Below are 72,089 nucleotides of genomic sequence, written 5' to 3'. Positions count from 1 at the left end.
CGTGTTTTCAAATCTGATGGAAACAAGGTTTTCTTGAACTATTTTAAGCAGTAAGTGCATTTTTTTTCCTTTTTTGGAGAACCATAGATTGGCTTCCTAGGGTGAAATTATGGCTATATGAAGTCTCTGGATTCATGTGTGTGTGAATTAACTGTCAAGGTACCTGGAAGTGTTTTTGCAAATTCAAAGCTTTCAACCGTTGACAGCAGAAATGTCTTGCTCATCTGCATCTTTCCCAACTGGCCACTGAAGAGCTTCTTATTTGCAAAGCCCAACTGAAGGACAGCCAGACTTACAAGCCCTGTGATGAAGCTATCATCTAGGAGGGAGTTCTTACTCCATTATCCCTTGGCTAGACTTCCACTGTTCTCTGACAGCATACATCACCAAACCTGGCAAGTACCCTGGAAATTATTTCTTCATTGAGTTTATCCAAGGTGTTAATAGGTGAGACAAGTAAGTAAGTGTTTAAAACTAACTTTAACTTAGGTGATAAAACACATTTCACTGTTAAATGTCTTGATTTTGTGTCCCTTGGGGAGTTGGAATTTTGCTGGTTATGCATTTTCTATAGCAGAAGATTGGTTCCATCCTAATTTTAAAAAAAGTTCAAGGCAGCCTTTATATGGTACAAAGAAAACTTGTGCATAAACCATAATCTCTCTACATAGCAACAATATACAGATCTTCAGGTAACAGGACTGTTACCATGCAATTCAATAACAGAAAGAATGTTTTCATTACATTTTTTCTAGTAATGCACTGACTTTGGCTTCCTTTGGTCAGATCCATAAACAACCTTTGGAAATGTGAGTCTGGAGTGGCTGGTGCAATATTTGGGTCTCTTCCTATGTATGAGGTAAGCACAAGTGTTTTCTGCCTCTTGCAGTGGCATTCATACAGCAGAAGCCATTAGCACTAGTGAATTATTGCAATTGAATACTCTGACACTCGATTGTTGACTGACTCATTCTCAATGAAGTTTTCTAACATGGTTACTACCTGTCCAACTCCATTCTCCATTTGGTGGAAGGTTGGGGAGTCAGATGAAGAGAGTGTGCTACATAGTCAGTATTCCAGACATTTACTTCTCCTGTTCAGTCTCATGTCATTAACTTTTTTCTCACTCTTGATTCTGTTAGCCAGTCAAAAAACTACTGGTTCTTCATTGCACAAAGGTTTGGCTACTGTAATTTAATACTGTTAACTTGGTTAATTGAAAGCTGTCTAGCAAGACTTCCTAGGTTGTCCCTTCTATGGAGAAAGACCAGAATGTCTACAGCCTTGTCCATCCCACTTACCATAGGATGGAAAGAATCAACCCTAGCAGAGGTGCTGATCTCTTTCTACAAAAGATACTTAGAGAGCTAGCTTGGATGAGAATCCTAACATGTAGATGGCTAATTAGGTGGAATGAATAGGGTACTCTGCAGTCAAATATACATGACTTAGTGCTTGTGCATGCAGAATTAGAGAGTATCTCAGAAAACAGACAAGTCAGGAGCACAGTGTTCAAATAGTTGGCACATATGCTATTTTTCTGACCACGTCCATGCCATGGAAATCTGTTTTGTTTTCTTGTGCCTTGGCAACTTAGGGCCAACTATACTGAAGCCAATGACACCTCAATGGATTTACAATAAGATTATATCAGACTTTTCCTGTGAGGTACATGCACAGCAAATAATTTGTCTGTACTGTTAAAACACTATCAAAGTGGCCCGTTCACCTGAATACATTAAGTAGTTCTTGAAATTTTGCAATTTATTTTTCAAAGGTCTTCAGTTGAACAAAGCTGAGATGTCCAGTCCCACTGGATGGACAATGGAGACAGGCTCCAATCGAGAATAGGGTCAAGACAAATAAACACAGTGTCCATCTTCAGAAAAGTGGATTAGCAGGTTCCTTATTTATTTTTTTTTCTCTCTTTTTTTTTTCTATTATACTTAAATACTATTTATTATTAAGTAGAGCATACAGAAATAAAATCTTTGTTTTGCTCCAGTTCTTCATGCAGAGAAAAAATTCTAATAAAGCCAGTGCATGATTTTAACAACATACTCACAGAAATGCCCATCTCACTCCAGTTTTTGATAGTTAAGAAGGAAAAACACCTTACTAATAAACTGATTAAGGATTCAGAGCCATAAGTATGCAAAAATTATTTTTTGCTAGCTGTAAGACTTCTCTGAAGAAAAAGGAATGTTATTCTAGAGGTACTGCTCTAACCTTTCTCTGACGTTTCAGGAGCTTTGGTGTCCTTGGACAGACGGTTGATGGGATGTTCCATAGGTAGCATGTACATGCCATAGCTCCCTAGTCAATGTCTTTTTCCAGAAACATTCAGATTTCCTTGATAATCGTATGGAGATAAGGCAGAAGGAAGACTAACAACTAGGTTCAAATAATGAGAAACAGCACTATTTAAAAATACCTGGATTTATGTCACAGCATCATAAAACATGCCATCTTTAACTGCACTTTTTTCAGCTGAGCTAACCTGTATTAATTAAACATAATTACAGAAAAAGCAAAACTCCTTGCAATTATTTTGCTAATGCTATGTGGAGAAGTCTTCAGAATTATCATTCTAATACCTTTCAGTACCAGTATTTTTGTTCTGAAGATGCCTTGACCAGAATTATTAACAAAATGAAATGGCCATATTACAAAAAACAACAAAACACAAAAAAAACCCAAACCAAACAAAAAAAAAACACCAAAAACCAACCAAACAAGAAAATCCCACAACATTTTCAGCAGCTCAGATTCCTTTTGATTTATGCTACTTTGTTTTAGAAATGCACTAATAATGAATATCTGTTTTGACAAGATATTTAAAATTAGTTATTCTGATCAATTTACTGCCTGTCAGTTGAGGATTATGGACAAAATCCAGATCCCTTGTTGGACCAATTTATGCAGAGTTAAAACAGTAGAAAATACTTCTCCTGGCTTCATCCTGGCTCAACCCAGGACAACACTATAAGTCAACTAAATTGACCCAAATTATTTTCATCATTTTTATTATCTAGTACAAACCAAGCCCAGGGCACAGTAGATGTGTTTCATGTAATGTAGGTCAATGTATGATTCAAGGTGTAATGAAGATGAAAGTGTAATAGCATTATGTTATCATTGCTGTGATTCAATATGAACTCCTTACACTGAAGCACTGTAAACAAGACCAAAATTTGTGAAAGTTACTCAGCATATTTTATGATTATCAGAAATCATACTACTGTTCTGCAGTTGACAGTGGCTGTTTACTTAATGAGAGGCTAGTAGCAATGTGGTTCTGGTGGATTTTGTGTGAATTGAAAGTCTTAAACTATTTCCCCCTAGGATGTGCTAAAACCTACTTAACATCTTCCTTATTTTTATGGTTCGACCCGGAACTCTTAATCTAAAACTGAACCTTCGGACAGCACTGGAAGAAAACTGGCAAATGTTGGAAACTGATCTCCTCACCAACATTTAAGAAACAAATACCTAAGTTTGTCCCTTCTTCTGTGGCACAGTAATGTCAGAAAACTTTTATCCTCTTATGCTTTACTGCCTATTTTCATCTAAAGAGGAAATCCCAATTTTTAATTAACATAGGTAATAATAGTATCATATTGAACAGCATCTATCACCCTGTGCTACGTAATGAGCTGCCCTTCTGCTTGGAAAATCACATAGCAAAAGGGGGAGGGGTCTTGGGTTATGTAAAAATCATTCTTGTTGAAATCAGTGGGTAGCCCATTCAATATCTAAGAATTTGTTATGGCTCTGAGACAAAGATCTTAACAGGCACCAGTGTAGTAAATATTAAGTAAGAGAAAACACTCTTACCTAAGATCTCAGATTAGACATCTGCTTTCTTAGGGAAGATGCTGCAGGAACTTCTATAATCAGGAATGGATAAAATGGATAAAATTGGTTTTACACTCTACTGAAGAATGAATTTTAGTGCCAAAGAAAATTGGCTTTTCATCCAGTTTGACTTTCTGGGTGGCACAAGGGAGAGAGTATGAGTATCTTCTGTGACCATATGCCTTAGTTTCCAGTTGAAGAGAACCTCCTAGGGTTCTTAATGTACATTTGCTGCCAGTTATTATCCATGTCAAAACACAGATTTCCTCTTTACTCCAAATTTGCCCAGGTTGGACTTACATATATTGGATATTATATTTAAAAATATTATCTTCAATTGTATTGAGTCTGGCTGAGATGTACTCAGGTCTATTCATGCCACTATATTGTCTACTGTGCAGAAAAGCCCATCCATAGTGTAGTACTATTCCCAGTAACAATCAAGTGTTTAGTTCTATGCTGAATGAAATCAGTGGACCAGCTCTCAGGAGGGAACCATGCTGTATGAAAAACAGCCAAAAATGCATGATATGTATGTGTTACCTTTAGCAGCCTTCCATCAAGTTACTGCTTTATTGTTGTGCTATTAAACTGTGACAAAACTACAGTGCTACAATGCTTTCAGACTTTTTTTTTTTTTCCCATAATTCATTAAATTAAGAAAACCTGTGCACCACTGCTCAGAATTGCTGTTTACTTGAAAAGTTCCAAATCCTGGAGCTTTAGAAACACCAAATGGAAACTGGTTTTGGTCCCAAACATTTTACACAATGATATTATCCAATTATCTTTCTTAAGTGTAACAAAAAAGTGGAGACACTTCACTTCTTTCAGATAATCTACTAAGTCACTGCACTGCACAGAATTCATTAGAATAGTTGTTTATTGTCTGCTAGAGAACAGAGGATGCTACTGGAAAGAAACTGAGCACAGAAAAGCACACCAGGCAAGTGATACTTCCCAATATACCCACTCATCTTCAAGCAGTCTTTTCAATGCTGAATCTAGTACAAAGCTCTGTATTCTTGTTGGTATTAGCTGTGGATTTTCTCTATGTCCATTTCTCTGTATTCCTTTACTTTCCTTCTTTCCACCAGCATCCGCAATTACATTGCAGGCTTACATGTTCCAGGTGCATCAGTTGTGCTGTTGTTCCAGATCATTACTGTATTATGGAAAGGCATTTTGACAATACAGCCTCTTTCAGCATGGCAGAAATTCATGGTTGTACTGGCTGCAGTAGTTAGTTCTCCAGAATTTCATTACAGCCCTTGCTAGTGCTTTACAAAATCTGGAACGTTCTTTAGCTGCCCTCACCCACTGGGGTAGTTCAAGCTGAATTGCATCAACAGTGCCAGAACTACGGGAACCAAAAGTCTTTGTTATGTATCCACCACTATAATAGCTCCCGTTATTTGGACTAGGATTGGATGGAGAAGGCACACAAACATAATTGTTGTTTTGGTCTTCAATGTATTTACCCAAACTTCTGTTCCCTGTAACCAAAGTCTCAGAAGACACATTGACTAGCTGACTGGCTAGATGGCTAATCGAGGAACATGATGCAGAAAAGATGCCTGAGTTAAGGGAAGCTTTTGAAAGTGTGTAGCCTAGTTCTATCCATTGTTCAGGATGTGCTTGTCCATGGATATCCAGAATCAGCCCCCCTGTCATCTGAGATTTTGCAGCGGTCAAAAATCCCATATACTCCTCCCAGGCCTGTTCTGCTTGGGGAATTCCAAAGCAGGCTTCTGCCTTTTCCCTGTTAGCATCCATCTTGAACCTCTGTAGGTGGTTTATAATGATATGTGGGAAGAACCCATCAGTAATGTTGTTGATTTCTTCAGCAAGAGCCTGAGCCACCTCTATAGTATACCTGTCTTGGTTGGTAGACACTTTGCATTTCTTATAATTTTGAATACTTCCAGGAGGACACTCATGACAGAAAATACAAGAGGATGTCTTTGCATCCCAACAGCCAGCTTCTCGATCAAGGATGTCTTTGGGTTCCATTGATCCACCGTGTGGAACAGAGAGAATCAGGTTCATGTTGCCTACTTGATATTCTGTGAAATTATGATGACCAAATATAATCTCCTTGGTGCCAGTAGCTTCCAAAAGCAAATATAAAATGGAAATGAGGAACAGATACATACTTTTCATTTGCTGCTGGAAGACTCAACAATATGGAATATATCAGTATCTACATAAAAGCAAAAGACAGATTTTAAATTACTCACAGCTGGGAACACATGAGAAAATGTTCAGCTGCTGCTGGAATAATTAGTTACTGATTAACCTGTTTTAATTTTATTCCATGTAGCAGAAAGAAGAGTACTTAAATGAGAAACAAAAATTAACAGGGCAAATAGTGTGGCTAGATGTAACTGGTACAGTATTTCCAAAAAAGAGCATTCTCCCACAATAATAGGGCAAGGGAAATGGTAGGTTACTGGGCCTCCTTAATTTCCCCAGAAAGCACAAACATCCTTTCTGATCGCAGAGAATCACTAGATCCCAGGAAAATATTTGAAATAATTTTTTCTCACCAAAGATGGGGAAAAAAATCCAACAGAATTTGATAGATTATCTGTATCTCATTAATCTGTGTAAAATACCTTTTTGTTATCTAGATGCTTACAGAAACTAGAGGCTATGTCAGCTCAGACCAGCACTGGGCTTGTCTAAAATAAGGAGACTGATAAAAATTGAGTGCTACCAAGCTCCATCTCTAGCTATGCTTCAGGCTGAGCTCACTTGGTAGCATTATAGACAGGTACCAGTGAGCGCATTAAGGACTGACTCTATTCTACTTGGTTTTAAAGTCTCCATTCTCTTCAAGAGAGCTAAGATATTGTTAAGCCCTCACTAACTATACTGTTTTTTTGAAAGCTGGAATTCAGCAAGATGCTAACAGTGCTTTCTGGTTTGAAAGTCTTACATCTCTAGGAAGATCAGAGTCTTGAGTGTAAGTGTTGGATGGATGTAAAATGAGTGAAGAGCAGAATAAAATAGGATATTTTTCACTTTCATGAATAAAAAAACCCTTCAATTATAGGCCAGGTGAGGAGTATGGAAATGATGCATTTCCAGATGAGGCAGGTTCTCGTGTTGTCTCTCCTTCCCCTATAATTATGCCACCTGCAGAGATGCAGAGGACAAGAGGAGCAGACAACGGAGACAGTAAGAAAGATCTGCATGAATCTGTCCACAACATCTGGCCTGAGAGCAGTACGGCAGCACCCTCCCATCAGCTGCCTACTCTTAAGAAAAGGAGAGGGCCATTTCACCCAAATAATGCAGCAAAATATTATTTTTTACTATGAGGGTATCCTGCTGCCTTTTTAGAAACAACCTCCACTGCCCACTGAGCAGGTCCACGCTGAGGATCCTGTACATAAAAAGGAAACATCTATCTTCCTCTCTTTTTTCTAGGCTGAAAGTCCCATAAAGTCTGTGAGCTGGAATCAGTTCCCTGAGAATCTAATACACAGTCTTCCTGAAGAGCATGATTAACAGCTTTTATTTAGTTCCTTGTTAAACTTTCAGTTAAAAGGTCCTTTTAGTTGAGCTACTGGCTTAAAACAAGCTTTTATCCAAGTCCTGTATCGCTCATGCTTCCCTAGTCCTGAGACACAGACCTTCACTTGCTAGTTCACTGTCTGCATTACCAGGAATGCTGAGGAAAGGAATATTTTCAAGTATTATTCAAAATCCCTTTTCTAAGAAAAACAGACTACACATGCAGAGTGTGTAAGTCTAGGAACAGCTTACCTCAGGTGAAATGGAGTCTAGCACCAAGTTAAACCAAACACCAACAATGACTCACAAGGTGCTGCTTGCTCACCTGTCTCAGGACTCAGGTTTTCTTTGCCTCAGGCTCTCACCTTAAATATGATGACACAGCTGTTCCTGTCCCACCACCTGCCAAACCATTTGTTGTCTACTGTGGTAGTTTGCTTAGGTTTTTTGCAATTTCTTGTTAATGATTGAATCATGCTGTCAGCATGCCTTAAAGTTATATGGAGACAGAGGTCTGTATAATTCCCAAATTGGAATAAAGTTGCCTTGGCACAGCTCAGGCTCAAGGCAGACTTGGAACTTAATGACCCCAATCTGGTTTAAAGAATTTTCTAGACAACATACAGTTAAGTCACTGTCATACAGGCTAGAACTGCTACTCTGGACTTCATCATAGCAAAACACATACCATTCCAAAGGGGTTTAACTCAAAGGGATTATTATGCTCAGAGAAGCACAGAAGCACCTGCAGCTAGAGAGGAATATGCTAGAAAATTTACCTGTTTGTCTTCTTTGGCACAAGGGTGAGGTCCATGCTCATAAGGAACAAAATAACTGTAACAGGCTCCAAGTTCTCTGTTGATCATAAATAAATTTACATTATAGTGAAATTGTAAACAAAAAATCCAGACTATTTTAAACTGGTAGTAATCACTGCAAGGCTGATTTGAAGACGAAGCTATAAAGAAAGGGATAGAGACTTTTTCCTGCCTTTGCACCTTCAAAACTGAAACTGAACTGACCAGTGAACTTGGCTTCAGCTGCAGCTCCCTCCCTCTCAGAGGTCACTAGAGGCCAGGCTTAGCCATGCAGCCAGGTGACACAGCAGCTTCATCTGCACCTGGATGTATCATTTCAAAATGAAGGATCACAGAAAGGGAAAATAAAATGCACTGTTATACTAGTAGCTTAGCATGCTTTTGTTTTCTATATTGACATGTATTTCTAGAGATCGAAAAAACTTGCCACAAGCAGCACAGCCACACCAAAGGTAAGCTCAGAATAGTTCATGTAATCAGTAAAGGCAACAAAACTGGTAATGCAGAGGGTTTTGAGGTTTAATGGCAAAAAAGGATGCCCCAGCTCTGCTTTTGGGGTCTTCTGGGTGAAGTCTAAGAATTTTTCTGAGACTTCACTGTAGAAAGGTAACACAATCCATAGAATCATAGAATTATCTGGGTTGGAAGGGACCTTAAAGATCATCTGGTTCCAAACCCCCTGCACGGGCACAGACACCTCCCTCCAGACCAGGTTGCTCAAAGCCCTATCCAGCCTGGCCCCCCTGCTCCTTCCCTTCCACCATTACTGATTTGGAAGCAGGGGCTGTAATGAAATTCCAGAAAGAGGGAGGCTGATTAGTTGGTGCTGGGGAAAAAATTCTGAAGACACCACCCTCCTGCCAAATGGCTTGGAAAACACTTTAATTTCCATACCTTTTAAATGTCCTTATTCTGCATTCTGTTTTCAATCTCACCTAATGTCCTACAGTGAAAACTAATACTGAAGCAAATAGAAGGGATGGGGGAACTGTACAGGACATGAGCTGTCTTCTCCTCTTCAGGCAAAATGGCCAAAAATAGATGAGAACACACTTTCTGGGATCACATCACTGCTATGCTATTTCTCAGTGAACAGCTATTAAAGAGTGTTGTCACTTCTTACTACAGAGAAGTCTTCAGAAGAAGTCTGTTCTTCACACCATAGCAATTTATACATTTTTGTTTACATTACCCACTTTTTCAGAATTTTTGGAATATGAATAAGTGGACAATTTTTCTCCTAGACACTGATACATATCTTTTTTTAATGTTGAACATCAGTAAGATGCTGCCTGTAGGTGCTCCTTTTACAGCTGAGAATTATTGCTTGAGCACTCAAAGCGAATTGGAGAACTCATAGCAAAGAAGCAAACAAATCAAAATGTTTGCAATACGTCATTGACAGCAGAGAGCAGGTTTCCACTGGCAGTAAGATGGGAGGAGATCTCACAAATTATGCTTCCACCCATGTCCATGGGATTACTCATGAGCAGCTGTTTTTTGTTATTTAGTGACAACACATGTATTAGTGGTCCTTTGCCTTCACTGGAAAAACCCAGGACACAAAGAGAAGGTCAAATGATCTTGGCACCTCCAGTCAAGTATGCTATTTACAGACATCCATTTCAAATATTACTTAGCTGGGGCTGAGCTCAAGGAGCTTCACAAGGTATTACCTGGCAGAGCTGTGCTTCTTTCACTACCACATTCTCATGAAGAAGCTGATGGGCACAGACCTTCCGAAGCAATTAAGTTTGCACAGGAAGCGAATGCTGAATTACCATCGCAGATCATTTCCCTGGAAAATGAATCCAAGACCTGTGTTCACCCAGCAGTGAGCAGATAGGAACTGTGACCAGCCTGATGAGGCAACCTGGGATTCTGATGCAGGAATTTATTATGGCTTTTCTTCCATTCTCTTCTATATGTGCCAGGGGCCGAAGCCTGCAAATGGCATTAGCAGTTCAACAGAATTATTTGGTGAGATGCTGGTCACACAGATCATGTTCTTGGCCCAGTCTGACTGAAGCAGATGGCAGTTGCAATATTAACTAGATAATCCAGGGTTTTAATGACATTACCAACATTATTTTCCTGAAAAATAAGGAGCTTTTAAATATGTTTCCTCTGCTACTAAATATAGTTTCAACAATGTCTTCCTCTAGACTTTTCTCAAGTGCCTATAAGTGCATACCTGAGTTGGCTTGTGCTGCCTGGCTTCTCAGCTGAGCTAAAAAATAATGGGAAAAGATGCTGTCCATAAATGGAAATTTCAATAAAAGGCAGATAAAGGATGTAGTAAATGTAATACTGCTACCTATCACTGAGGAATCAAGTTTCTTTTCTAACAAATTGATTAACTGGTCTAAGTAACTGCCAGCCAGAATTTCTGAAATAAAAGTGATCAAGTGAAGTGACAAGTGAAGACAATATAGCATCATTGATAAGGAATTCACTGAAATTTTGGAAAAAAAACAGTATCAATCGGCCACCTGATATACTAATTTCACCACAGCTGATGTTCTCTGATGTTTTCCGACTGTGAGCTCCAACAAAATGCCAATTTTCATTCTGAGTGTTTTAATCTACCCCATGAAGACAATTCCAGCAGTGCCAGAAAATGTAGGGAAGGAAGTTTACTAAAATCTGTAAGATATTCTTGTCCATTGCAGTGCATAGTGAGGACAACATTCATTTTGCTTTACCTCGGCTGTGTAAAGGTTAGTTGTCTACCTTAGACCTAGTGACCCCATTTCCTCTCTATAGTCAGTGTGGAGAAAGAAGCTGTTCTAGAAGTACTTCAGTGCACTTAAATTGCCAGTAGGGGTCAACAGGGCTATACTCTGTACAACTCTTCAGTTTTATTCCATGATGCAAAACAATTCCAAAGGAAACAAAGTGTTTCTGTTACTCTTCTGTTTCCAGGTCTATTTGAAATGTATTCTGCCAGTCACTATTACAAAACTGCCAAAGGAAATTAAAAGTATAGAACAGGGATTTGGCATGGTAGTTTCTAGCTTTAGCAGTTTCTCCAGATGCACAAGCTGCTTATGAAAGGAAAGGATTGTATACATTACTATAAATCTTGGACCTAACCACACCATGGTGCTACTTCCCAGTTTCATCTGGTATCTATGGGAAATAAAACTGCAATACTACAGCATTCTTCTAAGGAATAACTCACCAAAGCTTGATCATCTGATTACTTCCTTCCAAGAGATGCTGCTGAGCTTTGAAGAGCAGTATGTTTAGCCAGCCTAAGTCAAGATAGCTCTACTAAAACCACCAAAGCCTTTGATTCATTGTATACAACTTCCACTATTTTATATAAATTATGTGATGTAATGAAGGTTAGTCATGGATAATTAGGCTGTAGACATTTGTAACAAACTGCATGTTAATGCATGTCATGCTAATACTTTGGGTCCAAGGTATCCACCCTTTCAGATTAAGGAATCAAAGAGGAAAATCCGATCTGGGCAAGAATTCTGTAGCCCTGGCTTCCTTCAATGCAAGTTCCTAGGCTCCAATGGTTCAGACTCTTAGGTTCACCTTATGACTATTTTTAATGTAATCTATAGAAAATCCTCAGATGAAGATTTAATTGAACTACAAATGACATTTTGAATGAAATGGATATATAATATTGTCTGCCCTGACATAAGGAGTAATGGTTTCAAGCTGGAAGAGGGTAGGTTTAAATCAGACATTAGACAGAAATTATTCACTGTGAGGATGGCAAGACTGGAACAAGTTGCCCAGGGAAATTGTGGATGCCTTATCCCTGGAAGGGTTCGAGGCCAGACTGGATGGGGCTCTGAGCACTGTGACCAACTGGGAGGTGTCCCTGCCCATGCAGGGGGGTTGGAACGCCTTCAAAGCTAAACCATTCTATGATTCTATGATTCCATGATACCATAAACACAGCAATTTGAGGGAAAAAGAAATGTCAGGTTTAATATAAGAACACATTCTTAAGAGAAGTGATCATAATCCAAACAGAATTCTAATTGCAACTGAATTTAAAATTTCTGGAGCAAGTCAAATATAGACAGAATCACAGAGCGAAAAAAGAATCAGTAAAGAGGAATTTAATCAATATTTTCAGCTTTAAAATATGCTGTCACTGTAGCCCAATTATTTCTATGCATTTCTCAGAGCATACACAATATTCTTAAGAAATTATAATTCAGATGTGCTCTTCTCAAAACACATTGAATTTAGGCCTCACTGTCTGCACTGTCTGGAATCATAGCTTTTCTGCCCTGCTGGCTCAGTCATCCATGTAATGGAGCAAAAATACCAAAAAAACCTATACAGACTTCAAAATGGCAAGTGGAAAAATAAACTGTTACCTGCTAGATATCAGCCTAGATATATTTCTCACTGCAAATTTTGTTTTGATTTAAGTGTACCTCTATGTAAACTACCAAGAAAAAGAAGCTTTAGTAACGCATTTCAAACTCAAAACTCATCAATTGCTGATAATTTTACTCCAGAAAATCTGTATTTTTAACTTTCCAACTTGAAATCTTTGCAGTGGAACTGCAGTAATAACACTTCAGATGCTTTGTGTGGTGGCTAACATGACTGAGGCTGGCCCTGATGTGGGAAACGCAACTGCGTGCTCTGACCAGCCCACTGCTGGGAAACTGCTTGATTTCCATGCCTGGCTGGGTGTGAGAGCAGGATCCCATCAGGACACATCAGACACGTCACACGAGGATAAGCCCATCTGATAGTTCCTAAGTGTACAAGAAACAAAGGGGGGGAAAAAAGCTCCTTCAGGTACTCTAAAGTCAATTTACGTTATTGAAGTTATACTAGTTATTGCATTTATGCAATATTTATTTATGCTATTTATGGTATTCAGACTATTCCATGAGGCCTGGATGGACGTGTACAATCATGTTCTTCAGGAATGGAAAACTTCAAACAATTAGTTTCCTCTTTGCAATTACAAATATACCAGTTATTCAAACTCTGTGAAATTTCAAGCAAAAGAGTGTATTTTTTATTCCTTTTCCTCTCTATCACTTTCCCTCCATTCCAAGTCAGATTTCTCAAACTCTCTTCATGGAGACAGACATATCCCCTAATTAGGATTCAACCAGCAGCTTCACAGATAAGAGCGGCTTAATAAACCAGTTACTTATCATGCTTTCTTTTTTAGTTTCAGAAAATCAATACATAAAAACACCTACTCCAGTGCAGCAGGAATTTTTATTCTAGAGTGTTCACAAGACTTCTGGTCCAGTGATCTCATTACTTACAGCTGGAAACATGCACACAGTCTTGTATTTGTTCCAGTCTTACCTGAGTAACAGCTCAACAAAGCAGACATACAGGTTTTCATGAATGCAGAGAAAATGTGCACAATTCAGTCTTGCATGCAGAGTCTCTTCTTTGTTCTCATCCTCTCCCCATTCTCCACTGAGTTTCTAGACTGCATTTGCTCTCTTTAGTAGGATAAGAAGACGTATTTCCTGAGGACAAGAAATATCAGGAGTAAGAACCGTCTGAGACTGTTCTAGGTTCCACCTGTGTGTGGTCAAGTAGGAAGAAATTAAGTTGGGTGCTGCAGAGTCCTGTGTCCTAGTCTATGGTATGTGCAGACCACATGCTGGCTATTAAGCTACGGTTTATCGTGTTTGATGTGTTCAACAGGCAGAATCAGATAGTGCAACAGATGCTTAAATAGGAAGCTGATGAAGTGCATGAGATGTCCCAAAACATTAAACAGATCTGTGAAACAAAAATGTTGTTTGTATGCCTTTTTGTGTGTAGTTGGACTATTCTTGTAAAACACCGTTGTGCACCACTTTACATTTCAGTGTGGGATATGGATGCTCAGGGATTAAAGCAGTTACAGTAGTACGTAAATATAGATTTAAAATTCTAACTTCGACCACCAATTCTTACATCAACCCCAGGATTTCACTGCTGTAAAATCTGTCTCTCACCTCTTCCTTTGCAATCAGTGACCTGCTTCTACTCTCTCCCTTCGCACTCACTGGGTTAGCTGCAGCACTCAGTCCTTTGTCCTGACAAAATTCTGTGATGCCTTCATTCCAGTATACTTAATGTTTATAATTTTCATGTTCTTTGTTGTCATGCATGATTGAGAAGGCCAATCGCACCCTGGGCTGCATCAAAAGAAGTGTGACCAGCAGGTTGAGAGGTGATTCTGCCCCTCTTATTATGCCCTGGTGAGACCTCACCTACAGTACTGCATCCAGCTGTGGAGCCCCCAACACTAGAACGATGTGGACCTGTTCGAGCATGTCCCAAGGAGGGCAACAATGATCAGAGGGCTGGAGCACCCCTCTTATGAAGACAGGCTGAGGGAGCTGGGATTGTTCAGCCTGGAGAAAAGAGGACTCCAGGGGAACCTTATAGGAACCTTCCAATACCTGAAAGGGGCCTCTAAGAAGACTGAGGAAGACCTATTCACCAGGGCATTAACTAGGACAAGGGGTAATCGTTTCAAGCTAGAGAAGGGTAGTTTTAGGTTGGACATGAGGAAAAAGTTCTTCAATCTGATGGGGGTGGATCACTGGAACAGGCTGCCTAGAGAGGTGGTGGAGGCCCCATCCCTGGAGACACTCAAGGACAGGCTTGATGGGGCTCTGAGCAACCTGTTCCAGTGTGAGATGTCCCTGCTTATTGTAGGGGGGTTGGACGAGATGACCTTTAGAGGTCCCTTCCAACCCCAGCCATTCTATGATTCCATGATTCTAGGACCTGGACCAATCCCTGTGAAGAACTGCGCACCACTTTAGGTGGAGGAGGACAGCTTAGGCACAGGCAGGTTCGGAAGCGGAACGGAAGCGGAGTCTCCCCACGCCGGAGCCGAACACGTCGGGGCCGCCGCCCCGGCTCCGCCCGCCCCGCCACGTCCCGCTCGCTGTGCAATCCCGGGGCGCCGGGACCGCGCGGCGCAGGCGCGGGGGGGGCTGGGAAGCGCGGCGGGCCCGGCGGGCCCAGCCCGGCAGCGGCGAGCAGCTCTGCCGAGCACACCCCCCAGCGCCGCGGGCGCGGACAAAGGCCGCCGCTGCCCCGGGAAGGCGAAAAGCAGCCAGGCCGGAGGCCACTCCCCGCGGCCCGGCCTCGCCCGCCCGCTCCGCGCACCGGGCCCGCCTCCCCTGGCCGCGGCGCGCCGTGGTGCAAGGACCCGCCCTCCGCGCCGCGGGAGGAGGAGGAGGGAGGGGCGGGGGGACGTGTGCGGGGGGGGGCCGGGCGGGGCGGGGCAGGCCTGGCTGGGGGTCGGGAAGAGCCGACCGGGGGTCTCTCTGGACCTCCTGGTCGTCTGGCTGGGGTGCAGCGGGTGCTCCCCCGACGGCAGCCCGCACCTGGGTGGCACATCGAGCCCAAAGAAGGGCAGTGAAGCTGGTGAAGGGTCTGGAGAACAAGTCTTACTAGGAGCGTCTGAAGGAAGTGGGGTTGTTCCGTCTGGAGGAAAGGAGGCTGAGGGGAGAGCTTAACACTCTCTGCCCGAAAGGAGGTTGTGGCGAGGGGCAGGTCAGTCTCTTCTCCTGAGTAACAAGTGATAGGACAAGAGGAAACAGCCTCAGATAGTTCCAGGAGGTTTGGATTGGAGATTAGGAAAAAATTATTTACTGGAAGGATTGTGAAGCATTGAGACAGGCTGCCCGGGAGAGTGGTTGGGTCACCATCCCTGATGGTATTTGGAAAACGTGTAGGTGTGCTGCTTAGGGACATGGTTTAGTGGCAGTGCTAGGTTAACAGTTGGACTGGATAATCTTAAAGGCCTTTTCCAAACAAAATGATTCTATGTGTCTATGATTATTACATTTGTCCCTTTGTTAATCAAGGGGGGTGGTACTAGATTAGGCCTTTTATCTTGTGATTACTCAGTAATTCAGTGAGAAAAGCAGCCCTTTAAGAAGCTATGTGCTTCCAAAGATGGCTGATCTGGTGGGATGGAGGCCCATGCCCAGCTTCCCTTATTGCCTCTGACACTGTGAATCTTCACTTCTCCAATGCCATGTGAAAGCAGGTCTGGCAGCAACCTGTTGAGTCAGTCTTTTCCTGCTGCAGTACTGGTAATGGAATGGTGCAGTTTCCAACATGATTGTCATGAAGTTAACTCTAGTGATCAGGGCATATTTTAGAAAGTTCCCATTTCCCGTTCTTGCATCTCAACATTTCTAACCCCCAATAATTTTTGTGTTATTCTTGTCAATAGGATATCATCAGCTGCACAGGTGATGTTCAGCAGGGTTCTGGGTACTCTTAAACTTCAGCCTTATTTTGCAGTGACTGGGTCAAGACTAGTTTCTGACCTCACTCATCACCCTGCAAGAGTGTTGTTAATAACGTCTCTGTCCAGGTCTTTGGACTCTTAAACTATACAATTAAATGCATAACAATAAGTGCTGTCTTGGGCTTGGTGCGACAACTATAGTCAGACTATAAGTTTTTTAAAAGAACAAATACATACTGAAAGAATAATGAGATGCTCAGCATAAGTATCAGGAATAACAGTTTCATCAGTTTATGGGGACCGCCTTGCTAAGATGCTGATGCACAGTAAAATTACAGATGGGACCACCAGCTCTGAATGGCCTTACAAATGCAACATTTGTTTGCCATTAGTTTCAAATGAACAAATACCACTCTACTTATAATTCTGAGCTTTAATGCTGTGAATTTACCAAGCTGGATAAAATTTAAAATCACTCCTCGCTCCTGAGCTTGGGATCCATTGTAATGAGAACTGGGAGCTTTGCTCCCATCTTCCTGCCACCACTTTTCTCTGAGACCTGTCAAGCATTTTAAGTAGCAAGCACTTTCCCACACTTCTCAATGAATTCTGACATACCTAACTTAAAAGGATTACTTTCTGCTGAGAGGAATTGTAATCCTCTTTTCCTGCTCTGCAAATCCTCTAGTAAGTGAAAAAGAAAGGCCAAGATCTGTTCTGCTGTGCAGGGCAAATCACCATCTCAGAAGGTATAGAAGAAAACAACAAATCTAAGATTTACTTGTCACACTTGTCCAGTAGCTGTGTCTCTGACTATTAACTCATTGGCATCTTCCATCACTATTTCTGGTGCTTTCTTATTTTCTGTTTTAGTTTCTAATAGCTGTATGACTACATGCACAATTGCTACATGAATGGTGCTCAAGGCAAAACACTTCTCTCGAAGGTATCTACAAAGAGCTACAGATACTGAGTTGCCTTAACCTGAAGCCAGTTTTTAATATTATGAATTGTGTTAACAAACCCCAGAAACATACTTTCAACTTATATAAAAAACCTAGTCAATTTTCAAACTGCCTAAGGTCAATTTGAAGAGTATTTACAAAAGCCAGCACCAAAGATGCTGGTGGTGGTGGTGAGGGTTTGTGCTCCAAGGGTGGGAGTGTCAGTGGTACCTGACATAACAAAAGCATGTATGTTACCACTACTTTGATTTCTACCCATCGATCTCAAAACCTTTCCTCACACATTGCAGCTGTTGCAACGAATTTGCTTCTGCGAGAAGCTGAGGGCAAAGTTTGAGTGATCTTACGCTACCAAGTGAAAATGAAGCCTCAAGTTATTCTCTTGCAATAACAGCCTGAATGCTGCTTAAGAGAGTCTTCCCCACATGCCCCCTTAAAAGAGCTGCAAGGGGGAGGTAGAATAAAGCTTGCATCACTGAAAATTTCGTTTTCTTCTTTTGTATTGCAACTCAGTATTTTTTTCCCAGTCATTCATAAAGTAGTTGAATGAGGGTTACTGTCCCTTTCCCCTTTTCATTACACTTGTTAGGCACCAAGCTGTACTTACAAGGTGGATGAACACCAGCTTCCAGCTTCCTCACAGGAGGTATTTTCCTTTCCAGCACACTACTGCTGCAGCAAAAATCCACATTCCAGATTTATGAGAGGTTCCTTGGCTTTATTTTCTTGCTGTAGTTCCACAAGTCTAAGGTCAAGGCAAATAGCCATGCCTTTTGCTAATGAATCCTAAAATTCCTTGTTGATATTTGGAAGTGTCATGTGTTTTTATTAATTCTTAGCTGTATTTCAGCCCACTCTGATGGATGTCTGCTTCCAAACTGGCCATGAGTAGGCTGTGTTAAGTTCTAGCTGATTCCTCCTTAGGTAAATTCTGCAACATCAGCAGAGCTGGACCATTTCAGTTGGATTTGGAAAATGCCCTTCTTTCTCCTACATTCCCAGCCATTCATCTAGGACAGGTGAGTTTTATTGTTTCAGAGAAATGAGCAATGGATTTATCCTTCAGAGAAGTGTTTTTGGTATCCCATGAGCTAGGAACATATGACCTTTCTGCTCCTGCTTTCTTTCCATGGAGGTTAGGAACATATGGCAATGTTTCATTTCATCCTCATCTTTAGGTTCCAAATTATTTCTCTTCTATCATCCTTTTAATTTCTTTCTGAGGCTGATTTGTCAGTTCTGTAGATCCTGCTGAAGATCATCATCCTTCACAAACTCCAGATTCACCAGAAACACTTGGCTGACATCAAATATTTATTCTCAAACATTACCTTCCTTGGAAACAGGTGAGAACACAAAGAAAAGAAAGACTATTTACTTGTAGTTGCATAGAGAATGCAAGAATGGGGGCAGGTTTGCAAGAGCACTAGCTCTCTGCCTTTCCCTCCTTTTCTTATGCAGCTTTGATGCAATTCCAGCTTGGTTTGCCATCCTCTGTTCAGCTGACAGAGCACTAGCTCTCTCCCTTGGTAGGATGTGAAGGAAGTGGGGGCTGGCTTGGCCTAGCTGTTTTTTCCTTCCTCTCTCCACTGATCACCTCCCTGCCTGCAGTAACACATCAGCCCCATTCCCCTTCTTCTCTCATGAGTTCTTGGTGGCAATTCTCCTTCCATCATCAGGAGGGTAACAGCTGGACTGGGAAAGTGGAACTTTGGTAGACTAAGAAGCTGAGTTCTCACATCCCAGCAAAGAGGAGGTGGTGACAGCCACAACAGAAATAATACATCTCCTCAAAACGGCTTTGCAGAAGCAAAACTGTGATTTGAGGAAACTCAGATTTGTCTACTGGGGTTGTTGTCACTCCAAGGAGAGGCTGTCAGAAAGGAAGATTCCTTCAAGATAACTGGGTGGTGGAGCAACCATCAGTAGTGCAAACACTTTCCTTCTGGTCTTTGCAGCGCTAAGATGCATTTTTCCAGCAAAGTTTGTTGAGCAATGAAGGCACAAGGTGATCTCTTTGGCAAAGCATGTCATGGCTACCTAAGATGTTCAGCGCAGTCCAAAGCAGCACAAGTTCCCAGCTCTGGGCTGTGTGTGTGCAACCTGCCAAATGTAGGGAAGTGAAAGGTTCTTTTAGCAGGATATTGAATGGATTAGGAGGCATGTCTTGGCAACATAAGCATGTTGCTGAATGTAAAGTTTCATTAGTATTTTGACAGAGATCCTTCAGGAGTCTATCTGACTGGCCATCTCTTAGATTCATACTCTAGCCATCATCTATCTCCATCTTCCACCTCCTGCCCATTTCTGGGTGAGTTCATTGAAGGGCACCACTTTTTTTTCAGAAAGCATCATGTTTCATGTAGTTTTGATTCCCAGAAGAAGGGATGGTGGATTGCAGTCAAAACACCAGTTGCATCTCCCACGAGTTGGCCATTTTGTAAGCTGATCCCTTCATAGAGGGGTAGGCAGGAAGAATCCCTCCAAGGCTCTTATTAGCATGCTGTATTTCCAACATTATTACCACACAGATCTTTTACTGTGAAAAAATAACCACTCACCCTTAGCCAGTTCTGTACCTGTCCTTTAATGCCTGTACTTTGTACTGGAACATAGGTTATAGAGAAATGTGAGCAAAATATGTTTGCTTGTTCAGTCTAGCAGGCAACTACCTTGAGCCAAACAAATAAAACACAGTTTTTAAAAAGCCTTTTCCTTCCTGTAGAATCCTGCTTTGTTTGCCATCATTGTTTGGCAAATAGGAAAGGGCTTATCTCTCCTTCCCAGAAACTAATGCAGCCACAGAAGAGCTCTAGAAGCTTGTCAGTCTTTACTAAGAAAAAATTATTGGTTTAACAGCCTTTGCCAGGAAATTATCTGAACCTTCAGAGAGGTGTAAAAATTAGTTCAGTGGGCTATGGCATTCTTTCCTGGTTTTTAGTGTTCAGTTCCAATTCAAGGATCTTATCGGGTGTATTTTCAAAGGCAAACCACAGTAACCTTTCGCATTAGACTGTTCCCATATTAGATATTCCTTGGTTAGCTGCAAAATTAGCATTTACCCTGCCAGTGCAAAATGTGCCATATTTTTGTTTGATTAATTTGTTATTCAAATTTAAGCAAGTAAGTGGTTTCTACCAGATGGAGGCGTAGGCATAGCTTTGACCCTAGTTACAATTTTGTTTAACCCCCTCCAGAGAAACCTAGTTACTGTGCATTAATATACAGCCTTTCACCACCAGACCTGTTAGTGTACATTATGGACTAATAATAATAATTATATTGTCAAACAATTCAAACTGCATAACAATACAAATTCCTCTGAAATGTGAAGCACTGTAGGTAATGAAACCTACTTTTCTTTATACAGTCAGCTCAAACCTCTTTTTGAGCAATCTGGTGTTAAATAAATAATGGGCCTGGTTGCCCCCTCCTCCAGGAGAAACCAAAGGAGGGAGTAGAGTGGGAGGAAATCTCCAGGAACTTTTGTCTTGTTGAGACTGCATAAGTTTTTTCCTGATGGTGAAGTTGCTCATTCCCTACAATGCCCCCTCCTCCCATGCATGTGAATGGGGGTGTAAAAAGTCACCCCACCTGGTGGAGCTTGTGGTCTCAGGTAGGCCAGTAGAGGATGAGTGGGCTCTTCTTGGCATGGCCATTGCGCTTGTGGTTCACTGGGCTTGCAAAGAACACAGGGCATCACTACCATGGCAATGTCTGTGCTACTTTATGAGACCACAGCCATCTTCTTGGCGCTGGGGCTGTGGTCCAAGCTCTGTATTAGGACAGGGACCCTGTTTTGACTTGAGTGCTAGTTGCCTTCCAGAGCACAATGTTGCAGTTCTCTATGCCACCAATTAGCCCAGATTCTGAGTACACCCTTATGCAGTGTTAGTGCTATGAGCAGAAGACTCAGGGTATGGTGAGGCACAGGCTTGCAGGTAAGCACTGTGAGAGGCCTTGTCGATAGCTCCTCATTTCCCACCTTTTCTTCAGAAGTTGTTTCCCCACAACTGAGATGCTGCAATTGTTACAGTCCGTGCCAGCTCCCATAAGCCGCTGCAGTCGATGGGGGACTTTGCCCTGGCTCTGGGCAGGAGCACACACAGGACCTTCAGTGGTGGCTGCTTGGATGGCAACCCCCAGCAGCAATGCACTAACAGGCAGAAACAATAGTGTGTTACGCTGCTTTTGCTGTCTTGGACACCACCATGTGACTGAGGACACTATTGAAAGCAGATTCATGCAGACAATGATGTATCAGAAGGTATGATGAGGCAGGAGATAATCCGTTCATCCTCCTCTTGCCTTGTGGAGTGACCTATGTCAGGTATAAACCTGCTCTTCTAGGTCAAAGCCATACGTGGAAGGCATGGTACAAATTCCAGAAGATTTAACTGTTTTTCCACATCAGTTTAATCTTTTCCCCATTAAACCTCCAGATCAGGTACACCCAGCTAAACTTGCCCTCACCATGCAGTGCAAAATTTCCTGGTGCCTGCCTTTGGACTTTGTTTCACAGCTTTGGTCTTCAGACCCAACTCAAAAATAACCTCTCAGGGAGGAGGAAAAGAATCATAGCATCATATCTTGTTTTGGTTGGAAAAGACCTTTAAGATCATCAAGTCCAACTGTTTACCTAGCACTGCCTAGTCCACCACTAATCCACATGTCTAAGCAGCACATCTACATGTCTTCCAAATACCTTCAGGGATGGTGATCCAACCACTTCCCTGGGCAGTCTGTTTCAATGCTTGACAACCCTTTCAGTGAAGAAATTTTCCTAATCTCCAGTCTAAACCTCCCCTGAAACAACTTGAGGCCATTTCCTCTTGTCCTATCTCTTGTTACTGGGGAAAAGAGACTGACTGCCCCTTGCTACAACCTCCTTTCAGGAAGAGAGTTATAAGGTCTCCTCTCTGCATCCTTTTCTCCAGACTGAACAACCAGAGTTCCCTCAGAAGCTCCTCCTAAGTCCTGTGCTCTAGACCAGCTTCATTGACCTTTGGACTCGCTGCAGTACCTCCATATCCTTCTTGAGGAGAGGTGCCCAAAACTGAACACAGTACTCGAGGTGCAGCCTCCCCAGTGCCGAGTACAGGGAGACAATCACTGCTCTAGTCCTGCTGGCCACCCTATTCCTGATCTAAGTCAGGATGCTGTTGGCCTTTTTGGCCACCCGGGGCACTCTGTTGGCTCGTATTCAGCCGACTGTCGATCAACACCCCCGGGTCCCTTCCAGGCACTCTTCCACAAGCCTGTGGCGTTGCATGGGTTTGCTGTGATCCAGGTGCGGGACCCGACACTTGGCCTGGTTGGATCTCAATCAATCGGCCTCGTTTACCGGGGATCTCCCACTTTCTGCGTGGGCCGGCGACGGTGACCCCACGGACACGACGGCGGGGCCGCCCCGCCCGGGCGGGCTGCGGGAGGTTGGGTGCTGCAATGGTGCCATCTCCTGGAAGGAACCCGAAGAGCAGCGTCTGGCCAGGCTTTCGGGAGCTGAGCTGGAGCACCAGAGGCTGTCCTCGCTGCCGTCGTTGCTGCCGCAGCGCTGGCTGGACCTTTACAAGGATCTTACAACCTTCCAGAAAAGAGGGAATACAGAGCAAAATGCTTCCCTCCTTACTTCAAAACTTGTTCACTTGGCCCACCTTTTCAGACCTCCTAATTTCTCCAGGTTTTATATTAATTGCACCACACACTTTAATACAATTACAGGTATTTCACAGTATGATGTTTAAGCTCAAGGGCAGCTTAGATTGTAGTGACCGTGAAGTGGTGGAGTTCAAGGTTCTTAGGGCAGCAAGGAGGGCTCACAGCAAGCTTACTACCCTTGACTTCAGAAAGGCAGATTTCAGCCTCCTCAGGGTTCTGCTTAAGAGAGTGTCTTGGGGTAACATCCTAGAAGGTGAAGGGGCCCATGAAAGCTGGCAGATATTTAAGGATCACCTTTGCCAAGCCCAAGAACATTGCATCCCATCTAAGAGGAAGTCAAGTAGAAACTCCAAGAGGCCAGCATGGATGAGCAATCAGCTCCTAGAAAAGCTTAAACTTAAGAAGGAAGCATACAGGGGGTGGAAGTTAGGGCAGGTATCCTGGGAGGATTACAGAGAGGTTGTCTGAGCCGCTCAGGATCAGGTTAGGAGAGACAAATCCCTGCTAGAATTAAATCTTGCCAGGGATGTTAAGGACAATAAGAAAAGCTTCTTTAGGTATGCTGGGGAGAAAAGGACATTGAAGGAGAGTGTAGGTCCTCTCCTGAAGGAAAACAGGTGAGATATCAATACAGGATATTGAGAAGGCTGAGGTCCTCAATGATTTCTTCACTTCAGTCTTCTCTGGCAGGTGCTCCAACCTCAACACAAAGGCCACAGAAGGTGAAAGCCAGGACTGGGAGAAGGAATTACCCCCCACCGTAGCAGAGCAGGTTCGTGACAATCTAAAGAACCTGAAGGTGTATAAATCTATGGGACCTGATGGGATTCACCCATGGGTCCTGAGGGAGCTGGCAGATGCAATTGCTAAGCCTCTGTCCATCATATTTGAGAGGTCATAGCAGTCTGGTGAGGTTCCTGCTGATTGGAAAAAAGGGAACATAGCCCCTGTTTTTAAAAAGGGGAAAAAGAAAAACCCAGGGAACTACAGGCCGGTCAGTCTCACCTCTGTGCCTGGCAAGGTCATGGAGCAGATCCTCCTGGAAAGTCTGCTAAGGCACATGGAAAATAAAGAGGTGATTGGTGACAGCCAACATGACTTCACCAAGTGAAATAGTGGTCATTGTAAGTGTACAGGTAGGCAGCACTTAGAGGCAGAGGAAGATTTACCTTCCTGGGATTTTGCTCTGTGTGCCACTTGACTGCCATCCCCACAGCAGAAGACAGCAAGACTCCCGGGCAGATGCCCTATGCAGCATGAAAACCTACTGGAATGTGGAACACAGAAAGTATTTGGGAGGTTTGTTTTTCCAGCTGACTGTTATTTTTTTTCCACAGAGAAGAGGAATCTCCTCTACAAAGGGTATAGCACTTGTCTCTGCACAGGTCAGTCCCTCTCCAAGTAGAGTTGTACTGGCCCCAGAGCAAACTACTCCTACCTGCTGCCTCTCACCTTCACATAGCTCCTGCAGGAACAGCTCATCACAAGCCTCTCTCAACTCTTTTAACTTTAGTGAAAACACAGGGAGTGCATTGAGCAGCTTAAATTGCAGGTGTTAGCCATTAAAGTTTTCTTTGGCTGACAGCAAAGGAGGAGCCCTTGTCTGAATAGCTCAGCAAGACAGTTGGAGAGGATGGCATCTGGAGATCAGCTGCTGTGTGCAGCAGCCTCTTCTTATGGCTCTTGTAGCACAGCTGGAGCTGCAAGGCAGCTGTCCTCAGCCCTACACCTTCCCATTTGCAAATCATCCTAAAGGTATCGTCATTCTAGCTTCCTGTGACAACCTCCCAGGGAGGCTGATGGATGGAAGGAGAGCTCTTCAGTGCAAAGTTTGCTGCTTGCATGGAGCCACACATGGCGGACCAGCTCCAACAGGTTAGGAGATATTCCCCAGGTCTCCTGGGCTACACTGTGGGAAGCAGTGATTTCCAGTGAAGGGGAAGTGGTGAACAGCTGGGAACATAAATTCTTCAGCTTGCACAGCTGGATCTGGAAGAGGATGTCTGGCTGTAAAGTATCTTTAAACATCATAACAGAGCTGTGTCAACAATTTGGGCTTCTGCTGTTTTAATTATTCCAGTTAAAATTCACCCTACTTGTATATTAACTCTGACACAAACACCTCGCAGGTCAGGCTTAAGACCACTCAAGGCACATGCACTTAGAGGATTAAGTACTGCCTGTTTGTAAAGCACTTTGAGCAGACATCACACAGTAAGTACCAAGTGTTATTTCTGTGTGAAATAGCCATGCTTAGCTTAGTGGATCCCAGGGCCTACAAGTGGAAAGGGTGGAAGAACAGTACAAGCCTCAGCTGCATTACAGTACTCTTCAGCGCACCATGAGCTTGCCTTCCATGAGGCAAGCCAGCTGAGAGGACAGTGAAGAAATCCCACTGGCAGGGATGCCTGGTGAAAGAGGAAATGTTTGCTGTCCTCAGCAAGAGGATCAAGTGCTGATAAGCTGACTCCAGATGATATGAAGATAGATTTACTCATCCACTCTCCCACAGGGACTTCTCATGGTGGCTCCAGCCCCTCTTAGACTCCACCATGATGATAAGGCACAGCTGAGACCCCATTAACCTTTGCTTCTGAAACTGCCTGGAATACATTGGCAAGTCCCACCAAGCAGAGATGAACAAGCAGCTTGGAATGGAGTCAGGCCCCTGAGTCCCTAACCAGGCATACACTGGTCATACTGGTCTGCCTCCGCCTGGCAAACACAGCGCAGGTTTGCAGAACTGAGTGACTGGAAGTACAACTATAAAATATTCCAGTTAGGAACAATAAGTACATGTGATAGGTATGAAGGCACAGAGCTCAGACTTCGTTAAGATAGTTTTTATATTTTTTAAAAGCAATATTAAAAAACACTGGAAAATGCAAGATAAATGTTTAACAGTTGCTTCTACAATTTTTAACCTTGTATTGCTTGGCCATTTTGACATAAATTATTGCTTACTAGCTCTCATAAATACACAACACAACAATATGTTCAGAGGCAGACAAGCATGAAATATTCAAAGGAAAACACTGGCAAGGTTGATTCTGGTAAATCAGATTATATCATACATACCAGGTCTCATAACTACTAGCTGTAGTCCCTGAGAAGTTAGGTAAATACCTTGATTTGGGGGTTTCTACTTGATTACTTTTAATGCAGGTTGACAGCATTATGGCACTCAGAGAGAGTGGAACAGGCAGGTGTTCTTACCTCAGTTCGTTTACTTCATCCCAGTTTATCTTAATAGTGTAATAAGATGACAATAAATAGGCTATGCAAATAAATATTTATCTGCTAAAATGTTTAGTATTTACACCTTTGAAATTCTACAGCAGCACATCTTACTATTTTTGTTAACTTTTTTGGTTTTTTCCACTGTCATGAAAATGCAATTTACTTCTATCCGAGATGGGGCTAAGATTCAAAAAGATGTGTCACAGTGTCACCGTTTGACTCAGGTCCAACAACAACGCTCTCAATCCCCTCCCCCTCCCACCCAGGTAAGGAAGGAGAGAGAGAAAAAGAGAGAGACTTGGCTGGATTGAAAACTAAACTACACAGCTTTAATTAAACACTAATGATATAAGAAAATATATACAATTATATACAGATATGTTCAGGTATGTGCAAGAGCCTCTCACCTCCCCCCACCCCCAGCAACTCCCACCACACTCCCCTGAGCTGGAACAGTTCCGAGAAATCCCGGAGCTGCTGCTGGAGAAAGCAGAGAGTGATGAGGGTCAGGAGAGCCTGGGGGTCGACGGTGATGGATGGACGGAGTCCTTGGATGCCGGCCATGGATGGAAGAGAAGGGAAAAAGAAGAAGGAAGTAAGTTGTCTTCTGTGATCTCTGACCTTCCTCTGAGCTTACGTAGCTATATGGAATGGAATATCTCTGGCCAGTTTTGCCTGTCTAACTCAGCCTCCTACGGGGGGGTCACAGATCTCCCTGTAGTGTCTGAGCCGGCAGAGTGAAGGTGCAACCTTGAAGCCCCAGCAGTTAGAAGAACATTCCAATGTCTTATCAGCCTAGCTAGAACAGAATGTTGCTAGTTAAAAGAAAGCTCACTGAAGAAAAAAAAAAATCAGTAAAAAGGAAAATTGGCTTCATCCTGGCTCAAACCAGGACACACAGAAGCATCTAAATTTGATGCAACAGAATCCCACATCAAAAAGGTATAAAGTGACCCAGCTTTTTCCTTTCTTCTGTCTAATTACTCCTCCTAGCTACTTAGGAAAATATGCAGAGTATTTAACCCCAGGTGTGACTGTGAAAACCTGAACTTAAAAGATTCATGGATTTAACCTATGCAACATAATTGCACTATTGAAGGATTTAAAAATCACACAATATAACCAGTGCTGGACCCTGGCAGAGGCTCTGTAGTGTCCCCCTTTCATGGGGTTTATTTCTAGTTGTCCTCCCAACCAGCACATCTCCAAACTGCTTGCTAGTTCTGTAGTGCTTCTTCTGTTTAATGAAGACACTGATGGGCCTTTTTTATTAGCCATATTAGCTACAGATTTGAAATATTTGCCTTTCCTTTTTGGTAACCATTTGTCCTGGTTTGAGCCAGGATGAAGCCAATACTATCTTTATTTTCAATGTGAAATTGATGCATCCGAGTTGGACCCTCAGACTAGAAAGTTATATACTAAGTATTCAGGCCACTATAAAAATGAGTTTGTAAATTTTCAAACAGTAGTCTAATTAGCCACAACACAGTTGAAGAGGTAAATGCTGGCTGTGTGCCTTCAAGCTGAGCTTATGCCAGCTGCAAGGCGCAGAAAACACTTGATTTAGTACAAAGTTATGGTTGTGCAGCCAGCCAGTACCTCAGCTGGCTTGAAGCATAATGGTGCAAGTCAACCCATCCATCTACTTCAACCAGTTTGAATTGGCGGAGTGAGGAGCCTTGACTTCTGAATTATTTATTTATTTCCCCTTCTCTTATTTCCTTGTAGTTTATGCTTCTCTGTCGCTGCTGCTGCTGCTTCATCAGTGGTAACTACTATGACAGAGAAATGCAGTGAACTAAGAAGCAGGCCCACTTTCTCACCTTGAATACCTTCTCATCCTCCCTTTCCCACAGAATTCAAGAGAACAACTTGTGGACTAGGGTGTTTACACTACATGAGATAAAGCACTCAGGCTGGTCTACATACAGGCTTCTAGAAATAATGCCACAGTTAAAAAGATTTCACAAGTGGGAGCTCAAAAACCAGCAAAGCACCCAGGTAATGCGTTGAGGGTGGGGATTCAGTGAGTGCTATGGCCACAGGGAGAACTACAATAACACAAGCAGCAAATTCAAGGAGAAGTTTGTCATGAGGAATACTTCACACATAACTCTCATTAAACAAAAAAAATATATACCTGCAAAATAAGAAAGAAAAATTTCCAAAAGATACTCACGTATAGTCTTCACTCTACCTTTCTGCCCTCTTTACATTTTAGAATTACTTGTGGTTTCCTTGTCAGTGATCTCTGTGTCAGTTGCTAAGACATGAAGTGTCGGAGACGACGGGAGAAATGCAGTCAACCACAACTGTTGATCAGCAAGACTCATTTATTGATTCCAATAGCACGGTATTTATATTGTCAGTAATGAAGTTCATACATAGTGCAAAAGCCAAGCTCACCATTGGTTAATTGCTAATGCTCAACCACACCTATGATTACATCATTGTAGTTAGCGTTCTCAGGCTAGTTTTCTCAAACTCATGCTTAAGTTCTTTTCACAGTTTCACGCTGTCCTTGTTTCTTACAATACTCTCCTTTTCTCAGCTTTTACAATTAACCAAATGTATCATGTCTACGTGACCTTTCTCACGCAGCCAGTCTTCTGCAAGACTCTCCACATTTCCCCTGTTTTCTTTTTGGAGTATTAGATTAGCCTGAAAGATTTGACTTAACATGCGATTAATCATTTTCTGTAAGCAGCTTAGTATACATGGTAATATTAACAAGGCTAACAAAATTATTCCAACAGTAATTAAGGCATATTGTATGATTCCTCTTAGCCAAGAATTATTCTTCACACATAAGGGGATCCTGAGGACATGGAAAGTCATCTAAAGGCACACCTACTAAACATGTAGAAAAAGGGTTTCCTGGCGAGGACAAAGATAGGCATATTGCCTCTTGACCTGTTTTGTTGGCTAGAGTGACCCATATGTTTTCTTTTGGTTGAGCTGGGACCCATACGGCAACTCCTGAAACAACAAGAACACCTATAATTGTTAAAACAAAAGTCCTCATTGTCTTCTGGCGTCCCTACGCCAGGCGTTGTTCTGTAACAGGTTCCTGTGGTGGTGGGTTGAGCGCATCGACAGCATCCAACACTGGCTTAGTCCATCTTGCTGGGACCCAAAGTGGACCTGTTGGGGTAGAAACACAAAGATACCCACGACCCCAATATAAGACTTTTGCTGGAATCTGCACCAGTGTCCAATAGTCCTTGGATGGTTTTCTTTTCTCCTTGAAACTCCAGTTGTATGCTGCGCTTTGGTCTGTCGGTTAAATCTAGGGTTAACAACGTCAACCCTCCAGTAGAGCCGAATCCTCGCGCTTCCCTTTTTGGTGCTTGTGGTGGCGCTAGAGGCTTTGTCATTTGTGGAAGTGGAATTAGCTGAGCCACCCTTTGGCTCTGTTGTATCCGTAACGGTGGAAAAGGGGTGTATACCATCATTCATTTGTATTTCTCCAGTATAATCAGCATCAATTACTCCTGGCAATACAAACAGTCCCATCATTGATGCTGAAGAACGTCCTAAAAGCAAAGCACCCACAGCTTGTCCTTGGATTATAATAGGTCCTTGTATTCCTGTTGGCACTTTCTCAGGTCTAGTAGTCAGCAATGAAACAGTTACTGCGGCTGCCAGGTCCGAGCCGAGGCTCCCGACGGTGGCGGGCCGTAGGAGGTTGCCGGTGCTTGCTGCTGGGCAGCAGCTATTTGTGTCTGAGCGCGGCTGCTGTTGGCTTTGTTCGCGCTGCTCCTGAAGTTTCCCGGCCGGCGACGGCAAGCGCCTGTATTATGGGAATCGACACGGCACTTCTGACACCATAGGCTAGTAGCTTGGCAATCTCGGCGTATGTGACCTGTGGCTCCGCAACGAAAACATTTAATTCGTCCCGGTGATGAATTCTTCGGACCCATTAGTGCAGAGGCTTGTAAAGGTGCAAGGGCGGCCAAGACTTGATTTTGTGATGACTCACTTTGCTTTTGCATTGCTTCAGCCTGCTTCTGTAACCCTGCTCCTAACTTCTCAATTGCTTCCACTAACATGGCTTGAGGACCTGCAGGTATGCTAGATAAACGTTCTAGAGCTTCTTCAATGGTCCACTCCCACCCCAGAGTACTTAAGATGTTTCTAGAGGTGGCATTACAGTTTTGAATTGCACACTGCTTTAACAATGCCCCTCTCATATACTCAGGAACCCCAGCTCGCTCCATAGCGTTAGCAACCTTATCTATAAAGCTGCCGAACGCCTCATCTTTACCCTGCTTAATTCCCATGTAAGAGGGAATCCCTCCTGGCTCTTCTACTAGGTCCATAGCGTCTCGGGCTAATCTCATGGCTTCTCGACATTTATCTGGTCCTATTAAAGCTTGTGCCTCTGTTCTTACAAATGCTCCTAAACCCAACAACTCAGCCAGAGTCACTCCATGCAGCGGATCTCCTGGCTGCCGCTGAACTTCCACGCTACGCTGACATAACTGCTGCCAGTGCGCCCCGAAGAGCAGTTGCTGATGTTGAGAAAAAATCAACCTAGCTATCGCTCTACAATCCCCAGGCAACAAGACCTGTGTGCCCCAGATATAATCCAACATTTGCTTCACAGGCTCACTTTTTACACCAAATTGACTAACAGTGGCTCTTAACTGAGACAAAAGTTTCCAGTCTAACGGAGTGATAGCGGCTTGGAGCCCACCCCCAGCCAGCGGTGTAAACACGACAGGAAATGCCTCATGATCTCCCGTTTCCATACAATCCCGAGCCAGTGCTGCCCAGGCTTCCCTGCGGTTTTTGGCGATGGCCTCCGCTAGGTCACTTTCTGCCCCAGGGAACGGCTCAATGCCACTACCGCGCTGTGAGCCTTCTGCTCCCGGTCCAGGGGGAGCAGTGGGTCCTGCTGGCTGTGGCATGGGTGGTGGAGCCTCGGGCGGTGGCAATGTTACAGTGGACACCGCTGGGGGCAAAGGGATTTCACTCCAAATGCCTGAATATTCACTATATTTGCCTTGAGCCACATTAGCTTGCTGAGCTGCTTTCTTTTCTATCTGATGTTGTATTAACTCATTATGAACAGCCCTCCACAGTTTTCCCAACTTTTTTGCATTTTTATCATCCTCTAGAATGGCCTCCAATAACTTATCCCCAAACTTACGCCACTCCTGCAACTCATGTACCGTGTGGGGGTTCAAAAAGAGTCCCTTAGCATACCCATAATCTAACAACCCAGGCAGTTCCTTTCTGACATCTATCCCTTTAATTCCCCTTTTTTCTAGAAATGCAAAAAATAAGTCATATGCTGCTTGCCTTTCCATTATTCAGTCGTCGGCGCCGTTGCAGCCTTACAAGGTCTCCGCAGCACGGATCGGCTAGGCTCGTCTATACGGTCACCCAGGGCACGGCACCTCCGATTATGTCGGTGCTGAACGCCGTCCTCGCTGCTTAAGGACCCGAGCTTCCTCGTCACTCCGTCGTGGTTGTTCTCCTTACGAGTATCACGTCGGGGGTCACCATTTGTCGGAGACGACGGGAGAAATGCAGTCAACCACAGCTGTTGATCAGCAAGACTCATTTATTGATTCCAATAGCACGGTATTTATATTGTCAGTAATGAAGTTCACACATAGTGCAAAAGCCAAGCTCACCATTGGTTAATTGCTAATGCTCAACCACGCCTATGATTACATCATTGCAATTAGCGTTCTCAGGCTAGTTTTCTCAAACTCATGCTTAAGTTCTTTTCACAGTTTCACACTCAAGGACATGCTGTCCTTGTTTCTTACAATACTCTCCTTTTCTCAGCTTTTACAATTAACCAAATGTATCATGTCTACGTGACCTTTCTCACGCAGCCAGTCTTCTGCAAGACTCTCCACAATGAAGGAGCTGTAATTTATTCAATAACTCAAATTACTTACTGTTTTAATCAAAACTCTTTTCTTACCTCCTTAGTACTAGTTTCACAAGCCTGCTTGTGAGCCTAGCTACTATTAGTAATTGGGCTTTCCCCAGATGCCAGGGCAGGTGAGGTGATTAACACACCTTATTAAGCTGCTCAGGAGAAGGGGGAAGTTTCCATGCATAGCAAAGAGAGAGCTGGGAGGGGTAACATCTTCCCAACAAGAGTTCCTGGAGGATATGTGTTGTACACTCCAGAGACAGCAGCTGCATGGGTCAGAGCAACAAGTACTAGTAAGAGTCTTTTTCTCTGCCTAAAACAGCATGAGATTTCTTTCATCATTGGTAGCATGGGAACAGAAGTGTAGGGTTGGATTTGTAGACATTGCCTGAGAGCATCTTGTGCAGTAATACCAAGCCAAAGGCAGGTTAACTTTTGTGTTTTGGATTTTCTTGGCATGGCAACCTAAATCTCTGATTCAGTAGTATTAACAATGACAAAAGGTGATTTATTCAATGGTTGTCTATTGGGGATGAATGAATCCTGGATATATTTTTGGTGTTGCACCTGGAGATCCTCTCATGACATTTTAGGGAAGACTGAGAGTTGTAGTACATTTGGTATAATTCTAGGAAGGAAAGCTGGGACTTGTAGGTACTCTGACTACAGTTTAGGCTGCCATATTTTTTTTTCCCCCAGATGACAGTATTTGAGCATTTGCTTTTGCTTATTCAGTTTTTCAACAATTTTTTTTTCTTTTTCAGATTTTTTTTTTTAGGTAAATTATTCTCAAGACCTAGTTTGGATGGAAATTTGTTTTGCTAGCCTTAGTTAATTTAAAATTGATAAAATGGCATTTTACCTATGACTGTCATACTTCCTTTCCCCATTATTTTCTTTACAATTTAGAATTAGCTTACTAGTCTGTTAATATCTTTCTAGCTAAGCTGCTTGAATACAATTTTAATGATTTGTTGAAGGTCATTTTCAATATTGCTCAATTTATCTTTAAAACAAACACTCTTTTTTTAAGAGACTTTGAATACTTTCTTTGATCTTGTGTGCTTGACTTCTTGCCCGATGTCTTTACCACATTAAACTTTTTCTTGTATTTATTTTGCAATGTGTAAGAAGACAAAAGTTAAGCAGTCAAATGTCTACTTGACATGTGAGCTCAAATACTAAGTCCTCTGCTACCAGTGGTAAGCAGTTAGGCTCACAAATGAGTCAGAAACATAGTTAAATGGAATTCTAACCAGCTGAATGGAATTACTTATTGGAGTAGTTATTTAGAAGAATAGGGACCAAACACTGGGCCATAATGGAGAGTATCAGGGTAAACTTCTGACTAGATAACTTTTCAGAAGTGATTTATGCTTTCTCAATGGACTTTTACATATTTTCCTGCCTGGACTGATGTTTATGAGACATCTTTCATAAAAATGAAATGGAGAGAATGTGATCTAAGTTTCTTTTGATCATTTGTTAGAGGATACTGAAATATATACCTCTAATCAGACAGCTCATTACTCTTGAATGTATGCAATGCTTATCTGTGCACTTAAAAAAAAATAAGGAAAATGTGCATTACAGTTGCTGTTAGAAACAATAACAGTGTGAAAACCATGTTGAGAAACATCAACTGTTCATTCATCATGGACCTTCTCTATATCTGGCACTGACAATCCTTTTACTCCTTGAGATGAGCCTCGCGATCCTATCTACTCCTTTTAGTCCCTTTCTGGTTCAAACTATTGCCTTGTTTTTTAGTGAACAGCAGGTCCACTAAGGCACTTCCCCTGATAGGCTCACTTAGCAGCTGTGTTAGGAAGTTATCTTCCATACACTTGAGGAATCTCCTAGCCTGCCTGCCTGTGGCTGAGTTACTGTTCCAGTAGATGTTCAGTAGCTTTAAGTCCCCAACCAGAACTAGGGCTGGTGATTTTGAGACTTCTGACAGCTACCTGAAAAATGTTTCATCTGCTTTCTCATCCTGGTTGGGTGGCCTGTAGCAGATTCCCAACAGGATATCCGCCTTATTTGCCTTCCCCTCATCTTTACCAGTAAACACTGCATGCTGTCATCACTAGCATTGAACTCTATACAATCAAAGCTCTCCTAGATATATAGAGCCACCCCACCTTCTTTCTTCCCTTGCCTATCCCTTCTGAAGAGCTGGTAGCCATCTACTGAAGTATTCCAATTCTGAATTCCATCCCACTGTGTTTCTGTGATGACAATTAGGTCGTAGTTATCTTGCTGCACAAGGGCTTCCAGCTCTTCCTGTTTGTTTCCCATGTTGTGTGCGTTGGTTTAAATGCACTTGAGCTGGGTTATTGATTTCATCCCTGACGTGGGCACACCATCCCTAGGCTCATCTGTAGTAAGCCTGGTTTTATCTCCCACGCCCTTCCAACCTAGTTCAAAGCCCTATCAATGAGCCCCTCTAACTCCTTCCCTGGTACCCTTTAGTACCCTGTGGGACAAGATCTTCCCATCCAATGCCAGCAGGCCTGGTGACCTGTAAATCAAACAGTGATCAAAAACCAAGAAGTCCTGCTGGTAGCACCAGTTTTGGAGCCAGGCATTGATCTGTCTGGTCTCTTTGCTTACCTATTCATCATTCCCCAAGGCTGGAGGGAGAGGGAACAAAACTTGTGCTCCCGAACCCTTGGCCAGTCATCCCAAAGGCCTGAAATCTTTCTTTATTACTCTCAAACCTCTTTTCTCCACCTCGCCTACCTGAAAGATCAAGAGGATAATAGTCTGAGGGCCGTATCAGACCAGGAAGTTTCCTGGTTACATTGCTTACCCTGGCCCCCAGGAGGCAGCTGACTTTCCTGTAGGAAGGGTCTGGCTGGCTTATGGGACCTTCAGTTCCCCTCAGAATCACCTATCACTATCACCCTCCTCTTGCCCTTCTCAGAAGCAGTCTTAAAATGAAGAGCTGGTTGCTTCACCAACTTCATAGAAGCAGTCTTATTGTGTGGACCTGCCTGCTTCAGCAGCTCCTTGGATGGGGCTTTTTCAGCATCCCTGTTTGTCTGGTCTCCTGTCTCCAGAGCCCTGTGTCTCTTCTGTAAGGGCACCTGAGAAGGTGGGGAGGGTCTAGTGGGAACTCTCCTGCTGCCCCAAGCAGGGACCTGCTTCCATTCCTGTCCCCATCCTCTCCTAGTTCCCATCCTCCTGCCCAGTGACAAGAGGGCTGGGGATCCTCTACCTCTTGTGGAGCCTCCACCTGCTGCCTTTTCTCTAAGGATGTAAGAGTGCAGTTCCACCAATCTATTTCCCTTTAACATTCCCATATGGTCTTTAACCTCGCTACCTCCTGCTTAAGCTCAGCAACCAGGCTCAGAAAATCATTTTCCTGATCACATCCTGTCCTTGATTATTTTTCTGCCAAATGCTCTCTCTAACTGTTTTGTTGACATGGAATATAAAATCCTACACTCATTTGCTGTTATGTGACTGTTATGGTTTGGGAGACCCTGGCATGGTGTTGGACACATAGAGAGGGTCCTCAGGACCCTGAAAGACTGGAAGAAGTCAGTATTCCTGCTCACTTCCTGACAATCTATAAAAGCCAGGAGAGAGACAAAGAACCACGACATTATTGGCAACCCAGATGGGACAGAGACTAGGGTATAAATAAGGAGAGGTAACAGGCAAAACATGGACTAAAGTATGATTATAGGGAATTCTTGTTGTTAAAATTGTGGTAAATGGAGAAGAGGTGGGTTGTGTGTAAATTATTCTTTTCTGTGTGGTATCATGCTGCTATCTTTATTTTGATGTGGGTTGGGTTTTTTTGCAGTGTGAGTGAAGCTCATGAAAACTTTTGTGCTGAATGTCGATTTTCCCAATGATTCTTTCCTCTGTGATTCGCAGAGCTGAGGGGTGGAATGTTCTGGTTTGGTGGGTTTTTTGGAAGCTGGGGAAGGGTGCCAGAAGAGGCTCCAGTAAGAAGCTGAGAAGCTCCTCCTGCTCCAAACGCAGCCAAGGAGCCCTTAGAGAGACAATGGATGTGCCTCAGCGATTATCATACTAAAGAACTGATATAACATCTGAGCAGAGAAGGATGTGGGGGAGAAGAGTTATGCTGGAGAAGAAGAGCTGTCCTGGGGAAGGAGAGCAGTGCTGGCGGTTGGTGAGGGGGAAGGGGAAGAAAGTGCCCTAGCAGAAGTTTCCCTGCAACCCATGGCAAGATGGCAGGCTGTCCCCCTGCACTTGTGGAGGAACGTGGTGGAGCATTTGCTGAAGGCACCAGAGGGGAGAGCTTAACCAGTGGACTTGGATTGTGTGGCCAGGGGATTTGCTGCCTGTAGACTCTGATGATGCAGCTTTGGAAGATGCCAGCGTGAGGGGAGTTTGTTCCCAAAGCAGCCTGTGACTCTGTGGGAAGCCCAGAATAGCTTTGGAATAGCAGTACTGGGTAGTAGTCTGAGGGCTGAACTAGGGTGGGGAGCTTCCTCTGTATATCCTTAACCCTGGCCCCAGGGAAGCAGATGACCTCCCTAAGAAGTGGCTCTGGCCTGCATGAGGCCTTTGACTCCCTCTACAAGAGAGTCACCTATGACAAGTACCCGCCTTTTTTTCTTAACTGAGGTGGTTTTGATGTGAGGTACTGACTGACTTGGCCTTGGTGACACCACCAAGTTTGGTGAACCATCATCCACATCTCCATTTGTTTCTACTTGCAGAGCATCATATCTATTTTGCAAAGTCACCTGCAGAGGGGGAACTCTAGGGACCTGCTTGCCATGCTGCTTTTGCTGTGCAGAAACTTGTCGCCATTGCTCCTCATCCCATAGGCTATTACACTCAGCCAGGCAGACAGGAGATAGGCAGTGGTCTGCATCATGAGCCCCACCTCTCTTTTGGGCCTGGTTCAGGGAGGCTAAGTCATGGCACCAATGGTCCATCTCCCTCTTGCAGGTAAGGACTGACAATCATCAATAATTACAGTGGAAGGTTCCACTCAAGTGGTGGAACTGTCTGCCATGCTCCATGCCTTTTCCCTTTTTCCCTCAGAGCCTTGAATATTGTTGCAGAATCTTTATATGTGGTGGGTATTGTACAAAGGACTGCTGACTCTTTCCTTAAGGAAAAGTTGTTTTGAATTATTTATACAGTTAGTGAAGAGCCGCAAAGATCCTTATTTTATCATGCATGTTTGGTCTCATACTACTCTGCCTGGACCAATAGCAGAGGGTAATTGTATTGCAGACAGGCTCACTATGGCAATTTCAACCTCTCAAGCCTTGGAGCGAGCATGTCTGTCTCATGATTTCTTTCATCAGAATGCTCGTTCCCTTCGCAAGATGTTTGGCCTTACTGTGGAACAGGCTAAGGACATTGTATGTGCCTGTGCCAATTGTCAACAGCTAACTCCAGTGTCTCTTACTGAAGGTGTGAACCCTAGGGGATTACATGCCAATGAACTGTGGCAAGCTGATGTCATGCATTTTCCTGCTTTTGGTCGTCAGAACTATGTTCATGTTACAGTAGACACCTTTTCTGGGTTTGTGGCCACTACTGCGGCAACCAGAGAAAAATCTCGGGATGTCTGAAAGCACTGGCTTCATTGTTTTGCAGTTTTAGGGATGCCTCATAAAATCAAGACTGATAACGGTGCTGCCTTTGTCTCTCGACCCATGCAATATTTTTTACAGCAATGGGGGGTGTCCCATGTAACAGATATTCCCCACTTCCCAACGGGCCAGGCTATTATTGAACGTACCCGCAGCACCTTGAAAGCTATGTTGTTAAAACAAAAAAGGGGGAATCCCCTTTCACCACAGGAGCATTTAGATAAAGCCACGTATGTGCTTTATTTTTTTAATTGTTCTGGCACACGTGTGCTGACAGCTGTGGCTGAGCATCAATTTGGGCACGCTCCAAATTTTGCTCCTAGGCCCAAAGTCCAGTACTGTGAACCAGGGAATCCTGAATGGAAAGGTCTGGTAGAGTTAATAATGTGGGGGAGAGGGTATGCATGTGTTCTTCTTTCCTCAGGACCTTGTTGGTTGCCAGCAAAGAACGTGAAACCCTACCATGAGCTGGAGCAACAAATTTCAGAACCCAAGCCCTGAGATTAATCTCCTGCAGATCAGGATGAGACCTCCTTACCAGAGACCTAAACCTTGCAAAGGAGCAAGTAATGGAACGTGAGGGACCATCCGTATTTGTTTTTATTAGCTGAAGACTGGACTGTAGTGAATTGTAACAGCTTCTTCTTGTATTAATGTGTGAAACTCTATATATGCGAGCTGGTTTGCCCATGAAAATGTCTCTATTGAATGTCTCTTATAATTCCGTTATGGTTAATCTCTTTATAGTATCAGCAGTTATTATATTGATCAGTGTATTGGTTGCTTCTGATGCTTTAGTAGAATCTGTTGTATAGGATTGGGTTAGTGTTAATGGTCTGAGGTTGAAACAGATAAAGGGGCATCATGGACCCCAGACCAAATTGGTTGCATGTGCATGTTTGACCTCGTGTTATGCAACCTGGGCAGGATGACTTGCGACACGTTGGCCCCATGTGTTGGAAAGGGTATACAAACTGGGTTTTTTCCCAAAACTGTAATTATTAGTACTGCTTTGTATAGGGAATTAGTAACTTAATAGATTGCATCTGCATTGTGATTGGGAATGCATTAAGAGGGTGGGAGAACACCACTGGTGAGAAATTTTCTTTGGCTGGTCTCTCACAGCCACCGGGACCTTCAACACACTGCTGCACCCTGCTGTAGTGATACCATTAATGCAAATCTGTATGTACTTTGTCACAGTAGTAATTTGTTACTGTAGGAGGCAGGTGAAGCTCTGCATTGATAAGCAGGTGAAAGGACTGGGACTGGCCAAGCACGTCCTACCACAGTCAAGGGCAAGACTGGGTTGGCCTCTGTGTTTTCCACCAAGAGGAACCTTGAGCTCCACTGTTGGCTGCAACCCAGCAGATGTTGAGTAGTGGAGGCACAAGCCATGCCAGACCTTGATATGAGGGATGGCTTCTTCTGAGAGGGCCATCCAGGAGGGGAGGGCAGGCTACAAATCCTGCAGCTGGCATGAATCACCGAATGGCTGTATCTGGACATCCATTTGACAATTGCAACACACCAAAGCCCAGATCACGTCCATCCTCATTTTGAGTGGCTATTGAAAAAAACAGAAAGAGGGACATGTGGAGAATAGCCATGGGAAAAGAAAAGGGCCTCCTCTATCTGTAAAGAAGTAGATAAAACAATATGAGACCAGCGAAGGGCCAGGGCTTGCTGTGAGCAGCACTGTGAATGTTGACAAGAATCAGAACACTGTTTACTGTGTGCTTGGTGTGTGATTGGCTACATCCTGGGAACCCAAGGTCTGTGTGTGTGCCAAGGAGCAGGTGTGAGTGCTGTTTACGTTCTCTGTACCCTGATTGCTTATTCTCAGTTCCCACTGTAAAAGTATATAAGGGAGCATTTTTCTCATAATAAATAATTCCAGTGCTTCTCACCCTGGAGTCTGTGTCTTTACCACCACAAAGAATATTGTCAGAAATGCATCATTATGACTCATCTCAAAAATACTCAGAGTACAGGTTACAGCAATAGTACAAAGTGGATAGTTCCTGTATTTAAGTTCCTTATTCATATCTCTACTTAGACCAGTAACTTACTTTCAGGTGTTCAGCTTCTTTACATGTAAATACTCTAAGAAGCAACAGACAATAACACACGCATTCCTGTGAGGGTTTCTCTGCTGGTTTTGGTGGCTTTTTTTTTTTTAGTTGGTAACTCCCTGAAAAACTCTTCTATGTACCTGGATACAGATGCAACCAAACAGCACGGATAGAAAGAACTGAAAATAAGCTTTAGGGGAGGTACTGCCATCACTGAGCTTTCAGACACACACACACGTTAGGCCCAAGGTAAGGAAGCAGCATTTTTCCATTTTTCAGCGTGTCACAGAGACAGCAGAACTGAACTTGGGATGGGCTGACCCAGTGCTAGGGCACTGAATCTATTTTTGTCTATTAAACGTGTTTCAGTATTTTTGCAGATGCTTGACCTAGCTGCGCTCCCTTTGCCAGCAGCAAACTTCGCGGGTCAGCCTTGACTGTCCCGCCCTCTCGGAACCCCTTTCCGCGGCGTCTGGGTCTGTCCTGCAAACACCCTCTCCCTAATTCCTCGTCTTTCAAGCTAAAAGGGGCAGCTCCAGCAAGCTCCCGGAGCCCAACAGGAGCGGGAAAGATCCCGCAGCCGCTCACGCCCTCCCGCGCATCCCGCCCCCCCCCCCCGCAACAAAGGCCGGGCCCGGGGGCGGCGCTCGCGCCCTCCCGCGCGGGGCATGCTGGGACTCCCAGTCGCTCCCCGGGGCGGGGCCAGTCCCCTGAGCGCGCGCTGCTCGAAAGTCCCGAGCGGCCCTCGCGCGCTACGGCCGAGCGGAGCCGAGCGGAGCGGCGCGTGCAGGGCCCGGCGCGCGGGCCTCCCTGCCCAGCCCCCCCCCCCACCCCCCAGCAGGTACTGCCGCGCGGCTCCGCGGCGGCTGGGGGCCCGTCCCGCGCTCCCGGCCCGGGCAGCGTCGGCCCGCCCGAGGTAGAGGCGGCGCTGCCCCGCGCCCGGAGAGCTGCCTCGTTCTCCCGGGCCCCCGGACAGGTACCGGCTCTGGGGTCCGTACGCGGCTGCCCCTCGAGGAAAGGCCGCGAGAGACGGGGCGGGAGCGTCGCTGAGGTCCCGCCGTCCCGTAACCGAAGCGGGGGGAGGAGGCCGTGCCCGGCCGCCCTTCAGTCCCTTCCCGACTCGCGTGTCTGTCGGGGACTGTGCTCGGGGTTTGCCGTTCCCCAGCCGCCTCCGGGCCGCGGGCGTAGACGTTTTGCATCTCTTCGGAGGGTGGAAGGACCTTCGGCTGCTCGGGGTGCACGTTGGCACTCGCAGGCGCTTCTCGTGTCTCTGGTTCAGTCCAGCACTTTGCCCGCTACCTGGCTTCTGTTCCTTGTGCAAAGATCGAGACTCAAACGTTTTCGCTTTTCCGACTGCAGTTTAGGCAGCATCATGGGGATTCAGGGCCTGCTCCAGTTTATCAAGGAGGCTGCTGAGCCTACCCACGTGAAGAAATACAAAGGGCAGACGGTGGCCGTGGACACTTACTGTTGGCTGCACAAAGGGGCCTATGCTTGTGCTGAAAAGCTGGCTCGAGGAGAGCCAACAAATCTGTAAGTCTTTGTTACATTGGGGTCTCGGCCGTCTTACGAATTGAAGTTTTGTTAGCTGGACTTTTCTTGAGCTAAATACTAAGTTAAAGCAGTTTCACTTAAAGTTGCTTCCGATCTCTCAGTTGCAGTTGTGCATTTTGGAAATTAAAATGTTGGTTATAAGTAAATAGCTTTCTAGGTGCAAAGTAAGCATTGGAGTGAATAGGGAGAGAAAAAACCTTCTAAAATGTTTTCTCTTAAAAAAGCACCCAACGGTTAGGTGAGTTGTTTTTTTTTCCAGCATGTCTCACTCTTGATTATAATGTAATCTCTTTGATGAGATTCTGTAAATGGAATTCATAGGTTTAAATTTAGTATTATTTTCAGGAGCCCTATTTGTACAAAGTGATATTTTGTAAATACTGCTGTAACAAAAGTGTAATGATACTGAGGGATTCTGATAGATAGGTTGTGCTCCAAATAAGGTGTAAGTTTGTTTGCTTAACATAATGTATTTTTAGTAAGAGTAGCTTTTCTAATGTAACATGGATTTTTCACTTCCAGGATTATATTTCTAAGGAATGGAATTAATATCAATTGTGGTCATATTTCAAGTTCATCTATGGAGCTTAGATCAAATTTGCTAAGTTCTTGCCCATCTCTGGAAAACTGGGTTGAACTCTTATTTTAGATTGAATATAGTTTTAAGTTAATATTAATATTTGTCTTTTCAGAAAGGAAGCTACACTGATTAATCTAGATCAGACTTCACTTATGAATTTTTGATTAAATGTTTGATTGGAGGCAAGAAGGATTTGGTTTGCAAGTGGGCTTTAATCTTTAACTCCTACTTGTACTTCTGTTGATGTGAAGAACTATAGGACCCTGCTACCTGCCTTTTAAGGTAGTGGAGATCTCAGAGTCTTGAGAATAGGGTGCACTTCAGCTAAGAAAAGAATTGACTGACAGGAGAAACATAAGCACTTACAGGAAATTTTGGAATGGTTGCATTTAACTACATTACTATTTTCTGACCAAATCTTATTTCCATGCACATGATTGCTGACCTTAGACTGGCACTTTAACCGCACTTTTAAATTCGTCTGAACTGAGGTATTATAAAACTATAACCCTAGTCACTATTTTTTTGTTTGTTTTGTAAGTCTAAATTCAGTTTGTCCTTTGCTTGTATCCTTAGATTCTAAGTGCTCCTAAGTCTCACTCTTCCTTCCCTCCCTGCCCTCTCCTGGAAAGGTTGCTGTTGCTGTTTTAAACAGTGTCCTTAAAAGAAAAAACCTTTTTTCTTGTTTTTTTCATTGAGCACTTAGTGTTTACAGCAGCAATTAGATTTTAGTTCTGTGCTGCTGCTGAAGTGATCTCATACAGATCTGTAGAAACACCAGGTAAGGAGATCAAGGGAATACACAAGAACTGGAGTTCCCTACAAATACTTTACTAAGGGATGGGCTTGGAAGGCAGTGGAGGATTGCCTCCTGGTCCATACACCATCTTCACAGTTTGGGGAGCTCTCCTGTCTTTAGGAATATTTTCCATACTGTGCCTGTACTTCTAGAGTGAGAAGATATGTTTGCATGTCTGTCTGTATCATCTACCTACTGTCCGGACAGAAGGGTGGATAGTTCTACAAAGACGTTTAATACCTCATTACTCCTCCACCTTTCCAAAAGTGCATTTAGTCTGCCTTTCACAAGGTTTTTGGGAAAGATAATGTACAGCGTTCATCTGCCTCCTGTTTCCTTGACCATTATGAATTGAGTTGCTGAAACTAAAAAGACGATCCGTATTTTAACTTGTAAATTTTTTGGCAGCGCTGAATCCTAATTTAGCAAAATCAAACTGAATTGTATTCAAGTTCCTACTTAATTTAGTACAGGAGTAGGGAGCAGACAGTCCAGTTCTAAGTTGGCAGGTGGAACATTTCTCTTGTGAAAAAACAGCATTAAGTGTTCTTACCCTTTTTGTGTAATGCTGGGAAAATATAGGGCTCATTAAGATCTTTGAATACTAGTGCTAAACTTACAGGTCTTCTTTCCTGCAAACATAAAATATGCTGTGCTTAAAAATAAAATTTATGTTTCTTTTTTATTGTTGATACAGTTATGTAGCTTTCTGTATGAAGCTTGTTGATATGCTCCTCTCATTTGGAATTAAACCAATTTTGGTATTTGATGGATGCACCCTGCCTTCTAAGAAAGAAGTAGAAAAGGCCCGACGAGAGTAAGTATTGAACTGTATTGATTTGCAAGCAACAGAGTGTGTTTAACTCTACAGTTCATTTTCAAAGTTGAAAAACCTCAAAATGCAGCTAGGTAATCTCCACTAATCTTTCTTGCAGTGTAGTGTTATTTCATTCAATTCACATTTTAAAATCATACAAACCTCTTAGAGGTTTTATTCCAAAAATAGAAATGCACTCCATAAATGAAAGCACTTTTTATAAAGGAAGGAAGTACACCTCTGAGTATTGGTTCCTGTAATGTTTCAAAGGCTTTTAGTTTACTCACTCTTGACAGAAAGTTTTCTTCTCAATATAATTTTATTTTAAATAACACCACCTTCCTTGTATTTCTCTACAAATAATCAGATAAACTTGTTTCAGGTTTAGATTCAGGTTCTTATGTAATGGGATTTCTCACTGAAGCAGTGAGACTTTTTCACTAGTGGTTTTTATTTATAAATTCTCATGGGACATGTGCTTCCTTCAGCGTCGAGCAAACTATTTCCGATTAATGAAACAGTAAATTATGCCTTCTGTTTTCTAAACTCATGTATGTTGTCAGATACTTCCAAATTCCACTAAATCTATTTTATTGCAACTTGAGAGTGGGTGCATCAGTTATTTTACACTGCTGATTTCAGGTCCTGAGTTGTCACCATTTTCTTATAAAACATAAATTTCAGTGTGCCAATCTAAGCATCCTTGTCAATGGAATGACTTGCAGTTATTCTCATGTTTTAAAAAATCACAGAATAGAACAGATTTGGGAAGTATTCACCTGCAAACATATTTTTTTCCCCTTGTCCTCTATATGTGTCTCAGTTGTTTTTGCTACGGGTTCTTTTTAAGTGAAAAATAATCTGAGATTGGTGGATGTTGTTGTATCTGTTTCAGGAAGCGTCAGGCCAATCTTCTGAAGGGGAAACAATTGTTGCAGGAAGGGAGACTGTCAGAAGCTAGGGAATGTTTTGGACGCAGTGTGAATGTTACCCATGTTATGGCTCATGAAGTTATCAAAGTAAGTTGTCAGTGCTGTTGATACTGACAGTTTTAAAAAAACCTTACACTGTAGGTAACGTGTCTTACTCTGCTCTTCTATGGCTGCATCACTACCTCTTCTATATGGGCAAGACAAATATTGTTCCCTGCTTAGCCTCCAATTGTCCTGCATAAGTAGGAGTACAATGCGTGTGGTTAACAAAATTTAACTGCTTCAGATTTATTATGCCCAGTTATATAAAAATGACCATGTATCCATTGAAATACATCTCTTATTAATGCTGTAAACTGACACTACACTGCACCTACACTTCTACTTTTGTCACTGAAAAAATAAATGTTTTTTTTTTGGTTGGTTTGGTTTTTGTCCCCTTGGATAGTTCCTGAGAATAGACTACAGAAAAAAACCTGGCTGCTTAAAAGCATTTGTAGTATCTTTTTGTCATCCTTTCATTGCAATAATAGGATCTTTATCAAAATGGAATTACATTTGTTCTAGTGCTCTTTTCCTTTGTCCTGAGTATACTTTGCATGAGTTTGAAGCTGGCACCTCCATTTGGATGCAGTGAGCAGGAAAGGTTATTTTTGTAAACTAGTCCGTATAGATCTAAACTGAGTATGAAACATCAAGCTCTAATGGGGGGAGGGAGGGGGAAAGGCAGGCAGGGAGGAAGGGCAGGGTGATAAAAAGATCATGGTTTTGGCTTTTGGAGGTAGGGGTTCTTGTGCTTTCAGATGTTTTAAGATGATTACTGAAAATTGATGCAAAGTACTTCTATGCTTCTCGTTTATGTACAGGCTGCACGAGCCCGGGGAGTTGATTGTATTGTTGCTCCTTATGAAGCTGATGCTCAGTTGGCGTATCTTAATAAGACTGGCATAGTCCAAGCTATAATTACAGAAGACTCTGATCTTTTAGCTTTCGGATGTAAAAAGGTATGGAAGAAAATGTTAACAGCCTTTACCCCTCATTGTTGTCTTAAAAGCAGAGTTCACAGTTGCCAAATGTTTGATGTACAGAGTTATTCTTTTTCAGTAAACAGGGGAAACAAAAGAGGTGAGAATAGCACTCAGCCTGTGTTGTTCCACCAAGTGCAACAAACTAGCTTATATGGGTGAAAATTATTGTTTTCTTTTCCTCTTAATTTCCAGGTGTTTCTGAAAATTGACAAGTTTGGAAATGGACTAGAGATAGATCAAGCTCGACTAGGAAACTGCAAGCAGCTGGGAAATGTATTTACAGAAGAGAAATTCCGCTACATGTGTATTCTTTCTGGTTGTGACTACCTTGCATCAATTCATGGAATTGGGCTAGCTAAAGCCTGCAAGTTGCTAAAATTAGCCAACAATCCAGATATTATAAAGGTAAACTTGGTTTTGTTTTGTGTGTTGGGTTTTTGGGAGCCTATATCTGTATATTTGAAATTAACACTGAATTGAAAAACATAGGAGAGATTCTTGACTTCTTCTGTTTTGAGGAGAATGCTAAAAGAGGTATTTTATACCTATGCTCTAGAAAGATGCTGAGCTAAACTTACTCAAGTGTTGAAGTAATATATTTAACAAAATACACCAACGTAAACTTAAAGAATTGTTCTAATCCTTCAAGAGCCTATTCTATTTGAGACTTAATTTTTTTTGTTAGACTGGATTTTTATTTTTCCGTCCCTCGCATGATTTCATGTTTTTTCTGTTTTTGCAGATAAGCTATTAGAACTGCTATTTGAACTCTGTTACTTTTGCAAAAGTATACTTTTGTCTGTGTAGAGGAGGGGCAGGTACTAGCAGTCTTGATTCCTGTTTTGCATTTCATTACATATGTAAATGTCTGTATCCTTATTTATTAAAATATTATGGGGAAAATTGGTATAGTGCAGGGTTTTTTTTGTTTTTTTCTTATTCCATGTATGAAATGGACAAAAGTCTAATATGAAATTCAGAGGGTAAGCGAATGGGAATAACTTCTGTGTAGACAGTAGGGGAGAAGAGAGGTTTTTAAGAGCTGGTAAGAAAAATACCTTGCAAGGCTGTACTGGAGGCAGCTGAATCTAATCCAGAAAAGCATTTAAATATGCTGTCAAATGAACTTACTTTATTATTTTCTTTCTCAACTTACATGTATGCCTTAGTGCTTTTATCTTGCAGGCACTACAGAAAGAAAAGTTTTAATTTCAAAATGGTCTGTATTATGGAGAGCAGGCATCAAAGCAACTGTTTGGTTGGCTTTTGTGAGAGTAAAAAGGGAAATCTGAAGTTCTCCCATATGAATCATTACATCCCTGAAGTTAATGTATCTTTTTTTTTTTTTTAACAAAATGTCAGTATTTAATATTTTTAAAAACTTTTTACTTAGTAATTTTTCATGTAATTCATCACTGCTGTTTTCTCACAGTGCTGGAAAGTCATGAGTCAGTCAAAAGATACCAATATAGCTTATGTTTTATTTAGGGAGAGGAGGAGAGATACTTGCTTCTGGCATTGTGACAAATGTGATCTTTAAAAGGACAGAATCTGCCTTCTGTGAGACTGAAACACATAGAGGTCAATGAATTAATACTAGTAACAAGATACAGGAGGAGCCACCAGATCAATCTAGTCTTTTTGTGATGAGTAATGGGGAAGTGTTTGGGAAGAAAACTGATCAATTTTGCTTGTTCATACCTTAAAAACGTCCACATGTTGCTCATATGTTCTGGTAATGTAAATGTAATAAGAACTTGATGTTAACAAATTGTTAACTTGATGTTTAACAAATATACCTTAAGGAGATGCTCCATAGTTATAATCATTTTTTTATTATTTATTTATCGGTCTTTGTAAATAATTGAATTATGTTATTTATGTGATTGTAAACAGCTTGAGAGATGGAAAATAATGTACAAAACCTTTCCTCCTTTAAGTTGAATCTGCTGCTTGTAACACATCCTGCATGTAATGAAAAGCAATGATACATAATTGATACGTATTTAACCTTTTGTTTAACCTACTTAAATGAAAAAGTTAAGCAATTTTTTTTTTTTACAGGTTATTAAGAAAATGGGGCAGTACTTGAAGATGAATATAACAGTATCAGAAGAATACATAGAGGGGTTTACACGAGCCAATAATACATTCCTTTATCAATTAGTTTTTGATCCTGTCAACAGAAAATTAGTTCCTTTGAATGCATATGGGGATGATGTTGATCCACAAGCACTCGTTTATGCAGGACGGTATCCTTTACATGTTGAAACAGCAGGTTGGGGAAAGAAGGGTTAAAAGGTCTGGCATCTCCTGCTTTTGGCTAAAGCCTGGCTTTTCTGCAATCTTAAGAAGTTTGGGTTTTTCATCTTATGCTCCAAATTCAATTAATAAAAAAAGCCTGGATGTAACTGGGTGATCTAGCATCGACGTAGTTTTAGGCAGAGCTAACAGATTTTTAAATTTTTTTTCTTTTTAGGAAGCAGCTTGTTAAGTACAGGTTGTAGTTAATCTTTGAGTTGCTTTGTAGCTGCCTTTAATTTGTACATGTGTTTAATGTGTTATAATCTCTGCCACTTTCATTCTTGCAATCTGTGTTCAACTCATTCCCTAATCTAAGCATTCCGATTTTACCAGATATCTCTTCCTATAGAACAAGTAGTATTTTGCATAATGAAATTTCAACATGGACGATTAGGAAAATAAAAAAAGAGGGAACTGGTGAAGTAGCTGCTAGCTTTTTATGTTCTTCAAACCACTCTAGTGTTTCAAGAAATTAGGAAGGGGAACCATAGTAACTTTCCTGCTGATCATTGAAGGTTTTCCTTTTTACTGTCATGATTTGCCAGCTGTGGATCCATTACAATTGCTGTTGCATCAGATTGAGCCATGTAGTGTTAATGCTTTTTGATTAATATTCTAGCATTGTTTTTTGGCATAAGAATGGGATACTGGTAGTCTAACTTGCATGCTACAGTTCTTGAAATTTAATGTAATATTTAGTTATTTTTCTTTAACATGATGGGGACAGACATTTTGGTGATGGTACGGCTTTTCAAATTGCCATTGGCAATATTGATATTGACACAATGGAACAAATTGATAATTATGATCCTGACACTGCACAGGTAATACCTTTGTTCTGAAGTTATATACTGAGATTTTTATGTGAGTCTGTACATTCATGGAAAAATATGATTGAATGTTATCCACAGCTGACTTGGCAGTGAAAGCTATTACAGTATCACAGTACCTTTCTGGTTGGAAAAGACCTTCAAGATCATCAAGTCCAACCACTACCCTAACTCTGCGGCATCCACCACTAAACCCTGTCCCCTGGCACCACATCTGTCTTATTAGAAGTCTCCAGGGTTCGTGGCTCAGCTGCCTCCTCAGACAGCCTGGATCACTCAGTCCAACCCCTGCCCCAGAACAGGACAACCTCAAAGTTCACCCCATGTCCCTGAGGGCGTTGTCCAAATGTTTCTTGAATATTGTCAGGTTCTGTGCCATTACTGCTTCCCTGGGCAGCCTATTCCAGTGCTCCACCACCCTCTGGGTGAAGAATCTTCCTAATATCCAACCTAAACCTCCCTGTGCACATCTTCCTACCACTCCCTTGGGTCCTATTGTTGATTATCAGAGAGAAGAGGTCAGCACCTGCTCCTCCTCCTTCCCTAATGAGGAAGCAGTAAGTTGCAATGAGGTCTCCTCTCAGTCTCCTCTGGGCTGAACAGACCTAGTGCCTTCAGCCGCTCCTCATACGGCATCGCCGCTAAAACCCTTCACCAACCTTGTGGCCCTTCCCTGGACACTCTCCAGTAGCTTTATATCCTTTTTGTACTGTGGTGCCCAAAACTGCACACACTGCTCAAGATGGGGCCGCACCAGTGCAGAGTAAAGTGGGACAATCACTTCCCTCGACCAGTTGGCTATGCCACGCTTGATGCACCCCAGGACTCGGTGTGCTCCCACAAAGGCATATTTCTCATTTTATGTAGAGGCAAAATCTTACTTTTCAAGGCATTTGACTTTAATTCTTGTTTTACTTTCAAACTCTTTTGGTAAGTCCTTAATACTATTGACAGAACTAACTGATTTTAAAATTAAAATTCTCAAAAATTAGCCTTTTTGAGTAGAAATAAAGTGTAAACTTTCACTTTCATTGGTAGCTGCTCACTTGAGCCATATTGGCATAAAGAAGTCATGGCAGCATAAATAACTTGTATCGAAGCATGAGAAATGTGGGAACAAAAAGAAAATGTTTGTGTAGATTATGTCAGCAGTTGATGTGCAAATGTCAAAATGTCCTTACATGCTAAATCAGGAAATAATATGTAGAAAAAAATTAGAAACCTTTGCCTTGTTTTTTAATGTTTTGTGGTGGGTTGTTTGTTTTTTTTAGCCTGTGCAGCAGAGGAGTCGTGGCTGGAATGACAGATGTGATAATCATGTGAATAGCATTTGGAGCAGAGACTACAAGCTTAACCCTAATGCAGATACTGTTCCTCAGAAAATCTGTTTACCAGAGAAACCAACAACCAGAGGCATGGAGAAAATAATTAGTGTTAAAGGTCTAAAACTTTCAGGCAAAGAGCTCTTGGCAAAAAGGCCAAGGAATGGTATGTTTTTATTAAAATAAGTACATAAGCAGTAAAAGATTATGGGGAAAGGATGTTAACTTTGGCTTGATGGCATGAGATTTTAGAGGCCTAACTCTAATTTCTATTGTCTGTATTTTTTTTTTTTCAACAAGCTGTAAGACTAATGAGCCATAATACCACAGCCGACATAATGAGTAAGGGTGGCAGCAAACTTTCAGCAGCACTTGATTTTAACTCTTTCTTCAACTTGTTATAAAACTTCGTTGCTTTTAATTTTATATTGTGTTTTTTATACCAACTGTTCTATTTTTAGATCTTCTTGTTTTAATTTCTGTCTTATAATGGCTTGTGAAGAAATGAAAATAGCCTGTTTTTCCTAGAGTTCATATTTGACCAGACAGAAAATTTAAAGTGCATTTTCTATACTCTTCTTACACTGAGCTGCCTGTATCCCTCGTATGGACATTCTTTATCCAACTTTCTCTAGTGAATCTGTGCTATCTTGTCTTCTACACCACTTAAGTTACATGTGCTGAAATAATTTGTGGATTTGTAATAGAAGGGGCACTTCTTTGTTCCCATTGTCTGTATCTGGTACCTGAAGTGTTTGCTTCCTTTGCTTTCTGATTATGCTACTAGGGCTTCTTTTTTGCCTTTGTTACTCCTGATATCTTCCTACTCCCTGGTTTATCAAAATTTGTGGTTTGGCAACTTGCCTTTATATCAAATTTAATTTTGCTTTCAAAGTGTTTAAAAATCAAACCCAACAAGCAAAATGAACAAACAAAAACACAAACCAAACAAAAAAAAACAACAACAACAAAAAATCCAAACAAAACAAATAAACACCACAAAACCCAGGCAACATCATGTTTAATTTCAGTTGTTCTGCCTTGGTTCCATATACCTTTCCATAGAAAGTTACTTTTAAGACTATGTACTAGAAAACAACTGTGTTAAAGACTTCTGAACTGTACTGTTAAGAACGTTCTTACCAGACCTTACTAATATTTTTAAACCCATGAAAACAAACACATAATGCTTAGTTCTCATAGAACGGGTTAATTCTAGAACATGTTTCTACAGTGATGCTTATATTGTCTTTAGATTCAGAAGACATTTCTGATGGGGATCTGTTGAAGCAATATTCATTTTCAAAAGCCAAAAAACTCAAGGAGAGTGATGATGATAATGGTCAAGCACAAAAGAATATCTCAGCAATACAAAGCCTTGATTCTTCAGGGCATTCTGTTACTGAAGAAAGCTCTAACCCCCTGCTTAGAGTTAGAAATAAATTTGCTTCCTTTCTACAACGGAAAAACAAAGAGAAAGATGCTGTAATTGTTCCAGGAACAAGAAGCAGGTATGCTTGCATCCCATGTTTTAGTAAGTAGCAAAATTCAATTTGTTGTCCTGGTTGCTGAAATAACCTGAATACTGAAAATAAGAAAAATACTACCTTGGACTTTTTTATGCAATGATATTAATGCACCTCTAGTCTTGAGCTGAAATGGAGAATCCCTGGTGATAGGTGTGCTATTTCTGTGAGAAAAAGATAAAGAATGTGAATTTTTTACTGCAGAAATCAAGGCCGTTGGACTATTCAATATAGTCTAGCCTATGGATATCAAAATGAATAAGGAATTAGCCATGTTTCTTTTCCAAGTCTCTCTCTCTCAAAAAAAGTAGCTGCTTTGTGCCTAATATGTAAACAGTTACTCATATATTGACTTATGTTGTCATAGGGTTTTTTGTTTGTTTCAGTAAATCCAAATGTGGTCATGCTGTATGACAAATACCTGTTTTTATCCCATCTTATTCAGTGGATGGTCCTGATCTCTAACTTTTGCATTTGTTAGGTTTTTTTAATCAACTCTGTTTTTGTCTGGTTGCATCTGGCCACATTTACTTTAGGTGCTTTTACAAAGCATTATCACAGTTACGTCTCTTTGTGTAATTTTTATCTTAAATAATTTGAATATTTCTGAGCAGCGTAATTTTACAGAGCAGAGTAATTTTACAAAACAGTCTTAATTCTGTTGTTCTCTAGTTTCAACGCACATCTGCCTGAGCTGAGAGTTCCATTATGTTGCATCAAAAATTAAGAGTTTTCATTGATAATAGTTTCCTTATGAGGCTTTGTGCAGCCTGGTCTAGCGTGGGGTGTCCCTGCTCATAGCACGGGCGTTGGAACCTGATGATCTTTAAAGGTCCTTTCCAACCTTAACTGTTCTATGATTCTCTAAAGCAGTGTTCAGCTTCTTGAGAAGTTCTGACTTGTTCTCCTGCTATAATATGGAAAAGAACTAGATAGGTTCTGGTTTTCTTGATAAGAAGTCCTGAAGTGCTTCATCACTATTGAGCTTTTATAGGTAATTAATGAATATATTATTAAATTTTGTACAATTCCTAGATGCTTCTTGTTTTTAAATGAAGAACATATTAAGATTTCGGACCACTAATGACATGCTTATGGATGCTTCCCCCTCCCCGCCCTGCTTTTTTGTAACTTGTATCTGTTAAATGCCTCCCTGAGGGACCAATACCAATTGTGAAAGTAAGTCGTGTCTGCAAGGGCACTTCAAAAATCAAACTGATGGATAGAGACAGCTATTAGATTTTTCAAAATTAAATATTCATTTCATACAATAACTTTTTTCTCCCTTCACCTTTTCTTACTTTTTTAGGTTTTTCTGCAATGATGCAATTATGTGTGATACTAGAGCAAAGGATGATAGTGATCTAACTCAAGATGCTGAGCGTGACTGCCAGAAACAGGAAGTAAAACATGGAGCAGAAGATGTTTCTCAATCTTCAGAAGCTGAGAAATCAACAAGGACTATCTTTACACCTCCTGGAGAAACACAAAGAAGTTGCTTCCAGTGGTTTAGCAGCCTTGTAAATAATTCAGGAAATACTGGTCCACCACATAGACAGCAGTTTCACCAACAGAGAAGGAATTGCATGATATCCCAGAAAGATCAGATTAATGGAGTACAAACGGAGAGTGGGGCAATGTGTGGTGAACAGGAGGAGGAATCCTCCCCCTTGATGGAACTGGAAGAGTCATCACAGTCTCAAAGGTCTTATGAGCCATTAGTGTGCAGTTTGGAGCCTGCAGAGATACCAGAAGTGTCTTCTAACAACAGTTCAGAAGTAAGAAAACTAGATGCTGTTTCACCATTTGCTGTCATTCTAAATTGTGAGAGAAATAAGGCAGCAAAGTTTCCTCTTTTAAAATGATACCCTGCAGATTATGTAGCTTGTGCTAACAGAACTTCTCAATGTGTAACGTAATTGCATACAATGGATTGACTTACTAGCTGAAATTAAGTCTGTTCTCTGGTTTTAGTTTGTTTTGTCTTTCCATTGCTATCACTTCAGGGGGTCATAAAAAACACCTGGTAGGCGAGCTTTTGTTCTCTACTTTTATTTGTCCCTGAAGAAGTCTTTTCAGAAAGCATGTGTGTCACCGTAGTGTTGCTTCTTGAAAATAAGCCCAAATTTTTGTACAAATTCTCTAAAATTGCTGGAAACATTATACCTTAAAAAGTAAGTATGTGTAGATATAAAAATATATATTGTGTAAAAAAACACAAACAAACCATACAAAGAAAACCCCCCAAACCCAAACTTTTAAAACCAAATTAATTTTCTCTTGATGAAGGAATCTGACTCCAGTTCAAAAATGGCTGATGATCAACGCGCTCCATCTCCCGTATTTTCTGCTGTTCGAACTGACAGAAAAAATACTATCATAAAGACCAAGGTATGAAGTCTTTTAACTTTTTACTAAGAGTTCTACTAAACACTGAAAAGCAGTTTTTGCTGTCTAGTATTTCTAGAACCCCTTAAGAAAGAATCTTGAGCAATGCAGGTGTTGGCAAGAGAAAACTATGTTCTTTTTCATCTATATCAGAGCTGAGATGAACTACATAATAACCAGGCCATCTCTGGTTGATTGGGGATTTCAGAATCCCAAATTCAGCTGCAACTTGTTTGGGAATTTTAGAAACTTTGTTGTAAAATAAGAAGCCAAGCTAGGACAAAAAAAACACTTTTCAATTTTCCTCAGGCGTGCTAAATACACAGGTTTTATGATGCAAATTGCTATCATTTTCATAATTCAGATACAATCACAAGATACAACCTAATTTCCATGCTTGTCTGGATAAATCTGTTAGTTCCTCTTTGACTAAAAAAAGTGTGTTTAAATTTCAAAATCTGGAAAGATTTTAGCCAGCCTTTCTTGGTTAATAACTTTAGTTAAAATGCTAGGCACTAGCAAATCAATATGGAAAGAATGGACAATTTTACTCCAGAGCCTGCATTTCAGTTATTTTCTTACTGGTTGGCCATCTGCAATTTGACTTGTGTGTGGTTTTGTAGGTATCTAGAAATAAACTTATGCCTTGTCTTTGTGACATTTTTAGGAGCTTGACCCATTTGACTAGTTTACAACACTTATAAGACTTTGACGGCTAAAAGTCCTCTGACTCCTTAAGGCATTGTCGTTGGAATTGGCCAGAAGATTCATAAGTCATGCTTTCATCCTTTCATGTATGCCCTGACTAACTTCTTTCTTATAGACTAAAATTCACGAGCTCTTCTCTGCTAAAAAAGAATGTTATGTGTGTTTTGTATAATGATGACATCTGGTGGTTATTGTTAGTAACTTCTGTGTAAGGCTGGAATGGACATCTTTATTTTGGAACACCTGATTACAAAAATGGATACTTTTTTGTTTGATTAATGTTTTGCTTGCTTCTCCTCAACAAGACAATGAAATCATTCTGGGATTCAGACTTGACTTGATAATGCAATTATTCATTGCTCTAAATGAATAGTATTTTCTGTTTTGCTGAATCATCTTTAGAAGATGGCACAGCTCTGCTTACTTCAGGTACTTCACTTAACTAATGCAAATAACTCTTCTTCATCCAAGTATTTGCTATTGATCACCTAACACTTTTTGTATTAAAATGAAAGATGTTGGAAGACTTTTCTTCAGAGAACTCATATCCAAATTATTTCCAAAATGATATTGCATTTTGTCATGTCACCCTCTTGCCCCTAATTGTTTTTAATTGAAACAACATTGTTTCTATTTGAATAGACTAAGCAGATCTTGGAATCTAAAATAAAATTTGGAAGAAGAGTTTAAAATATAGGCTAAAAATTGGAACAAGAATATTAGGAAGAATAAAAATAAAATCTTAAACCTCTTGTTTTATAGTATTTTGATCCTAATCCGTCACTTAAGCCATTTTGCAATATATGTGAAGTCACCCATAATTCTACACCCCGTTGTGGTACTGAATTACACCACAGTTATGACTCAACTAACCCAAAAGTAGGCAAAGCTGCATGTAAAACACAAAAGTTGTCTTCTGTGATCTCTGACCTTCCTCTGCGCTTATGTAGATATATGGAATGGAATATCTCTGGCCAATTTTGCTCTCTGTCTAATTCAGCCTCCTATGGGTGTGGGAAGTAGATCTCCCGGTAGTGTCTGAGCCAGTAGAGCAAAAATGCAGCCTTGGAGTCCTGGCAATAGCATAAACATCCCAGCGTTGTCAGTCCACTAACTGGAACATTTACTGCTATTTGAAGGAAAGCTTACTGAAGGAAACAAAAAAAACAGTAAAAGGAAAAGTGTCTTCATCCTGGCTCAAACCAGGACAACTCCCAAGTCCTTCTGTTGTTGATTCATTAAATACGAATATAGATATGGATATGAATATGAATATAAAAAACAGGGTCAGTGCTTGGAAACTCATAAGTTAATGGAAAATGGGCCATACATTTTTTAACAATAAGGGTGGTAAATAGCTAGAATAAGTTATATAATTAAGCTATGTATTTTAATTTTTTTATTTCAATATGTTCCAACTTAAGACTGTTTGCTTTTCTGGCCAAGCACAGCTGTTTTGAGTTGCTGGTACAGAAACTGGGTAAGAAGGTCCAACTACAGGTCTAGTGATCCTTGGGGTAATCATATGGATATGTGTGTTCTGCTTAGATTTAATGAAAAATGGAGTCACAGGTATCACAGAGTGTTACCACAGAGTAGCTTCTCTTAAAATTCTGAAAGTTGACATCAAAGAGTTTTTATTTTGCTGTCATGTAAATAGATGAGAAAATAGCTGTTCAGTAGACTTTAAAGACTGCATTCAGAAGAAATGTGTATTTGTAACCTCTTTAGACTGCAAAGCCCTATGGAAACTGGTTTGCTGGTTCAGCTGTGTTATGTCCAATACGTTTGAGATTCCGCTTTTTTAGATTATAGAAACTGTCTAAATACACCTTGTTGTGGCAATGTAGATTACATTATCTCAGCACAATAAGAAGCACTATTTTTTTTTATTGTAAACTTTGCAGCATAGTATCTGTTGCTTACAGGTTGTCGTTTTAACTAATTGTGCTTTAATATTAAAATTTCACAGGTTCCTGGTTTACATAAATCCAGCTATGTAGGGTCGCGTGTTGTAACAAAGCTCAAGCCATTGATACCAGCTAAAGTAAGCGGATTAAGCAGGAAACTGTCACCTGTGCAGAAGAGAAATGACTGTGATGCTGAAAATAAGCTGGGACAGCAAATCACCATTAGTGACCTCCGTAAAAACTTCCAATTTAAAAGGTGAGTTGCTTTAGCCTGTTACATAGTACCTTGTATATTTTTTCCCCAAAAAACTATTTGCAGAGCAGACTTTATGTATGTCTCTTCCACACAATTCAATAAGTAGCTTAAAATATATTTTCTTCATACAATTTTTAATTTCCTAAGCTCGATATAACCATGATGTATGATTTGTGGTAAATATGCTCTTCTAAGTACTTTTTTCTTCCTAACCAGGAAAACCAACTAAAATTAATTTATCGTAGTGTGTTTAGTTTAATATAATTTATATGAAAATTATTTCCATTTTTTGACATCAAATACCAAAAGGCATTTCTTAGTCTAAATGCCAAGGTGCATGAAAGTTGCCAAACATAATTGGATAGAACGTTCTTTCTATTTAGTTTTATATGCCTCTCAAATTTTGAGATGGCTTTTTGTCAGAACTGTTCTGCTTTCAAGATGATGGTGTACTGATGGAATATTTCTGTTCACTGAAGTCTCTGGGTATGAGAGCTTTTTGCACATTATAAAATGCTGTTGTTTTCTTGTGCTTATGACTTGGCTAACTTGAAGTTTCTGCAAATATCTTCAAAGTTTGAACTTGAAGGACAATAATTATTAAAAAAACTCATGTAGATATTTTAAGTTACACTATTTTCAGAGGCTCAAGTGAAAACTGGTGGCAAAGCTTTCCTAGCTTCAAGCAGCAATCTCAACTTTGAATAAATAAGTCTTATTTAAATAATACTATTATTCTTATTACCCTGAAACCAAGCATGAGTAAGAAAAGTTTTCTCTTTGCATTGGGTAGCAAATGTGAGACTGGTGAGCACATTTTAAGTCAGATTTTAGTATTATATTTTAGTAAGCTTGGGCCTTATTGTAGGCTGTTTATAAAGACAGAAATTATTTATGTTTTAAAAAATATTACTTGTAGTATTAACATCTTTAGAAATCTTACTTTTTATTATCCTTTTGATGTGGGTTAAGAATGACAGTTTTAAAGAGGAAGTGGAAATGTTTGTGCATGTACCACTTGCCCTCATATTGGGAATGCCTGACTAGGGTTGTTTGCAGAAAGAAAATTACTATGTTCTGGTTTATCAGAACACAGGCAGATAGAGCAGAGTGAGCCTAAATGGCTCTCCGTTCATTCGCTGATGGTTGCAAGACTTAGGTCCCAGCAGTGACGTTTTTTGTCCACTCAGTTTTGGTTGGTCTGTAACTCCTGGATATTTATTTAGATATATATTTTTGTACATATTACTTCTATGTAAAGAAAGTACATGTTTTATTAGCTTTTAGGGAATTCTTCATTTATTTCACAAAAAGGATTTTTTGCTGCCAGGTCTTATTTATCTTGGAGTATTTAGTCTAGAGAAGAGGAAGATGAGGGGAGACCTCATTGCTCTTTACAACTACCAGAAAGGAGGCTGGAGCAATGAAGGGGACAGCCTCTTCTCCCTGGTGGGTTAGGTCTAAGGCTGGACAGGATGATCTTGGAGGTCTCTTCCAGCCAGGGACATTCTGTGATTCTGTTTCTTGTTTTTTTCAGATTTTAAAAAAGTTTCTAAATTAGCCTTATATCTTAAGATTTATCCTGTCCAATGGCAAAGCATGTGGGACACTAGCCTGTTCTATCCTGGTGTCAAGGTGCATGGGATTTATATAAAACTACAGTCATTGAGAAGACTTTAATTCTAAGGAAACACATAGAACCCAGAGTTGTACGGGGTGCATACAGTCTTACAGGTATAAAGCTAATAGGTATTATTCTGCCACAGGGTAAGTTGAACAGCTGAAATCACTTTCAGTGAAGTTGTTCAGTTGTAGTGAAATTCAAATTAAAACTTTGTATCACAAATTTTTATTTTGGGCTTATTCATAGATAAGAGGTTAGTCGGGTGAAGGGTCTTGCTTTGTTTTAACCCTTATGTTTTTACAGGCCTGTGCTTAGAAACATATAATATGATAGCATTCTTAGGTTTTGTTTTGTCTTTGTGTTTTTTTGTGCAGAGAGTCTGAAAAGCTTCCCTCTTGTAAAAAGTCAGATCCGTTGTCTCCTATCAAAGATAATATCCAGCTCACTCCAGAAACAGAAGAAGAAATCTTTAATCATCTGGAACGTAGTCACGTTCAGAGAGCTATATTCCAATGAACTGTATGCTGTGCTCAATTGGATGCATTTTTAATCATTGTCAAAATTTACCTTCTGAATATTTCATCAGATGCTTTGAAAACCAACTATATATTCTAGTCTGACTTGTGATTTGTCATCGTTTTTACAAAAGCTTAGTTGAAAGGTATAGTTCTATGCTGACTGGAATAAAATCCTTCAGATGCCTGTGTTCTCTTATTCAGAGTCCCATGCTACACTTCTCTCCAAACCTTTTCCATCTGCCCCTGGGCATTTTAGGTAGGTGACATATGCAATCCAGGTTTCTACAACAGCTGTGGCTTTGCCTTTACACAAGGCAAAATTAATTTTTAACAGTTGATCATTTTTTGCCTCTTTCTTTCCTCTTGAGCCTAATCTGGCTCTAAGACAGGAATAAAACAGGAGTTCAGTGTTCATAACAGCCTTCAGTATAATTCCAGCACTCTGACAGCTATTTTTTTCCTTTTAAGGTAAGACCTACTCTCTAGACAATTAGTTTTCTGGTTGATACATTCATGTTATTTGTGGGAATAACAGGGGCTGCAGAAAGGAGTATCACAAATACTTGATCCCCAAATTCTCACGTCTAGATCATCTTTGAAGATGTAGTGTGTTCCTCTGCTTTACCTGCACTTTCTGCATTTGTAGTTTTATCTAATAAAAGACATACAAAGTATCAGTCCTCAGAGCTAAGGGTTACAAAAGAGCATTGTCCTGACAACAAACGAGTCTTCAAGATCCAATCAACTAAATGGAAACAATCCAGGAGACTAGGATCCTTGATTTGGATGGCTGAATTTTCATGAAATAATATGGTGGGATTTTAGATTTCTATCTTTAATCAGGATTTGAGTCAGTGTAAAGTGATGTCTAAAATTTGTTTTTTCCTTTTTTTAGGAAAGGGTAGTATCTCTTTCTGCAGAAGATGAAGGTACAAAAAGGATATCTTAACCTGTGAAATGTATCCTTTTCCATTCCTGAGATTAATATTTTTCCTACATTTTTCAGCTTTTTGAAAAAAAGTCAAGTTTGAAAATTACCTATGGGAGGCAGGATTTTTTTTATTTGTATTGTACTTTTTTCTCTAAGATAATTTGTCTTAGACAAGCATTGTCTAAGAAAATGCATTAAGTTACAAAGAAGCTGCTTAGAATAGTAGATTATTTACAGGTTTGTGGGAGCAGTCCTCTTTATTTTTCCATTTGTGTTGAAAGTATGGGCTACAAGGAATTGCAGCAATGGTGAGGACAAACTTCCTCTCACATGTACACCACTAAAAAAAATCCCTGCTTCAGAAAGGCAGGGATTTTTAATATTGATCTTTGATGAGGATTTTTACCTCTGGTATGATGTGACAAAGGCCAGGGAAAAATGTTTCTGTGTTTCCAGTCATAGAACTATTGCCTACAATGGATTTTTATGTGTATCCACAAATATGGTAATAATGACAATTTATTTCTGAAGATAAACCAAAACCAGTTTACTTTCCTCCATTGCTTGTCAGTGTGGGAGTTGCAAAGCTACTTGGCACAGTCTATCCTTGCCTGTTGCCTGCCTGTTCAGTCAATGAGCCATTTGATCCTGCTTTAGTGGATCATCAGAAGAGATAAAACACTCGTGTTTGTATTTTCAAGGACAGGTAACTTTAAGGGAGTGTGTGACATCTTATGTGCATGATACATTTGTGAAAGCCATCCTGCCTCTTTTAATTCTCCTGCCTGCAAATACTGCCTTACCTGTTCTTGTAGTTCATTTATTGGAAATACCATCACTTGTTTTACTCCAGCTTCTCTGAAGAGAGAATCAGAAGAAATAAATATTATACATACATCCATATTGACACTATTTTGTCTAATGGGTGCCTTGTGGTTTTTTTGTGTATACTCTTGCATGGAGAGTAAAAAAATAACAGACAATGCCTTAAAAAGCATTGGGCATGTACTAACTTGCTGGAGGGCTATTTCAGTGGTAGATATTAGGGGAATTATGAATGCAAAAGTGCTTTTTTAATTGTGTTATATAGTATGATCTTGAAGCTGATTTCTTTAAAAAAACATGTAATTTCTGCTTTGTGCTTTGGAGGTATTGGGTTTTGACTTCACATGATAGAGGATTATTTTCAGAAAGCAGCTGAGTAGAGGCCTCTATTATATCGCATCTAAGTGTAAAAGATGTAAGCATGTAATAACATAATTTTTATAGTTAGGTTCTTGGTTAGTGTTTCTTTTATGATAGCATATATGCAAATGAATTTATGTAAGACTTCATGCCTGAGTTGAAGTTCTCTCTGGTTAGGGTAAGATATTCCATAATAAAAATTATTCAGTATTAAAATAGGAGAAACTTGTTACAGATTATAATGAGGGAGGCAGTGGGGAGAGAATATAAAACATGCCCCAATTAAAATAAACAATATTGAAAACAAAACAAACAGACAAAAAAAACCCAACTTTGACAGAAGTGGGGGGGAGAGGCTGATTCATATAAAACGCAGACATCTGAAAGTTGGAAAAAATTAGGGTGGCTGAAAAACTGTAAATTGGTAGGAAGAAATGAAAGCAGATGGCAACTTGGAGGCATATGTCTTTATGCACATTGTTTGTTTTTTAATCTAATATTCTTTTTACTATTTTACTTCTTTAAAGTTAATATTCTCTAATTTTATCAGCAGGACTTCAATGTGTTCTTACAAAGTGTATGGCATTTCTATTTCCCATTAAAAAGGTGAATCTGGCCTGGAAAAACTAAATTTACTAATAGTGGTCCCCTCAAACTTCATTTCCAAAAGTGCTGACTAGCCATTCCTTCCACAGAGTGGTCATATGAACTGCAAATAGTTAGTATTGCACAGAGTTAATAGGAGAGTTGTGATCATCCAGATTAATGGTTTTGAAACTAGGTAAGTGACTTGTCCAAATTCAACTGAGTCTTTCTGGTTAAATCTTTTCCAATTACAGTAGTTTATATTATTTGCATGTTCCCTCTCACACTAATCAATCATAGAATCATAGAATCATAGGGGTTGGAAGGGACCTCGAAAGATCATCTAGTCCAACCCCCCCTGCCAGAGCAGGGTCACCTGGAGTACATCACATAGGAATGCATCCAGGTGGGTTTTGAATGTCTCCAGTGAAGGAGACTCCACAGCCTCCCTGGGCAGCCTGTTCCAGTGCTCTGTCACTCTTACAGTAAAAAAATTTTTTCGGATATTCACCTTGAACCTCCTATGCTCCAATTTACACCCATTACCCCTTGTCCTATCACTGGTCATCACTGAGAAGAGCCTAACTCCATCTCCCTGACACTCACCCCTTACATATTTGTAAACATTGATGAGGTCACCCCTCAAATACAGTAGGTAGAGTCATTTTTATGGAACTGAAGAAAATTGAAAGACCATAGGGCTTTGCAAACATTGTAAAAACAGTTAATGAAGTACTAGAAGCTTGGTGTATGCAGATTTTATTTTTTTATGCAACACTGTTGAATTACTCTTAGTGGAGTACACAGACTTAAGTACTCTTAAAGAACAATCATCACAAATACAGGCTTCAAGCCTCTCTGCTGTAAAATACTGGTGATGTATCTTAGGAATTATGGAAGACAAAACTGAATCATATTGGTAATATTAGAAAGGGCTCTTAATGATGAAGCACTGGATCTGATGAGACCTTTACCTACTTTTTCAATGGCATTTGGTGAGTCATACCAGTTTCCGTATCTGCAGGATAGCCCATATGGCATAGAGCCTTTTGAATACAAAGAGTAGAGTGGGCAGGGAGTACAAGACAGAGTGAGGCTGTGACTCCAGAGAGATTGTGTCTGCACTGGACCAGAAATAGAATGAATTCTGCACACAAGAAAAAGTTGTATTGGATGATGAAAACTTCCAAGTGACAGGGAAGAGATGAGGAAAATTGTGTAACAGAATTTAGCATACAAAGGAAAAAGTTCTTAAAAAATAAATTTTCACCTTCACTCTAGACTGAAGATTTATGTTATCTGGTGAACAATATGAGTTACTGCCCTGTTTCAAGTAGGACCTTGTTTTCATTGCTGAGTTCAGCTTATGCATCCCAAAGTGTATTATGTGGAAGTACTGTTGATGTCCAGTTCTTTGTGGAAAGGGGGACCACATGTTTTCTAGTGTCCCATATGGAGGAAGAAAATATTAGGTCAGTTAGGATAAAAATGCTTGTCAGGGAAACTTGCCTTGTGTGAAGTATTAGTTTCTGTTCCAATAGCTTGATTCTCCCCATGCTCCTGTGATCCAGGCAAAATCTTATTTAACAGATGTAAAACTCTGGATTTGGAACATGGCACACACCTGTGTATGACCCAGATTCAGGAAGGCTTCTTTAATGGCTTTCAAGCAACTTTGTTTAGTGTTACAAATGTACTTGTGACCTGGAGCAAGGAATTTTAAGTGTTTGAGGTACATAGAGAGTGTACCAATAAGACAAACAGACTTGAGTTAGGAAAGATAAGATGTTTTATTCTTTGCACGACTTTAAAAACAATAGAAGTTAATATGAACTACTCTACAGCCTGTGTCAAACAGGAATTTAGGATTTTGTTTAGCTTGTTTCAAGTCCGGTATCACAGGGAGCACCAGAGTTTGTTTTTTAGAAAACATTCAGTTTAAGTACTCGCAGTGAAGGAGAAATCATGCAACACTTTTAATAGCACAAGCACTCAAGTGATGGATTTGCTTTTTAGTTTAAGTCCAGTTTGTCTTTCATCTGTTGGCTTGTGTTATTTTTGTCTGTTGTGTTAAGGGAGAACAGTTAAACAATATTTATCTGTTAGTTGGCTCATTTTAGAAAAGTAAATTAAGGGAGTGACTAGATGTATTTCTTTTAGGCTCATACTAATTGGATTTAGTTATATTTTTTATTTATCTGAAATAAATACTATCTTTCCTCATTAATAATTTCTGTTAGTATTCAGCAGAACTCACTATTCAAGTCAGAGTGAGAGATCTTCCAGAAATACAGTGAAGTTTACCTCTGAAGCCAAATGAAATTAATTTTTGGCGGTACTTTACAGCTGGAAGTCTGGCTAGTTCACTCACTTCCAGAAGGTGTCAGTACTTCCACAGCAGCAAGGGAAAAGAAACATGGCTTAGAACTTAGTCTGTTTCTTGTCTGTGTTTTGATTGATCTGTATTTGTTTCTTTAAAATAAGCTACTTATCTTGCTAGTAACAAAAAAACTTTGCCCCTTGCAGTTTGCCCCTTGCTCCCACTGTAAACAAACATGCTTATGTCAGTTCAGAGCTGGCTATGAATTAGATTAATGAATCAATTAATTTTACACATACCACTAAACTCTTTGGCTGTCAACAACAGAGAGAGACGAGTTTCCAACTTTCTCATTTTTAAACTAAACTCTTGAACAATAAAAATATTTTTACCACATTCTTACTGATTAGTATTCTCCAAACAAGAATTTTAAAATGCTGTCAAGTGAGAGGAAAACAAGGAATTGGATTGCACTTGAAAACGCATGAGATAGGTGGTTTTGTTAAACAGACCTTTTAAGATCTTTTAACTTAAGGCTAATGAATTTTTAACTTAAAAAGTTAAAGCTAATTTTTAATTCCTATGCTTGCAGTTAACTGTTACAGCATTATGGTAGTATTTTACTAAACAATTACCCTTCTTGATACCTGCATTTGAAAAACTTTGCTTCATCTTTTTTTTAGAAAAGGAGGTTGTGACAGAGCACTCCCCCCTGCCTCCAGTTGCTGGGGGTTGTTATATTATCTGTTAAGCTCTCTGGAGATAGCAAAAGAACCGCTGATGGACGCACTTCTATTGGGTCAGACTGAGTGGTGCTGAGGCAGATTTCTGGTCTTAAACCCTGCTGGGCTGTGGAACTGCCAGTAGACAGGGTGGCACCTGGTTTTCATGGGCATTTTGGGGATTGCCAGGAGGGAACCATCTGGCAATGAAGAGGGTTCCCAGGCAATGGGGTGTCTTGACCCAGGTAGAATAATGTATTAATGACCAACTGAATCTATAAAAACAGAGCTTCCTGCCAGGAAGCTGGATGGGTTTTCCCTTGGAGTAGGGGATCTGCCAGGAAGCCTACCCCCTTGGGTTGGGAAGCCTCCTAAGGAAACTTCTCAAGATTGAGTGACCTCATCTTTGGTGAGTGATGTATTTCTCCTAGATGTATCTTTGAGTGAGCCTTGTCCCTATTGGGCCAGTGATTCTGGGTACTTGAGGGGGAAGCTTTCCCCTTTGTGTGAGTGAGTGTGCACATGTGGGATGATGATGATGATGATGATTTATCCATGTTAAGATTATCTATGCTAAGACTAGTCAAAAAAAGCTTAGGAATTCTTAAGTAGTTGTGGTGTAGTCCATTAATATTCCTAAATGACATCCAAATCTGTGGTATTATTTTTTTATTTACTGGAGGCCTAAAAGTGTTATTTGGAATTGAATACTCAGTCAGCTCCTGTGTGATTTTGTGTGCCTCTGTCACAGAGGCACAGAGAGGTATGAAAAAGCTTTTTTTTTTTTCTCTTATAAAGTGAGAGAACTCCAAGTATCAAGTAGAAAATAAATTGCATCTGAGTGTTCCAGTCCTACTCTCTAAGGATGTGTAGGCAGAGATTTGAAGAGTGTTTGTGACTAGAGACAAAGGATTTGAGGCATACTCCAGATCCTAGACTGATTACTTAGTTATTTGTTTGCAACTCTATAATATGGAACCTATATTTGTTACACAAAAATGACTCAGTTTTGAACTGCAATGAAGTGGTATTCTGTTAGGTGAGTTATCCTTGTTTATACTACCAGCAATTGAGTTGAAGGGATGCAAAAAATGAAACTGAGATTGTCCTTGTCCACATTATTTTTTTGAGATATCTAGTTCAAAGAGAAGCAGCAAGAATTAGATTAAATACATATGAAATTTGCTAAAATACACTTATGCCACTGGGAGAGTACCAGCTCAAGACTAATGCAAAGAAAAATTAAAAATTATATATTTAGTGGCATGCTCATGTGCTGATGTGAGTTATGTTAAAGTGTACTAACAATTAATACATCCAAATTCACATAGGATACAGTGGAACACACAATGTGGTCATTTAATGGAGAGGCCCACATTTTAGGAGGTCCTGTTATGCCTCATCCCAAATTTCAGGAGAAGGATAATTCACTTCTCTATTTTTTCCTTCTCATCAGCTCATGACTTGAGAGCCTACTTGTAATAAACTGGTTATTCTCTTTTTAGGGAAAAAAGGCTGATATATGGAGCCTTTTAATAATATTGTGCTTTTTACAGTAATTAAGAACTTGCTTAAATGCTTTTTTAGATATGGGGAGATCGTGCTCTATTGTAGGTGGATCAAAACTTAATTCTCCACTTCTGCATGCAAGTGCTCAAACATAAGGAATTTGGAATAATGCTACTCAGAAAGCTGTTAAGTCATCTTAGGGAGGTTCAGCATTTTCTAGTATCGATTCCCTACAATCCATTCAACTGGAGATTGCACACACATTTATTGCAGCATAATAATAATAAGTGATTGTGATTCTTTATAGTCAAGGGGGAGAGATATGTATATAATAGTTATACCCATCAGACAAAGAAGGAACTCTTCTTAACCTTCATATATACTCTTACTGTGTGTAGAGTTCTAATGCCTTTATTTGGGAAGATTCTGGGAATCAAAAATGCAGTACTGACTTCTTTATTTGGTTAACTGGCATTGTTGTCACACCTGGAACTGCTGAAACAATTGTTGCTATACAGGGTTAGTAATACAGGCTAAAAATAATTTTACCTTTTAGTACAGAAGGTAATATTAATAAATTAAAAACCCAGACCATAGCTGTCTTGTTCAATATTCTCTTGCTTAGAATTTATGACCATACTGGGAAAAATGCCTGTCATAGAAACCAATCATGTGACACAAATAGAAATAACTTCAAGTAGAATAGCTGGCAAATATGCTTTCAGCAGATAATTGTGCTTTCAAAGCATTCAGTGGATGCATGTGAACGTGGATATTCTGAGGTCAATTAGCAGCTATATTTATATCATTAGCATAACTTTTTAAAAAATTAGCTAATTTGGCTAAACTAGATACAATTTTAGTTAGTTTACTGCTCAACTTCCTTTTCCAATCAAGACCATTTAAAATTAGATAATGCTACCTTTACCATACTAAATCAATTTTTTACTAGGAAATACAGTGACCTTCAATATTCACCTGAATTAGAATGGACATTTCAAAAAAATTGTAGCGAAAACTAAATAATATAAGTATTTATTTATAAATTGTTTCTAGTGTAAATAAGGAGATCACTGACTTCTGAGGCTATGGCTGCTAAGTACAAGAAATCATTTAACATATTTTTGTTTTAAAAGGTGATCAGTCAAAAAAAAAAAAAATATATAGCTTATTTTCCTGATCCGGAGTTGCTAAGCAAAGTAGAGATTGGTTAATGGCCTAAAAAGCTGATCAAAACTAAGCTGTATTGTCCCGTGTCTCATATATCAATATTCAGAGACTTTAAAAAATAAGCTAGTATTTGCATTGGCTTAAAAATCTAGTTCTTGGAGGTCAGTCACAGTGAGAACATCCATCTTCTCACTAAACTACAAAAATGATATAATTTTGGAGGCTTCCATGGTTTGTCTTATTTTTCTTGGTTTCCTGTGTCTGGCTTGCACATTTTGCCAATGCCACAGTCCTGAAATTATTTCACCCATAACTTATCCCTGGAAGATGTGTGCTCACAGCAAGCTGGACACTGTTGTTACTACTTTCCTACAGAATTCTTGCAGATCAGATAGCAGAATGTGGTCTTACTGGGATGGTTGCCACTTCAGCTTTTAACGTAGAAAGAGAGTGGCTTATATTAAACTGGACTATAAAGAGCAGGGGATGTTTTCAGACTTATTTCTGAAGTGTGTCAGTAAGGGAATGATCCACGTTCATGGATTCTTGCATTGCAGTTAGGTACATTTACATCCACTTGTTTGCGTTAAAAATAAGTAACATTTACATTACTTACAGCACAGTAACAGATAAAACCAAGGTAGGGTTAGGAAAAAAAACAAACCCAGAATCTTGCCTTCTGCTTTTCAGGGACTGTCAGACCTGCCTGCCAGCAGGGTGTGTCAAGGAGTAGAATTTGATCCTTTACACTCCTACACCCCTAGCTCTAATCCACTGCACAATAACCACATTATGAAAAAGCTTTAAAAAGTATATTCTCAGACCATAAGATGGTACATAGTGACATGGGTCTAGTTCCTCCATTAAGACTTGAGTCTCATCTTCAGTCTTTCTGATCAAGCCACCTTTTCATCAGCAACTCAGTAGGTTTTCCTCTGACTTTTTAAGCACCATGAAGATGCAGGAAGGTAGAGAAGGCCAGGGGTAACATCAGTGGTTCAAACCATACAATCCCAGAATGGTATCATGACTCATTTTCTTCTGCACTGCTTTTTTCTAGTCAAGGATGAGATAGGTGGAAAATAGGTAAAAGAAAGCAATGAACAGCACCATTGTCAAGAGATTCTTCTGTGGTAGAAAATAGAAAAATTCTACCAACAATTTTAGAAAACCAGATATCTGTGGATCTGAAGCTAATTTTTCCCCTGTGAATGACATGGGTTCTTCACAATTACTGTGTCAGAACTTTACAGGACTCCAACCTCCTCATATTATCTAATGTTTATTACATTGAGTTTAGTCCCATTTTCGTGTACTTTAATGACAGATGGTCTTAATTTGCCTAAAACTACGTTATTTTTCACGGCAGCCAAATACTATCTTGTGACTTAACACACATTCCACCACCACTACCCAAACCCTAATACTCTTGAAAATCTACTGTTATAGCCAAGGAGCATTCCTTCTCAAAGGCTTAAAGGGTTAAATGATACAAAGCTATAAATGGAATAACTAGGGTTTCTGTTTTTGAGGGACAGTACTTTTTTGGCACTAGGTCTAAGCAAAATACAATAAATTGTATTTTGAGCAAATTAATTGCTTTTTTCATAATGCATTATGTTTGGTATTGGTTGCTAATTCAATTCATTCTAATACTCTAGTAGTCTCTTTATTTTCTCTGTTTATTTTCTGTGTTTCAGGATAAATGAGCTGCAGTTTCTGCTTTTTCCATCCTTATAAATTTGGCATAGAGCAACATCAGAATGAGAAAATAATTTGAATGGAACAGAGCATGTGTGACCTTTCTTCCATGGGGAAGGTGGGTGGCTAGGAGACTGAATATGTTTGTAGGCAGGTACTGCTGCTGCAATTGTAGGGGAGATAAATGTGACTCCAGGTTAGAAAAGTTAGGGATTATTGCAAATTGTCACTGTCAGTGCTTCATGACTAGACAGGAGCTTCTACTGTGTGACTCCAGACATGTGCTCTACCACAATCAGCTGATTTCTAGGAGAGATTTAAACCTTATGGAATTTGAATTATACAAATCTGTAAGGTATATAGAGAATTACTTTGTGACATAGAGAAACTAGTTTAAAAACTTGTGCTTAGGTTTGGGGAGGGGTGAAATCATGTTTGGGTGAGAGTTACAGACTGCAAATCAAGGAGTGACTAGAGCTAAACTGTGGTTCACACTTCGTTCACAATTTTGGTCTGAATTTGCTGATGCTGCATTACTGAATGCACAATACTGCACATATAATTTCAAGTGTGTGTTATATAACAGAAAATAGTTGGAGTTAGTGTAATTTTATTATATTTCTTTAAAAAAAAATCTAAGTCCACATACCTGCAAAAGGATTTGTGGGGACAGAAGAAGCTGGCTTATTGGCAACCTTTGTGTGGCCAGCCATGTCTTTAGATGACTAAGGCCCTTTATCTCTCATCCTATTTGGGTGCATAAAGGATAGCAACAAAGTAAGGAACCTATTACTTAAGTCTATTGGCTTAAAATAAAAAACAGTGGTTTTAAGCTGCAACAAGAAGAATTTACATTAGGCAACAGAAAAAGCTGTTTGAGAATCCACAAGTGTTCTCGGTGAGCGTCCTCCAGAAATTGTTAATGGATACAGGCCTGTATTTGCAACATCTTCTGTGTGACTTCCAGTGATTGCCTCTAGCTCTGTGGTAGTCAACTTTTAAAGATGGAAGTATTTCAAATGCAAATAAGGAGACAGATGTGAATAAATTACTTTTACTGTTAACTCCTCTATTCTTGAAGTATTGCATGTCAACAATATTTATTGCAGTTACTCAAATATTATCCAGAGGTCAAAGAGTGATTACACTTGGTACTGGGCAAACATGAAACAGATTCAGCATGTTGGATGGCGTTTTTAGACACATATGTTGATTCACAGGAGTCAGTGAGTCTTAAGCAAAATGGAACTTTCTAGGCATCTAGTCCCACAATCTCTAGTGGGACTGTCTAGTGCTTATTATAGCTGTAGGACTTTGCATGGAAAAATGAAAGTGGGACTCCAGGTCAAATCTGGTTCTTTGCTATAGCAGAGGATAACTAGAATGAGTATATTTGAAATTATTATTCCACTTTTATACCAGCACTACTAAGCAAGTCTACAACTTGAAAAATAAAAAAAGAGTGAAACCAGAAATTAATAGCTGTACAGTTCAATAGACAGTGGTTTTTGCTTGAAGACAAACAATGACGTCAGAGAGCTAACTTCAAGGCTGGGTAAGTAAGGTTAGAATAATAACCTATACCATAGGAAATTACAGAAATCTTCAATGGATTGTACTGAGGATGTGCCAAACAACCATTAATTTCAGAGAAATTGCTACTGCAGACTAATGTAACTTCTCCAGAAAATACACAAAATTAATTTCCTCCACTGCTTAAAATGCAGATAAAAAGCAAAATAAATTTTAATCTCTTAATATATAAAAAAAATTAAAGTGAGAGCTAGGGCAAAGAAGAGAAGCCTTCCACATGATTTTGCTGAGGAAATACCAGAATGGCAACTGAATTATAAAACAATATCTATACTTGTAAAACTTTGACCACTATAACTTAGCTGTTACCCAAAGCTTTTATGCATTAAAACATTGTTTAACAAGAGCGAGAGTGTATAGAAGTTGCACTGCTACAAATATGGTAGTATTTCTCTGTGGTCTTTATTGATTCAGGAAAGCACTGCTAGTGGGTGTGCTTTTATTTATTTTTTTTTCTTCTTCTTTAAAGCCAATTAATATTTGGCTTAAAAATATGGACCAGAACATAGAAGCATAACGTTATTGCACCCCTGAAGGTAATAATGTCTCAAAATCAAAGTGGGTATAATCTGCTTTAATGTGAAGATAACAAAGTCTTTTGGCCACCAGAGGGCTACGAGGATGATTAACACCTGTTTTATGAGGAAAGGCTGAGAAAGCTGGGACTGTTGAGTCTAGAGAAGACTGAGAGAGTATCTTATTAATGTATATAAATATTTGAAGGGTGAGTGTCAAGAAGGAGGGGCCAATCTCTTTTCAGTTGCACCCTATTTTAGGACGAGGGGCAATAGATGTAAATGAGAGTACAGGAAGTTTCACCTCAACATGAGGAAAAACTTTACTGTAGGGGTTACAGAGCTCTGGAACAGGCTGCCCAGAGAGGCTGTGGAGTCTCCTCATCTGGAGAATGTCAAGACCTGTCTGGATGTGTTTCTGTGTGACCTGCCCTAGTTGGTCCTGCTCTGGCAAGAGGGTTGGACTTGATGATCTCCAGAGGTCCCTTCCAGTCCCTAACATTCTGTGATTCTGTTGTCTTTTCTTGTTATCAGACAGAAACTTGACCCAACAATAAATGGAAAAAAAAAAAAAAAATCCTTTGGAAGGAATATAAGAATGTTTTTCTGAAATAGCTCATGAAAGACATGGAGAAACATGACAGTTAAGTCACTTGCTCATGCCATGCAGGAAACCTGTGGAAGAATAAGGAATAAGTTAATTATAATTAGGACATTTTTATTGCTGTTCTACATCCTTTCTACCTTCTCGCACACCAGGAAATAATACACAAGTTTTGGTACCAAATCCTCCTTATAAAATATGCCGTTTAAGGCAACAAAATGAAGTAATAGTAGGGAGTTTCTTTGTCAATTATTAGAATAAATATTTACACTACATTAGGTACACAAGGCTTTATAATTTGT

The 72,089-nt window shown here is 40.6% G+C and overlaps 2 protein-coding genes across 5 annotated transcripts; one reads left to right on the top strand and one right to left on the bottom strand.

The window, feature by feature from the left end:
- Positions 1 to 4,686: 4,686 nt before the first annotated feature.
- Positions 4,687 to 8,381, bottom strand: LOC127382539 (uncharacterized). Of its 4 annotated transcripts, none has more exons than XM_051614293.1 (2): positions 8,160 to 8,381; positions 4,687 to 6,061 (listed from the first exon to the last, which is right to left on the bottom strand). In XM_051614293.1, the coding sequence occupies exon 2, from the start codon at positions 6,019 to 6,021 to the stop codon at positions 5,062 to 5,064; it is 960 nt and encodes a 319-aa protein (XP_051470253.1). In that variant the 5' UTR covers positions 6,022 to 6,061; positions 8,160 to 8,381; the 3' UTR covers positions 4,687 to 5,061. The 4 variants fall into 4 exon arrangements, with proteins under 4 accessions (XP_051470253.1, XP_051470256.1, XP_051470255.1 ...); XM_051614296.1 differs by having other exon boundaries at positions 4,687 to 5,969; XM_051614295.1 differs by lacking the exon at positions 8,160 to 8,381 and adding an exon at positions 7,746 to 7,780.
- A 32,847-nt stretch (positions 8,382 to 41,228) lies between these two features.
- On the top strand, positions 41,229 to 58,950 carry EXO1 (exonuclease 1). The gene is made up of 13 exons (XM_051614574.1): positions 41,229 to 41,389; positions 43,487 to 43,606; positions 44,502 to 44,625; positions 45,405 to 45,542; positions 45,759 to 45,971; positions 47,631 to 47,818; positions 48,598 to 48,694; positions 49,972 to 50,188; positions 51,278 to 51,533; positions 52,858 to 53,326; positions 53,838 to 53,939; positions 56,617 to 56,810; positions 58,809 to 58,950. The coding sequence occupies exons 1-13, from the start codon at positions 41,229 to 41,231 to the stop codon at positions 58,948 to 58,950; spliced, it is 2,421 nt and encodes an 806-aa protein (XP_051470534.1).
- The last annotated feature ends 13,139 nt before the right edge of the window (positions 58,951 to 72,089 follow it).

Source organism: Apus apus, chromosome 3 (assembly GCF_020740795.1).
Source record: "Apus apus isolate bApuApu2 chromosome 3, bApuApu2.pri.cur, whole genome shotgun sequence".
NCBI lineage: Eukaryota > Metazoa > Chordata > Aves > Apodiformes > Apodidae > Apus > Apus apus.
The sequence above is the reverse complement of the archived record's forward strand: the minus strand, read 5'-3'. Positions and strand labels throughout refer to the sequence as shown.

What these genes read in the sequence shown, in the direction of transcription:
- LOC127382539 (XM_051614293.1), bottom strand. Translation starts at nt 6,021, where the DNA reads ATGAAAAGTATGTATCTGTTCCTCATTTCCATTTTATATTTGCTTTTG.
- EXO1 (XM_051614574.1), top strand. Translation starts at nt 41,229, where the DNA reads ATGGGGATTCAGGGCCTGCTCCAGTTTATCAAGGAGGCTGCTGAGCCT. An exon ending in TGGCTCATGAAGTTATCAAA is followed by an intron (nt 44,626 to 45,404) that starts GTAAGTTGTCAG and finishes GTTTATGTACAG; the next exon opens with GCTGCACGAGCCCGGGGAGT. An exon ending in TAGCTTTCGGATGTAAAAAG is followed by an intron (nt 45,543 to 45,758) that starts GTATGGAAGAAA and finishes CTTAATTTCCAG; the next exon opens with GTGTTTCTGAAAATTGACAA.